The sequence below is a fragment of the Triticum urartu genome, chromosome 2A (genome assembly GCF_056163025.1).
Source record: "Triticum urartu cultivar PI428250 chromosome 2A, HENAU_Tu73, whole genome shotgun sequence".
Taxonomy (NCBI): Eukaryota; Viridiplantae; Streptophyta; class Magnoliopsida; order Poales; family Poaceae; genus Triticum; species Triticum urartu.
The window spans coordinates 518,137,470-518,208,476 of NC_141874.1; the positions used below are offsets into that span (position 1 = coordinate 518,137,470).

General features: G+C 45.3%; 5 protein-coding genes across 7 annotated transcripts; 3 read left to right on the forward strand and 2 right to left on the reverse strand.

The window, feature by feature from the left end:
- Positions 1-2,625: 2,625 nt before the first annotated feature.
- Positions 2,626-9,516, reverse strand: LOC125537201 (uncharacterized). The gene is made up of 3 exons (XM_087541708.1): positions 9,430-9,516; positions 5,564-5,987; positions 2,626-5,471 (listed from the first exon to the last, which is right to left on the reverse strand). Exons 1-3 carry the CDS (start codon positions 9,514-9,516, stop codon positions 4,903-4,905), a joined length of 1,080 nt encoding a protein of 359 aa, XP_087397834.1. The 3' UTR covers positions 2,626-4,902.
- SLG1 (Tetratricopeptide repeat (TPR)-like superfamily protein) lies at positions 9,343-15,328 on the forward strand. 2 transcript variants are annotated; one of them, XM_048701755.2, is made up of 4 exons: positions 9,343-12,350; positions 12,586-12,713; positions 13,206-13,400; positions 15,189-15,328. In XM_048701755.2, the coding sequence occupies exon 1, from the start codon at positions 9,515-9,517 to the stop codon at positions 12,134-12,136; it is 2,622 nt and encodes an 873-aa protein (XP_048557712.1). In that variant the 5' UTR covers positions 9,343-9,514; the 3' UTR covers positions 12,137-12,350; positions 12,586-12,713; positions 13,206-13,400; positions 15,189-15,328. The 2 variants fall into 2 exon arrangements, with proteins under 2 accessions (XP_048557712.1, XP_048557714.1); XM_048701757.2 differs by lacking the exon at positions 15,189-15,328 and adding an exon at positions 13,847-13,979.
- Positions 15,329-17,333, forward strand: LOC147985702 (smr (Small MutS Related) domain-containing protein). The gene is made up of 3 exons (XM_087544218.1): positions 15,329-15,975; positions 16,243-16,628; positions 16,784-17,333. The coding sequence occupies exons 1-3, from the start codon at positions 15,329-15,331 to the stop codon at positions 16,915-16,917; spliced, it is 1,167 nt and encodes a 388-aa protein (XP_087400344.1). The 3' UTR covers positions 16,918-17,333.
- A 2,033-nt stretch (positions 17,334-19,366) lies between these two features.
- Positions 19,367-25,628, forward strand: LOC125538471 (acyl-CoA). Of its 2 annotated transcripts, none has more exons than XM_048701759.2 (12): positions 19,367-19,626; positions 20,479-20,631; positions 20,716-20,886; positions 21,096-21,178; positions 21,279-21,477; positions 22,017-22,138; positions 22,747-22,813; positions 22,888-22,938; positions 23,110-23,162; positions 23,599-23,809; positions 24,091-24,261; positions 25,327-25,628. In XM_048701759.2, the coding sequence occupies exons 1-12, from the start codon at positions 19,546-19,548 to the stop codon at positions 25,417-25,419; spliced, it is 1,455 nt and encodes a 484-aa protein (XP_048557716.1). In that variant the 5' UTR covers positions 19,367-19,545; the 3' UTR covers positions 25,420-25,628. The 2 variants fall into 2 exon arrangements, with proteins under 2 accessions (XP_048557716.1, XP_048557717.1); XM_048701760.2 differs by having other exon boundaries at positions 24,376-25,361.
- Positions 25,629-25,912: 284 nt separating this feature from the next.
- Positions 25,913-28,597, reverse strand: LOC125538473 (two-component response regulator ORR1). The gene is made up of 7 exons (XM_048701761.2): positions 28,319-28,597; positions 28,033-28,216; positions 27,708-27,766; positions 27,186-27,263; positions 27,008-27,078; positions 26,423-26,621; positions 25,913-26,319 (listed from the first exon to the last, which is right to left on the reverse strand). The coding sequence occupies exons 2-7, from the start codon at positions 28,148-28,150 to the stop codon at positions 26,179-26,181; spliced, it is 666 nt and encodes a 221-aa protein (XP_048557718.1). The 5' UTR covers positions 28,151-28,216; positions 28,319-28,597; the 3' UTR covers positions 25,913-26,178.
- Positions 28,598-71,007: the final 42,410 nt, after the last annotated feature.

The following is a 71,007-nucleotide window of genomic DNA, read 5'->3' on the forward strand; positions in this document are numbered from 1 at the left end:
AGCGGGAAGGGATCCCACAACGGCCAAATTCGAAGGGAGACAACTAGTACAAGTTATCCTGACTAACCGTCCTGCCGTCATGCTGGTCTTGGTCTTGTTGCACCGATATGGAAACCTTTGCCTGATGCCTCGGGACTCCTCACCCGTGCTTGCCTATTTAGCACCAAAGAGGAAACGAGGAAACTCCGCGCTAGCGCCCGCCTGGCTCCAGTCGTCATGGCTTGCATCACAGAAACCTCGCGAGGTGTCCCTTGCCTTGATCTATCCGCTCCTCGCGAGCCTGCCTGGTGAAGCTGCCCCCGAGGAGGTCTTGTGTCGTCTGCCTTGTGAGGCTTGGCCCCTCACGAGGGTCTTGAGTGTTTGCTGGCGAAGATGGGTCGTACAGCGCCGCTGGTCGAGCCACGCTGTGGGCCGCAAGCAGGCAAGTCTGGGGACCCCTGTTCTGAGGACACTGACAGTAGCCCCAGGGCCCAAGGCGCGCTCGGACATGGCTTCGAGGCGAAGCCAAGGGGTAAGTGTAGAGCGCTGCGGGCCCCAACAGCCTGCGGCCCTGCTTGACGTGTGGTGATTGATTGGACGCCGTGTCTCTGCTTCCCCACACCGCCTCAGCAACTGCCCGACTTGACGAGTCCTTGCTGTATGCAGAAAAATATCATTATTACCTTAGATCGTGGAGGTCGGCGGTTGGCCTCCCCTTGGCTATAAATGGGACAGAATGAAGAATAGAAAGGTTGAACCAACGACGGAAAGAATTTGAAAGATCTTAGAGAAAGACATATGACTGATGACAATTCATTCTTACATCAAAAGTTGAAATGAATTTAAGAATAGCTTCGAGAAAAGAAGAGTTAGGTAAGATCTTGGAAACGGACCTGTGGGTTAAGGCCCATACAAAGATACACCGTTGAAATGGTTGCTTGGAAGAGAGATTGCACCGGTTGAATTAAATGGCTTGAACGAGATATCAACCTCGAAATAGCTTGAATTGATTAAGAATGAAAAACACGAATCTCCTGAGATATCTTCAGTACTCCAGAACAAATGAATGGTGAGAAGTGGATGATTACGAGGTTCACCGGCATGAGAAAACATTTGAAACAGAGAAAGGAATATGATTAACACTAAAAGGTTGAATTGAATCCACCGGAAAATAATACGAGAATAAAGAATGATAAACTTGAAGCTTCCTGAGCATCTTCCTGAGAATCACCGGATAAGAACATTGAAAGAAAAGAATGAAGAGACTTCACATCCATAAGATGGATACTTGATTAAGAAATCTGGGTCCTTGAATAAAAGGGTGGGAGGGCGGGTAAAACAAATGCAACTTGGGATGGATGAAACAAACACCGTTGAGAGAACTTAGAATTGATCTTGCGGATGTTGAAAATGATCAGATCCACTTGAAGAGGAGCACTTCGGATGGAAAAGAATTGGCATGACAATCTCGATGATCAAGAAGGATTAGTACTCCCATAGAAATATGAGAACACCGCTTAGGAAAAGTTATGGAATCAACACTTGACATTGAAGCAACTCGAATACCACAACTCAAAACAAAACAAAGGATTTGGCTCGCAGAATAAGCCGGAACAAACATATGATAGAGATTTCGTCCGAAATTTTCGTGGTGGGGCCCGCACAGGCTCGATCGTACAGCACCATCATGTACAAGGCAATGCACATGACATACAAAGCGTCCCCAAGTCAGCTTAGCCAAGGCCTCTTTAAGACACAACAAGACCACTATAAAACCAACCGTGGACAGGCGGACCACTAGACGTCGACCCCAATCTCATATCATGCATCTGTTGGAAAGATATCCTAGGTAACTACTTGAATTCCCACCTATAAACTCCTGAAACTTTCTGGTTATGCAGTCTGGTATTGGGGATACAGGGAGGCACAATATATATCACACAACTAACAAGCCATACGCTCCAACTGTATCCATCCATCAACACATAACCAAGAAAAATCCGGAAATCGTGTACCTCAACCTTCGAAAAGCATCTGTTATACAAGCTATCGCGATACTCCCGAAGTCCCTCCCCGGTACTGGGTGGCGTCGAGGTTATCTCACCACTAACTTCATAAAAGAGATTTTCGATGTCGGCGAACTCAGGTATTCCAGAACTGCAACGATAAAATTGTGACGACAACACCTCGGAGCTCAACTCCCCGGGACACTAACACAACCCCTAAATGTTAGGAGGCACCAAGAACAATGTTCTCATCACAAGAATATCAGACCGATTCCAAGATAACCGCGTGATCCTAAAAAAATTAGTGAAAATTTGAGGAGAGGAAAGTCAAAACTTCTACGTCAGGGGGCCTCACCAGAGCGACGAAGGGACTGGGGAGTAAAAAGAATCCTACTCTCTGATATATATAATCCTAAGACTCAAAACATTTTTGTTCTAGACTCAACGACGTCAGCGATTCGATCAAGCAGGGGGCTCCTAAGTCGGGGATGGCTCTGATTACCAACTTGTAACGCCCACGACGCGGCTATATCTCCCACATGTCGAGGCACGACTTAGAGGCATAACGGCATGGTGGTTTTGTCGCAAGAGGGGTAATCTTCACACAATCTCATGTACTGAATAAGAAAGGGATAAAGAGTTGGCTTACAATCTCCACTTCACATAATACAATAAATCATACATCATTCAAATACACTCATAGCCCGACTATGGTCAAATCCAAACGAAAAGGAAGATAAACCCCAAATGCTAGATCCCCTATCGTCCCAACTGGGCTCTACTACTGATCATCGGGAAACGAAACATAGTATCGGCCAAGGTCCTCGTCGAACTCCCACTTGAGTTCGGTTGCATCGCCTTCACTAATATCATCAGCACCTGCAACTCTTTGGAAGTATCAGTGAGTCACGAGGACTCAGCAATCTCACACCCGCGAGATCAAGACTATTTAAGCTTATGGGTAGGATAAGGTAGTGAGGTGGAGCTGCAGCAAGTGCTAAGCAAAATATGGTGGCTAACATACGCAAATAAGAGTAAGATGAGAAGCTATGCAACGGTCGTGAAGCTAGAGGTGATCAAGAAGTGATCCTGGAACTACTTACGTTCAAGCATAACACAAGACCGTGTACACTTCCCGGATGCGGTTGATTCATTTTAATTAAGTTAAGTGTCAAGTTCTCTACAACTGGATATTAACAAATTCCCATCTGCCACATAACTGCGGGCACGGCTCTCGAAAGTTTATACCCTGCAGGGGTGTCCCAACTTAGCCCATCACAAGCTCTCACGGTTAACGAAGGATATTCCTTCTCCCAGAAAGACTCGATCAGTCTCGGAATCCCGGTTACAAGACATTTCGACAATGGTAAAACAAGACCAGTAAAGCTGCCCGATGTGCCGACAAATCCCGATAGGAGTCGCACATATCTCGTTCTCAGGGCACACCGGATGGGCCAGACGTCGGGTTGGCATAGACCCTGGTTGCCCAGGGGGCGCCGGACATCGCCCAGGTTGGACCAACACTTAAAGGAGCACTGGCCCGGGGGTTTAAAATAAAGATAATCCTTGAGTCTGCAGAACCCAAGGGAAAAAGGCTTAGGTGGTAAATGTTAAAAATAAGGTTGGGCCTTGCTGGAGGAGTTTTATTCAAGGCGAACTGTCAACGGGTTTCCATAACCCCAACCGCGTAAGGAACACAAAATTAAGGTACATAACACCGGTATGACGGAAACTAGGGCGGCAAGAGTGGAACAAAACATTAAATAAGAGATATGATATCCCAACAAAAACATGTTCCAACATGGAACAAACTTCAACTTCACCTGCAACTAACAACACTATAAGAGGGGCTGAGCAAAAGCGGTAACACAGCCAAACAACGGTTTGCTAGGACGGTGGGTTAGAGGCTTGACATGGCAATATGGGAGGCATGATATAACAAGTGGCAGGTAGCGCGACTTAGTGATAGAGTGAACAAGTAGCAAGCAAAGATAGAAGTGATATCGAGGGTATGGTCATCTTGCCTGAGATCCCGCAAGGAAGAAGAACGAGTCCATGAAGAAGACAAACGAACATAGACGAACGAATCATCACAACTCCGAAACGAAATCGAAGCAAACGAGAGAAGCAAACCAGACAGAAGCAAGCAACATAGTAAACACCCAAGCATAAACATGGCATGATGCACAACCAAGGATGACGCATGTCCGGTTTAAATATGCATGGCATGGCAAAGTGCGCAAACAAAACTATAAGTTAAGTGGAGCTCAACATGTAACAAGATGCATGTTGACGAAACACCACATTCGATTATTTAGTTCACTCCCGGTTAGGTACTCAACAATATTAACTGTTGTTAAACATGGCAAGAGGTGAAACATAAGTAAACTAACTATTTAGGCAAGTTTAAATGAGGCCGGAAACTACAAGTAACAATTCCGGAAAATCCCCATATGCATATTATGAATTTGGTATTGTTTTGCCCTAAACCATATTTTAGAGTTGTTAAACATGCAAGATGAGTACCATGTTAAACTGGGCATTTTTCTACCCATTTTGCATATAAAGTTTATTTAAATCCGAGCTACGGTTAATTAGTTATGAATTAAATCATTTTAGCAACATATTTATGCAAACTAAAAGGAAACAACAATTTAAACATTTCGAACATGGATGAAAGTTGCATATTGTGAAACTAGATGAAATTCTAAGCATTTTTCATATTTAAAACATTTTAATCCGATGCATGATTAATTAATTGTGAGCATTTAAAAACAATGGCATTCTCTGAAATTATGCATGCAGTGGTTAAATACAAAATTCGTCAGGCAGGAAAAAAAATACGCGGGCCGAATCTGCAACAGGAGCGGGCGCTAGATAGCAAAAACGCGCTCGGGGCGGGACTTTGTGGGGTGGCTCACTTTGGGCTTGCGGTGGTCGGGCTGCGCAGGGGTCGGATCTGGGCCAGACGGTGGGGAGGTGCAGCTGGGCCTGGCAGCAGGACGCAGCCCACGGAGGCTAGATGCATGGTCAACGCAGCGACCAACGCTGGATCAGGCGAGGCTGGAGCGCGTTGGGCCTTGGGGAGGCATCGGCCCACGTGCGTGCGTGTGAGCAGTGGTTGGCGAGCGAAGCGCTCGTCCTCCTCCGGGAGCAGAAGCAGGGGAGGCTGGCGGGGTCCTGGACGGCAACGCGGGCACTTGACGACGAGGAAGACGACGATAGCTTGGCATGGCGCGGGACTTGGCTCGGAATCGAGGTCGCTGGAGGGGGCGAGGATGGGGCCTTGGGCATCGCGGATAGCAGAGGAGGCCGAGGCTCCATGGCCGGAGAACAGCATTAGCGGGGCAACTTGGGGCACCGGCAGCGCCAAGAACGGCGAAGACGGGTGGATCCGGTCGGCTAGCACTGGGTCCGGGCAATGGCGCCCGCGGACTAAGCTCGACGACGACGCTGTTCCAAATCCACGGCAGTGGCGGCGAGTTCCTGCGAGAGGAACGGGAGGGAGAGAGAGAGATTAGAAAAGAAAGGGGCCTCGGGATGGAGAAAAAAGGAAGGAGAGCAGAGGGGTCGGCGACCTGCGGGGTTTCGGCCGGCGATGGAGATGCTCCGGCTAGTAGTGCGTGGCGACGGGGATCGAGCTCCGCTCGGGAGCGAGGGGCGGTTGCCTCGATCCAGATCGGATCGAGCACTGCGGGAGGTGTAGGCGTGGGTGGCTGGGGACACTGGCTGTCGTTGGATCCTGATCCGACGGATCGGATCACGGTGAGGCTGGTGCCCTGGGATTGGCTCGGTGGGGAAAACAAGGGAGAGGGTGGCGGCGGCTGGTTGGTGGATCAGGAGGGGAGCTGGTGGTTGGCTGGATCGAGGACGATCCCGAGGAAGGAGAGGGAGTGGTTGGCCTGCGACGGCGCGATGATGGAATGAATGGGACAAGCTAGGGGCTAGGGTTTCATCTGCTTTAAATATAGTAGGTAGGGATTGGGTAGGGGCTATCTCGTCCTTCCAATCGCAATCGGACGGTCGAGAAAAAGAATAGATTGAGAGTCCAAATAAGAAAACGGAGATGTTTTATCGATGTTTGGGGATGATCCGGACCCATCGGTAAGAGAGGGTCAAACGGTCGGACAACAAAACAATGGTCAGTCTGAGAAAGGTCAACAGAGACGAGGAAGAAGCGGCAACTACCAACAGATGCAAGTTTTAAAAACAATGACGGCAACAGAGTGCCGATGCAATGCAAATGATGTGATGATGAATGCAACAAACAAATAAATCACAGGGCTGACAAGCAAAACATGGAAGGCATCCGGAGCGCCGGTCTCACGGCGTCACAAGTGGCTACAATCCCGCTGCCTGGCGGGCGTTCACTGTAGCCACACCCCATCTCTTCTGATTAATCGAGCACATATTTTGAGGGGAGGGGGGCGCCTGCTAGGAGGCGGCCCGACCCCATTACCGCCTGCTGGGGATTTGTCGCCTTCTAGGGCTCGCCGACAGGTAGGGCTCGCTGCCTGCGGGCCGTACCGACCGGCCGTCGTGGGAGCATAGCTTCCTACGTAGTAGGTGATGTCACGGGCAGCGTGGCTATAGTACCCCGCCAGGTGAGGGGCGTCCGCTTGGTACGGTCGTACTGTAGCTGCGCTCAACCGTAGATTCGGGGGTGGCAGGTCGCACTGTAGCCACGCCCCGTCCTGTCGTAGTTATGTGGGTGCAAACTTTGAGGGTATGAGGGGCCGCCTGCTAGGAGCCGGCCTCCTCGTAGCCGCCTTCTGGTGTCTTGCTGCCTTCTAGTAGCCGACCCACTAGACCAGCCGGCCCGAGGAGCCGGCCATTCGTCCAGGAGGTGTGAGGGGCGCAGCTAGCCCCGATGTCTTGAAATATCATAGGGAGCCGATGAGGCTACCCGTGGTCATTTACTCCGACACCACCTGTGTGCAAAGCACGTCGATAGAACTAGTCTCATAAACGCGGTCATGTAATGTCGATCCGGGCCGCTTCATCCAACAATACCGCCGAATCAAAGTAAGACGTTGGTGGTAAGCAGTATGACTATTATCGCCCACAACTCATTGTGTTCTACTCGTGCATATATCATCTACACATAGACCTGGCTCGGATGCCACTGTTGGGAAACGTAGCATGCAATTTCAAAAATTTACCTATGCTCACGCAAGATCTATCTAGGAGATGCATAACAACGAGAGGGGGAGAGTGTGTCCATATACCCTCGTAGACCAAAAGCGGAAGCGTTAGGTTAACGTGGTTGATGTAGTCGAACGTCTTCGCGATCCAACCGATCAAGTATCGAACGTATGACACCTCCAAGTGCTGCACACGTTCAGCTCGATGACGTCCCTCGAAATCTTGATCCAGCAAAGTGTCGAGGGAGAGTTCCTTCAGCACGACGGCGTGGTGACGATGATGGTGACGTGATCCGCGTAGGCTTCGCCTAAGCACTACATGAATATGACCGGAGGAGTAAACCGTGGAAAGAGACGCCGCACATGGCTTGGAAAAATTGGTGTGTCTCCAAAGGGTGCCCTGCCCACGTATATAAAGGAGGGAGAGGGAGGAGGCCGACCCTAGGGGGCGCGCCATAAGGGGGGAGACCTACTAGGACTCCTAGTCCTAGTAGGATTCGCCCCCCCTTCTTTTCCTTCTCATGAAGGGGGAAAGGGGGAAAGGAGAGGGAGTAGGGGAAGGAAAGGGGGGTGGTGCTCCCTTCCCTAATCCAATTCGGCCTCCTCCCTTGTGGGGGGTGCACCAGCCTAGCCTCCCTCCTATGGCCCATATGGCCCATATCTTCCCCCTGGGGGTTCCGGTAACCCCTCAGGTACTCCGGTATGTACCCGATACACTCCGGAACCCTTCCGGTGTTCGAATACTACCTTCCAATATATCAATATTTACCTCTTGACTATTTCGAGACTCCTCGTCATGTCCGTGATCTCATCCAGGACTCCGAACAAACTTCGGTCACCAAAACACATAACTCATAATACAAATCGTCATCGAACGTTAAGCGTGCGGACCCTACGGGTTTGAGAACTATGTAGACATGACCGAGACACATCTGCGGTCAATAACCAATAGCGGAAACTGGATGCTCATATTGGTTCCTACATATTCTACGAAGATCTTTATCGGTCAAATCGCAATAACAACATACGTTATTCCCTTTGTCATCGGTATGTTACTTGCCTGAGATTTGATCGTCGGTATCATCATACCTAGTACAATCTCGTTACCGACAAGTCTCTTCACTCGTTCCGTAATGCATCATCCCGCAACTAACTCATTAGTCACATTGCTTGCAAGGCTTATAGTGATGTGCATTACTGAGAGGGTCTAGAGACACCTCTCCGATACTCGGAGTGACAAATTCTAATCTCGATCTATGCCAACCCAACAAACACCTTCGGAGACACCTGTAGAGCATCTTTATAATCATCCAGTTACGTTGTGACGTTTGATAGCACACAAGGTGTTCCTCCGGTATTCAGGAATTGCATAATCTTATAGTCAGAGGAATATGTATAAGTCATGAAGAAAGCAATAGCAATAAAACTTAATGACCATTATGCTAAGCTAACGGATGGGTCTTGTCCATCACATCATTCTCTAATGATGAGATCTCGTTCATCAAATGACAACACATGTCTATGGTTAGGAAACTTAACCATCTTTGATTAGCGAGTTAGTCAAGTAGAGGCATACTAGGGACACTCTGTTTTGTCTATGTATTGACACATGTATTAAGTTTCCGGTTAATACAATTCTAGCATGAATAATAAACATTTATCATGATATAAGGAAATATAAATAACAACTTTATTATTACCTCTAGAGCATATTTCCTTCAAAACTATATAGTCCATATAACATATATGGTTGAACCATGTATTTTTTCTATTCAAAACATTTTAATGTTGAATTGTTGTGTGCTATTTGAATAGTTAAATGATCACGTGTACGTGTTTGCGTAAAAACGGGGGTTTGCAAATGGAGAGAAAGTAAGTTTACATGTAATTTTTGTAGCTTGCCCGGGATTATTTTGACCACCATGGATGCGGTAATTACTGTAATGTTAAAAATTCAACGTCAAATTTTAACCATGGCAAATCGAATGTTTTTATGCCAAATTTAATTGTAGTAAGAATGAAAATTTTCTTTAGTAAGCATACCAAATCCTGACTAAAAAATTGAACATGGCAAGGATTTACCATAATTGCTAGGAAATTGCCATCCTCATGATAATTAAATTTGACATGAAAACCGGTCTATTTGCCATACTAAAAAGTGAGTTCGATTTGTTTGGGTCAAAATAGCCCGTTATGATGATGATCGGAGATGCTCCGTAACGCGAGGCCCGTCCCCTCTCGGCCCCATCATTTCCTCCCTCTTTGGCAGAGCGCGCGGCTGCGGCCCGCGCCGTGCCCACCTTGTCGCTGCGCCCCAGCAAGCTTTCAAGGCCTCCCATGCCCACGCCGGCACGCCATTCTCCACACTGGACCTTCCACTGAGCCATGCTCCTCCTCACAAGGCTGGCCAAACCCGGGTGCTGCTCTCCGACGACCTCCCCGCGTGTCGCCCATGCTGCTCTCGGCTGGAACCGATTCTTCCACACCGGCGACGCACACAATGTGTTCGGTGCGATGCCTGCACCGGACCACAGGCAGTGCAGTGAACTTCTCAGGGCGCGCACCGCGAGCGGGGATCACTACGGGTCCGTCTGCCTCGTCCGCGGGATGCTCGGGCGGGGCCTCCGGCCCGACAGGCTCGCGCTCGCCGCGGCGATCAAGTCGGCGTCGGCGCTCCCCGATGGCGGCGCCCTGGGGAGGTGCCTCCACGGGTTTGTTGTCAGGCTCGGGAACGCCGCGGGCGTGGCGGTGGCGAAGGCGATCATGGACATGTACGGGAGGCGTGGGGCTCTCACGGACGCCCGCCTAGTGTTTGATGAAATGGGCTGCCCTGACGCGGTATGTTGGAACATCCTGATCACTGGGGCCTCCCGGGCTGGGTATTTTGACGACGTATTTGCCTTGTTCCGGTCGATGCTTGCGTGTGGTGTAGATGAGAGCATGCCGACTGCGGTGACGGTGGCTGTCGTCATTCCGGTATGTGCAAAGTTGAGAGATTTAACGGCTGGGAGGAGTGTCCATGGCTATGTCGTCAAGACTGGGTTGGAATCTGATACTTTGTGTGGGAATGCATTGGTATCCATGTATGCAAAATGTGGTGCAGGTGGAATCACGGATGATGTGCATAGAGCCTTTTCTTCAATTCATTGCAAGGATGTTGTTTCATGGAATTCGATCATCGCAGGATACTCCGAGAATGGGTTGTTCGAAGAAGCACTCATACTATTTGGTCAGATGATCTCAGAGGAATGTCTTCCGAATTATTCAACGGTAGCTAATATTCTTCCTGTATGCTCGTTCATGGAGTATGGGAGTAACTATGGCAAAGAAGTGCATGGTTTCGTGTTCCGGTTTGGCTTATATATGGACATATCTGTTTGTAATGCGCTGATAACTCATTATTCCAAGGTGTGTGAAATGAGGGTTGTGGAATCAATATTCAGAAGTATGAATTCAAGAGATATTGTTACATGGAACACAATAATTGCTGGATATGTGATGAACGGGTGCAACTCTAGGGTGTTAGGCCTGTTCCGTAGGCTTCTGTCTACAGGAATGACCCCTGATTCTGTTTCTTTCATTAGTCTGCTCACTGCTTGTGCTCAAGTAGGTGATGTCAAAGGAGGGATGGCAGTTCATGGTTATATTTATCGGCATCCAGTACTTTGTCAGGAAACATCCTTAATGAATGCTCTTATTAGTTTCTATAACCAGTGTGACAGATTTGATGATGCTCTTCATTCTTTCGCTGATATTTTGGACAAGGATTCAGTATCATGGAATGCAATTCTATCGGGCTGTGCTAACAGAAAAGAACATATTGAGGAGTTCGCCAAACTCTTCTGTGAAATGTGCCGCAAGGTAACTCGTTGTGACTCAGTCACAATCTTGAATTTTATCCGCATGAGTACCTTCTGTGGTGCTAAGAGGGTCCGGGAAGCTCATGGATATACCTTGCGAGTTGGTTATATTGGGGAAATATCAGTTGCAAATGCTATTCTCGATGCATATGCAAAGTGTGGTCAGCCGCAGGATGCAGATACACTTTTCAGAAACCTAGCCGGCCGGAACATTGTAACAGGCAATACTATGATTTCTTGCTACCTGAAAAATAACAGTGTAGAGCAAGCTGAGAGAATCTTCAACCAAATGCCTGAGAAAGATAGGACAACATGGAATCTCATGATCCAGTTGTATGCACGCAATAATATGTCTGATCAAGCTTTCTGCCTGTTTCATCAGTTGCAGTGTCCCGATACTGTTGGCATTACAAATATTCTCCTGGCTTGCATCCATTTGAGTTCGGTACAACTTGTGAAACAATGCCATGGCTACATGCTCAGAGCATCCCTAGAAGACATCCATCTTGAAGGAGCTCTTCTTGATGCATATTCAAAGTGCGGGAATATAACCAATGCATACAACCTATTTCGACTCGGCCCTAACAAAGACCTTGTCATATTCACTGCCATGATAGGAGGCTATGCAATGCATGGAATGGCAGAAGAGGCAGTGGAGCTGTTTTATGAAATGCTTACACTTGACATTAAGCCAGACCATGTAGCTCTAACTGCTCTGCTGTCAGCCTGCAGTCATGCTGGGCTTGTTGATGCAGGAATCAAGGTTTTCAAGTGCGCCAGAGATATTTACAGAGTTGAACCGACAGCAGAGCACTACACATGCATGGTTGACCTTCTTGCCCGCAGCGGGCGTCTCCAAGACGCATACAGTTTTGCGTTGGATATGCCCCCTCACATGGCCAATGCAAATGTATGGAGCTCTCTGCTAGGAGCATGCAAGGTCCATGGAGAGGTCAGAATCGGCCAACTCGCAGCTGATCACTTGTTCTCCATGGAGGCCGGGGACATAGGGAACTATGTCATTGTGTCAAACATCTATGCAGCTGATGAGAAATGGGACGGTGTGGAGCATGTCAGGAAATTGATGAAGTCCAAGGATATGAAGAAACCTGCAGGATGCAGCCAGGCACTTGTTTATAGCCAGTGATGTTAAGCACCAAAATAGTTCTTTTATCTACGACATGGTTGGAAGTTTGTATCAGCAAATCAAAGATACACAAGCTGGCAAAGAACATTCAGTTACAAGTTTCAACGTTAGTGCAATTGATCTGGTCACAGGGTTACAGAAACTTGAATTGGAGTTTTTCTTCTCAAACTTGTCTTTGCTAGCTCTTCCCATCCATGGTATTTATCTTTCTGAGGTATGCAAATACGAAATTACCTAAGCCCATTACATTTTGGTCATTTGCGCTATAATAGCACTTTTGTAAAGGCAACAGCATGCTACCAGACATGTCCGAGAAAGAGTTACTTGACTGAATTTTGTGCATTCACGTTTGTCTCCTGACATCCGACGTGGTTGAACTGTGGATGAACTTGATAACTTTGTATCCATTTCTTCTTATGCTTATGCTAACAAATTCATCCTATTGACAGAGTTGAGACAAATAAGTAACATGGCTCCGCGCCACAGCATGCATCTTGGAGTTGAAGCAAGCAGCAAAATATATCATGTGCCATCTACATTGGAACTCTCTTCGGCTTTCTACCAAGTACCAACCAAGGTTCAGCCACATCTCATTTAGTTCATGCCTTACATCACAACAATGTTGTTTGTTTCTGACATCTTATTATCTTGTTAATATTTTATTATGACACTGAATTATAAAATAAGGGTGCCTGCTGATTAATTTTATCTTCAGAGGGAAACTTATTGTGTGTTTTGATCTGCATGCTGACTTGCAAGATCGCATTCTTATTCGTTCATATGGGCTGCTGTAATCATATCCTTAATATCTGTACCTAAATCCTGCATGTATGCCTTAAGATTTACCTTTCCGATGATCCTCCTCTGCTAAACTAGTAAAACTATCATGGCGATCATAGAGGGCAATGGAATTGTTTTCTTCATAAAGTTGTATCAGCATGGACTTTCTGGCTGTCTGGCACGACTCTTGCCTTTAGAACAAGAGTCCGAGACTGATTGATCAAGGAAATGAGCCCAATGCGACTCCTGAAAGAAGTTGGAACTAATAAACTTAACTCCTTGATGACAGGTTCACTACTCTTGAAGTCTTGGTGACAGTTGCCGATCCACTGGCATTAGGAATTTCAGCAATGTTATCTTTTGGGGGAAATCTGATTGGAGGTCTGTTAACAGCGCCAGCGAGGCCGATGAAACACCACAAGTAGCAGGAGTGAGGGTGAGAGCTCTCGTTCGGCTCGCTTGGTGTTGATCGAAGATATCTTGGGTCAGTAGCTCGCCTTCCTGCTTGTGCTGATATTTTCGTGCATAAAATTGGTGAAAGATTCGCGCTTGCCCCCCTGACTTGCTTGCATCATCAATTGCGTACAGTTCTTCCTTTTCAGAGTTTACACCAAATTTTTTTCTCATCTTTGGGTAGCTGTACAGTTCTTCCTTTTCAGTTGCGTTCTTAGGACCTCATAAATTTCGTTATGCCTTTCTTTTTTCTTTTCTTTTTCGTTTTTTTTTAAATTTTATTGAGCCAGTCCGTAAGACCCGCACCGCGCACCTTCTCGGTGCTTTCTTCTAATTCAGGAAAACAAGATTGATGAAGATTTTGCATATGTACTGCACCAGGTCGAGATCCTCTGTAGTAGTGCAGTTGACGTGTGGGGTCAGGTCCACTGCACCCATTCTCTTTGACAATGCAAAGCTCTTTCTGCTGATCTGCAGATACATCATCATCAGGTGGCTAATGGAAGAAAAAAAAATATAACCGCATACGTACGCTTCATTCCCAGCCCGCCACGGCCCAGAAGACCCAGGCCCAACCGCGTTTGAGGAGTCAACTATACTTGCCGGGAACGGAAACGCGCACCGAGTCCAGCCCGAACTTTCCTTGCCATGGCACGCGCTTTTTACCTCCACCGTCCGAATCGGAAAGAGGACACCTCACGTCACCTACCCTATATAATAACGACCTTCACCACGAGTTTGTTCCCCTTCGCGACCTCGCGGACAGAAGAAGAGAGAAAAAGAAAGATTCCCCCGAGTTCGCTCTCCGGAATCCTCCGCCCGCCGCCGCCGCAGTTTATGGATTTCGGAAGGAACGCTGCAGCCCGGACTTGTGAAGCCAAGAGCAGCGTCTCCCCCCGTCCCTCCGGTCTGCCCTTCTCACCGGCCCCCTCCACGCCGTGGTTCCGTGAGCTGTGGGTCAACGCCCCCAAATAACACCCTTCTGCAGAGGTACGTACGTGCGCCTACCGGTCTATCTGAATAGTGAGTAGAGACCACGGGGAAAGCTTAAGCTGTGGGCGGCTGGAGCTTGCGTGGTGGATTCCCTGTGCTATCAAATCTGTGCAAATTTCTATTGGATCGCTGTTAAATTTGTAAGGGCTTAGTATTTGGGGGAAGCCAAAGAGGGTTGGACTGTCAGAAAAGTGGATTCGGTAAAAAAGAAGAAGTGCATAGTAGCTTAATATTTGTCTCCGGCGCTACTCGTAGTGAATGTTGTGAAAGAGGATGGCTCTAAATTGATGAAGAACGACTTGGAAGGCATCATAAAGAGTAAATCATTGTTTCATTTATGACTTAATGATTGTTTCCAGCAATTGTTAATCAATAAAGTGGTGGAAACAATCATTAGTAGCAACTGTGACAAAGAAAATAACCTCAAGGCTTATTTTAAACAGGACACTGGTTTGTATTGTGCAGTGTGACAGTTGCCTTAAACAGTTACTACAAGCAAACGTGCATAATCATAGGTCTATTTGGAACTTATAAAATCACAGGGCTTACTGTCGGACGTTCAAGTCAAAGGTCCAATCATTTCTATTGTAACTTTTTTCTGTAACTAATGGAAAGACTCATTGGTACTAATAAGGTTTAATGCGAGAACATATCAGTTTCAACAAAACCTTGTTATGAAAATGAAAAAATGGTGTGGACCATGTTGTTCTTGAACTTAATTATTACTGTTAGTGATATGTTTGTGTTCCAAGATTTGCCACTTTTGAATGTTTTATTATATGGTTGTATTAGATGAAGTGAGTTGACATCTTTGCCCACGTTTTAGGTGGAAATTGGTGGATTTCTCGATTGGTTGAAGGAAGTAAAACAAAGGGGACCCACTACCCAGCGTCCTTTCGGCGAGTGTTGGGGTCTTATCTATTTAAGCTAAAATAAGGCCATTCAAGAAGGCTGTCAACTGTAAACATGTATAGGCCGAAGATCCCCAATTCGGGGTGGGCTGCTTTCGATCGCAGGTTGCGTGGCACAGCTGATGCAGGCGATGATGTTGATGTCAACTCATTTCCTGCTCTCTCGGGTTCTAGAGGCTCCAGTTCTGCCAGCAGCTCAGCTATAGGAAATAATAATATGCCAAAGGCAAAGCCTTTTGCATCAGTGATTCGCTCCCCTGTTGAATTTGCAGTTGTTGGTAATGAAAACGGAAATAGGCATTTGACTGATCACATGGTGAGAACAAATTCTGGTGTAAACTCTGCATCTGGTAACAAAATTAAGCTCCTGAAGGATGCTCATAGTTGGGCCGACAGTAATTTAATTGAGGACATATTGGCTGGCGTGGATAATGATGTTGGCCAGGCATCTGTTTTGCTGAAATCCATGGTCGCTCCTGACTTTATGCCAAGGGGGGATAGAACAACTGGTCAACCTCCTTTTGAGATGAATAAAGCACATGGTTCAGTGTCAGGAAACACTATAGCAGAGAATAAACATTCAAATGAATCACAACTGTTGCCACCGCAAATGAATTTAATCTCTATACCCCAGGAGCCTGAATTAGAAGAGTTTGATGATGATTACTTAAACCACCGGAAAGATGCATTGAAGATGATGAGGTATATTGCAAACCCTTATTTATGTTATGGGTTTCACTAGCTTATGCATATCAGAGTAGGCTGCATTCATGCAAACCCAGACAAATGTAGGTCGAATAAATGCAAACTTTCGTAGCAACATACTTCTGTAACTCATGTCTTGCATCAGCATGATGGTCAGAATCTGAGAGACAAGATTAGCTAACTTTGACCCCTTGAACGTGCCGCACTCCTGACGTTGAGTCTTTTCGTGTGAAACTGACCCATTGTGTTTCCTTTTGGTCATAGGGCTGCCACAAAGCATTCTCAGGCTGCCAGCAATGCATTCTTCAGAGGTGACCATGCTGCTGCCAAGGAACTCTCCCTCAGAGCTCAAGAAGAGCGGTTGGCTGCTGAAAAGTTAAATAATAAGGCAGCAGAAGAAATATTTCATCTCAGGAACAGCAACAATAACATTTGGAAGATAGACATGCATGGTCTACATGCATCAGAGGCTGTAACTGCATTGGAGAGGCATCTTCACATGTTAGAGTTCCAGCCACCAGGGAATAATCCAACTTCAACTGATGAATTAGATAAGTCTGAACCCACAATTGCTGTCCCAAATGAGGTGGCAGCAGAGAAAGTGGTGGTGTTTCTTCGCCCTAGACAGTCTGTCTTAGAGGTGATCACAGGTAATATATTGCCCTCTATTAACTTATTTGTTAATTACTCGAAACTTCTTGTTACCGCAATCACTGCCACATGAGGGCATCACTACTCTTTTGTAGCCGTACCTTGTGTAAGCAACACCAGATTAAGCGAGATCTTATTGTTTTGCATCTTACAGGGATTGGCAGGCACAGCAAAGGACAGGCTTCACTGCCTGCTGCAGTCAGGGGCTTCCTTATTGAAAATGGGTACCGATTTGAGGAGCTGAGGCCTGGTGTTTTATCTGTTCGCCCTAAATTTCGCCGCGGGTAAACCTGTGCAAGACTGAAACCATTCCATCAAGTTCCGTTGTTCGGCAAATAAATTTCTGTGAAATGTGCTGTCAACGAAATAGAATGTAGAAACTTGGGCAACTTGTAGTTCGTGTATCTTGAATGTGGGAACTAGGCGTCGACCAGTTGGCTAGTGATGCGCTACCAGCTGCGCGCCCAGCCTTTCACCATCGTCCGAGCCTTGTGTTCCGCAGGGTGCGTGCCTGATTTTAGTTTTTCTTAACAAATTGTCGTAGGGGCTAGTCCGTATGAGTCTCCTTTTTTGTTGTATCTTGAATGTAACAAGTTTTACAGATACTAATGTTATTGTGTAGCCACCTGACAAGAGATGCATAATTGTATGTAACTATATACAGGATGACAATCAAGGCCACAATGTACTGTTATTTTTGCTTACTGCTGCAACCAAGGCTCCTGATTACTCTATGATTTGAATGCCTCAGAATTTCGCTTGGCAGTTTTTTCTATCTTTTGCCCTATGCAAAACATTGCATTGAATCATGTGCAGTGCAATAAAAAAATAAGAGGAGAAGAAAAGAAGTGAAAGAAGAAGAAAGCAAAAAAAAACTTAGGTTCTTTTAGGAAATGTCATCATGGCTTAGCTTTATTTCGCACTTCCTCCGTTCCATAATGTAATGCATATAGATTTTTTGAAAACTCAAACCTCACAAACTTTGACCAAGTTTGTGGAGGAAAACAATTACATGTAGAAAGCCAAACATATGTCATTAGATTTGTCATAAGATGTAGTTCTATTTTTATTTTTTTGGGTATTATAGATATAAATAGTTTTCTCTGTAAACTTTATCAAAATTTGCAAAGTTGACTTCTCAAAAAATCTATATGCACTGCATTAGGAATGGGGCAAACTAGGGTACATCATTTAAGTTAAGAAAAAGGACACATCATTCAAAAACCAACCGGTAATAAACCGGGGAGGATTCTTCGTCCACAAACCCTAACCATACTACCTAACTCGTGAGCAACACGGTTTGAAAAAATGTTGCACAATAGGCAGGAGCCCATTCAGATTGGATCCGAGTGGAAATTGGTGTGGACTCCTAGTGGGCCAAGTGTCGAGCCTGTGTCGGAGGTGTATATAAAGGGGAGTGAGGTGCACCTTTTATGTTTGATATTTTTCTCCCTACCACAACCGCCGCCACTCCCAATGCCCCTATGCCTTGCAACCAGACCTAGCAGTCCGCAGCCCGACGCTACTCCTCGTACGGGTGGATACCTTGGAGGCATAGCAATTGGTTCAGAACCTTCTGAACCAATTCCACTTTAATTTACTTACCTTCTGAACCTTAATTTACTTACCTTTTGAACCAATTTCACTTTAATTTACTTACCAAATTTTTAATCAAAATATAAGGTAATTCATCGTCAGAATTTGATGAACATTTATTTACACAATCGCATTATTATTGACAGGTAAATCACAAGTTAACGTATTAGAATATTTATATCCCGTTGCAACGCACGGGCATTGTTCTAGTCAAACCAACTAAAAAAGCTTGACACACCAACATAAACACATCAGATCCGAATAATCGGATGTGCGAGGACAAAAAACTCTAACTTCATAACACCGCCAAAAAAGAATGACAGTACTTCTATTCTTACGAAATACAAAAATCACTAGATGTTGAAGAGGAACATAAAAATCTTGAAGATGCGAAGTCCCCCTAGCTCGCAGCGCTAAGATGGCAGCCGGAGGCGAGGGGACCAAAGATCGTTGGCGACAGCTATTGCTGCGCCGTTCATGAAATCCAACGTCGTGCTAATTGATTTTTACTAGGAAGTCTCCTCTCACTTCTATTCTTTCCTCTATCCACCTTCTAGTGTAAGGGTAAATCAGTTCGTGGGCTTTGGTGAGTATATTTTCGCCATGACTTTTCCTTGAATTGCTCGAGGGGATCGAAGGATATAACATATATGTATATTTTCGCCATCTTCTACCTTCCATAATTCACATGTAGCCTTTTCTGAAGGTTTGAATTTCATATCATATGTTGTGCCAAATATAAAATGAGCTGTTTGTCAAGGTTGCATCAAAATTTACCATCTGGAAATATATAGGGTGTAGAACTCTGACATACAAAAATGAGTTTTTTTTTTTGCAATAAAAATGGGTTATTCTCGATAGGACGCCAAACTTGTTTCCCAGTAGGGTCCTGTTAAAGTACAAAACCGCATAACTCTTTTCTTTAGTCACATTCATTTTTCACTAGGCAAACCAGTGTATTTGCTTTTGGTTTTCCTTGTCACTCTACCAATATCGTGACATCGCCTCCGTAATTTTCTGGCAAAATAAAGTCCTAAATTGACGTCACCTTTAGAGGGACTGTAAAGTAATCTTTACGAAAGGAATTGAGAGGGAAAAAACGAAGAGAAGATAAAACGGGAGGCACAGCGGTTCATTGTTCAGGAATTTGCCACGTGGCTACAGATTTTACGACACGCTCTGTGGCCGCCGTCCGGTCGATGCCATACAGAAACCCTGCGTACTGGGCCCAGGTGTCAGTGAGACACACCCACTGCTCGCTCCCTCCCCCGAAACTGTCCACGCCTCCACGGAGCTCCGAGCAGTCGGAGGCAGGCAGCGATGGCCTCGCCGGCGGTGGCGATGCGGCGCCCGTCCCCCACCGTCCTCGCCTCCGCCCCTCGCCGCCGTCCCCGCCGTCACGTGAGTGCCCACTCCCGTCGCTCCCGTGGCGCCCGCCGGCCGAAATTGTTTAGGCCCGTATCTGCGCCTTCTGATTTGGTGTGTCGGCCTAATAATTTCCGCGCTTTGATGGAGATATTCTGTGCTTCGATTGTGGAATGTCAAATCCTCTTGGAGCGATCCAGCTAGTCCAGCAGAGTTTGACTACCGTTGTCGAGTCAGTAACATTAGGGAATCGGTTGCTCTTGGATTGGCTCCACTTAAAGTGAGTGGACAGGACCATTACGTGTAGGCTTGAGGCTAGTAGGATTTGGTTTGTGTGATAATAAGCACGGTGAAACTGGCAGTTAGAGAGTTGTTCCTGTCACATTATATATATATACATAAAACCAATACTGATATGATGACTGTTTCCGATTTAAGTATCTACACCCTTATGAACACGGTGTTCTATTAAACATTAGAGAAATGAATCATGTACTCCCTCCGGTCCTTTTTACTCTGCATATTAGGTTTGTCCGAAGTCAATCTCATCCAATTTTGACCAAGTTTATATAAAAAATTATAGACATTCACATAACAACACCAATATCATTAGATTCATCTTGGAATATATTTTCATATTATATTTATTAGATATTATAGATGCTAATAATTTCTAATATAAATTTGGTCAAACTTAGCAAAGTTTGACTTTCGGCAAATCCAATGTGCAGAGTAAAAAGGACCGGAGGGAGTATACACTCCGATCCGTCTACAAATGATATCCATTCTGGAATTTGTGTAATTCTTGTCCAGTGTGATGTTTCTTATTTTGTGCCAAATTCTGTTCCCAAGCCTTTGCTTATTCATTTCATCCACAATGATTTGCAGGAGTATTCACCTTCCAACATGGGCTCCCCAAGCTCGGCTTCACGCTTAAAAGTTACTGCACTTTTTGGGTGGATCAAGGGAGATAGATATTCGAGGACTCGTGAATTGATCCCTTCTGCTGAATCGTACACTCTCACAGGGTCAGCCTCAGAGGTGTTTCTGTTTTTCTTGAGTCAACTCTTTTTCCAGGACTTGTGCGCCTGATTCATGGCTTTCTTAACCATTTCTTGATTTTAGGTGGACACAAAGCCACGTGAGGTATCGATTTCTGTTGTCTCTTCTATCATGGACATACCTCCGGCAGAGTGGGATGCATGTGCAGTTGATTCAGTTGAGCCTGAAAAGTTTAATCCTTTTCTTACACATGCATTTCTCTCAAGCTTAGAGGAATCGGGTTCTGCGGTGAAGGTGAGCATATAAAGCACCATTTCTTGATTCCGTACACCCACTATCAGACTTTATACTCATTTCATGGTTCATTTAGTCGTGTTAATATACTCCCAGAAATTTCAATACCTAATATCTCTAACTTTTGTTCTATCCCAATAAGCATGGGCCCTACAATTTATAATTGTTATGAGCCTCCTTGAAACTGTCATGTCCTGTACTCATTTCAGGAAACAGGGTGGTTACCCCTGCATGTTGTTGCACGGGACGAGAACGAAAATATTTTAGGTGTTATTCCACTTTACCTTAAAAGGTTTAACATCATTAACACAATATCACTACCGTTTCCCTAATTTCTGTACACTTCCCTTCATCTCGTTCATTGGCTGAACAACCACAATGTGCATTTGCAGCCATTCTAGGGGTGAGTTTGTATTCGATCAGTCATGGGCGGAAGCTTACCACAGCTATGGACTTGAATACTATCCAAAATTGCAGTCTTGTGTCCCTTTTACTCCAGTAACTGGTCAAAGAATATTACTTCGGAATACATCCTACCGGGATCAAGTTTTTGATGCTTTAGTAAAAGCTTTGAAGAATTTGGCTACCAAGGTAGTGAAGTCAGAATTCTAGCAATATATTGTTAACAGTCTCTTGGCTGCCGAATAATTGTAGCAAAAGTTACAAAATGCTATTGTATGGTTGTGCTTTGCTTCATATGGCAATGGCAATATGACATTTTGATATTCAATAGGAATCATTACTCATCAATTTATGAATCAGTTGTCTTTTTATTTACTCTAATTTTGTTGTCATTTCCAATGAATACAACAAGCCACCAGGTTTAGTTCACTGAATTGGAAGGCTCTGTTGTCTTCTTGCAGCTAATGTTTCGAAATCGATGCTTTGTCTTTATTGAATTGTCTAACAGAGATAAGTGAATGAGAGTTTTATAGTCAGAGTCTCTTTAGACCTGCTGAATCTTCATGGTGTTTGCTAATTTCGATTTTGGGGTATACAATGTTATAATAGCATGTAATTTGCCTATACATTTTTTTATTTCATGGATAGCTTCTGTGACTCTTAAATAGGTGGAAACCCTCCGATCCACTGGACGAATTGACAATCTTTTGTTTTCTGCTGCATTTCAGCTGAATGTGTCATCACTGCATATAACTTTTCCATCTGAAGGTGAATTTAGCAAGTTGAAGGATAGTGGATTGTTGCAAAGGATTGGGCTGCAATACCATTGGACAAACCGGAATTACAAATGGTACGTTAACATGAGATTTATAGAACTTCTGGATTGCAGTGGTTTAAAGTGCTCTTCTGACCACATAAGGCTATGACTCAGGGCCCACATTTAGTCATAAGCACGGCCTGGTAGACATATTAACAGGATTACATCACAAACAAGGGGCACCTACAATTTTCATCACAATAATGCAACCTCCAGGATTTTCTTTTCAACAACCTTCCACACTTGTTAACATATCAAGATCCCAGATTGTTGATAACTTGATATACCTTTTCTTTCATTTTATCTGGGAGTTTATTTGGGCAGTGTGGTGTTCAAGCTAGTAATACAATCTTCTCAGACATTTCTTGGCGGTTATGATATTGTTTCCCCCCTGTTTGGATTTTTACATCTGCATGACCATCCCAATGGAATAGTTGATGTCGGCAGATAATTGTAGATAAGAGCTTACATGCAAGAAATGCAAGTCCCTATGTTAAAAGTATAAACATTCTACCTTGGGATTTACGATCATGCCATTGCCCTCATTTGCTACTTTTGGAAATTTTATGAGCTTACATTCTACTGATTATGTGATTATGATATATCAATATTTACTGATATCTCTTTGTTCCACCCTTCAGTTTTGATGATTTTTTGATGGATTTGAAGCAGCCCAAACGGAAGAATATCAGACAAGAACGTAAAAAGGTTTGCCTTTGTTTTGGATTCCCTTTTCAAATTTTGGATATAAATAACATTTATATTTTTATCCTGCTTTTCAGATTCCTGCTCAGAACTTAAAAATGAAGCGCCTCCGAGGAGATGAAATAAAGGTACTTACGGTGCTCAGCTGCTTATTTGTACTCAGTATTAGTTTTCTTGACATCATCAGATACTTCCAGAAATGTCTGCTCATCCGCCTTTCTTTCTGAGGCACTTCAAGTTTATTTCACAAAACAGTTGCAGATTTTACCAACTTATAATGGTTTTCCTTCGCATTGCAGAGCAGCCACTGGGACACCTTCTATAAATTCTACCGTAACACAACTGATAATCAGTTTGGTCCAATAACACTCTTTCCTTGTAATTTACTTTCTGTATTTTCCATGTTAAACAATTCCCAAGTGGTTCTTTCCTGAACAAATCACAAGGTTTCTCCAAATAGTTGTCTATCTTCAACAGATTTTTACCAATGCATGTGTCACTGTGCAATAAGAGCTTGAAACTAATTAAAGCAATAACAGCTGGCAAAATGCTTTTAATTGGTAAATAGTAGTGCATATAATTGTACTTTGATTGGACGCACAAAGTTCTAAAAAATCACCATCATTGAATCATCCCCCCCCCCCCCCCCCCCACCCACACACACACACACTCATTTTTGCTCGTATGACCCACAGAATATTTGTTGGTGGGTACTATTTGAATTTGTGGTACTTGCATAGAAGTTGTGTGACGTAATTTTTTCACTTATATGATAAGTTTGTTTGCAGCTGGGGCAGAGCATACTTGACGCGGGAGTTCTTTCACCTTTTGGGAGAAAAGATGGGCGACAAGGTAATGCTAATTGTTGCTGAACATGATGATAAAGTTGTCGCTGGAGCTCTTAATCTTATTGGAGGTGATACATTATATGGCCGCTTATGGGGATGCCTACCAGATGCCCATTTCCCCAATTTGCATTTTGAAGCTTGCTATTACCAGGTAATTCACACATCTTTGTACAATAATGTATACTGTATTAACTGAGAACTAATCTGTCATGGTAATACTGTTCCCAACTTTCATCGGGACATGCTTATTCGACCATTCTGCAAAAAGGTAGAGCTGTCTCAAATGATGGGATGGCCAGTTCATAAGAATCGATTTCCTGTAGAAGATTGACTTCAAAAGTCTCTTATATTTGTAGTGGACATATTATATCTGACTGTACTCTGAACAATGTGGAGACACATGTGGTTCTTATAGAATATTTATACGTTCAGGCAATCGAAGCGGCCATAGAACTAAACCTGAGTAAGGTGGAAGCTGGTGCCCAGGGAGAGCACAAGATCCAGCGTGGTTACCTCCCTGTTACAACTTACAGCTGCCACTACTTCTTAGAACCTGGTTTTGCGACAGCTATAGGAAATTTTCTTGTACATGAGACAGCTCAGGTATTCCACTTGAATACTCAATCAGTTACCAGAGATTATTCAAAATATATTCCCTTAAATGTCACTTAGCCATCTTTTTTTGACTAAACGCTTTTGAGATCTTGTGGGTTTCAGCTCAAGTCTACCCCAACTTGTTTCGGACTAAAGGCTTTGTTGTTGTGACTTAGCCATCTTTTTGTGTTTTCAATATATGCCTCCTATGGATTTGTAAACCGCTTTCCTAAATATATTGCATCCACAATTGCTACTCAGCCATCTGCATGCATAGTATCTGCAATTACTTAGTGTTATGTCATCCGAAAGCCGAACTCATAGCAGAAGACTATTATTGCGTCCTTAATTGTGAAATGTAAACATGGTACCCTGTTTTCGATAGAACCATTCCAGTGTTATGGCTTTATGTTATGATGGCTGATAAGCCACTACTGTGCGGATTGATTGCTCTTAAGTTTGCACTGTGTAGAGCATGCATCACCATTAAACTCCCATGTAATTCTTCGGTGGACAGTTATGCATTCTGCTCCCTCTCTCACATTGAGCTTCAGCTTTTGGAGCTAATAAATGCCAAACAATAGCGGCTACTGCTCTTGGAAAGGAGTGTATGCTTTCCTGCACACTTAAAAAAGGTGTATGTGTTAATATAGTAACTAGAATTTAATGATAACACTTGTCTAAATATGCATTTTCCACATAAAAGAATACTGGTGCCGTGTATCGACCCTTCGACATTTCTTTTCTAAATTAATACTCGCGCGCAAAAGTAAAAACGAACTAGTAAATTTCGACTTTTCCATCTTAGAAATATATTAATCATTATAGACTACCTCCATTTCATGATGTCATGAGTAATTCTATGTTTTCTGACAAATAATACTTGTATACTTTTATCTCCATCTAGCATGTGTCCACTCTTTTGAATTTAGGGACAAATAGTAATAGAGAAAGCTGATTTTTATGCTGCTCCTTCATTTTATTAGAATCCTTCTATTTTCCAATAGGTGCTTATCCATCAGGTACTGTTGCTGACAATTCCAACTAATGTTTTCTTGTTTGCGTTGATATCAGGTTAAGCATGTCATCAATGTCCTGCATGAATCAGGTCCATACAAGGAAGACATATTGAAAGAATTTGCACCTCAACCAGATGGTGAAATGTAGAATGGCAGAAGGAACTTGCACCTATGCATACAACCATAAAATACAACAGTAGCAGTAGGAAGACGGGCAACCCATGCCGCAGGAGGCAATATTGTTATTTCAATGGCTTGGATCCTCACCCACCTTTGTACATTATTATTACTAGGCATGTAAATAGCAAACATTTATCTGGAATCATCCAATAGAAAGGTCCCATCTGAAAGCAAACATTCTATCGCGCAATTTCGCTGTCTGAACTACCGCATGAATGCAATTACACAATCCGGGAGTACAATACATAGACGGTATAGACCTGACCTTTGAGACCATACTAGGGTGTCTGCATCATCTTTTTCTTTTCTCATCAGAAGATCTGGTGCTACTTTTAAGTCAGCTTGTGCTGTTCTTTTCTCATGAGATCTGATTAACTATTGAAACAGGTGAGCAGTCGCCCTCAACCAAGTGAAAGGCGAAGAAAAGTTCCCTGGATGTCACATCAGTAGATCAGCCAAGATCCAAGCCAAAAGGGACATCAGATACTGCCTGCCTCATTGTGCGTTTTGTACAAGGATGGATACAAGGGGTTCTTCCTCGACTCACCAGCCCAACAAGGCCAAGAACCGACGCCCGCCCGGTTAGAATCTCAAAGCAAACGAATCTACTACCTAAAGCTCCATCCATGGTTGTTGAAACATGGAGGTTCACTGCTCACTCATAAGCTACGACACAAGAGCTACTCCTCCTTGCAGAGCTGCAGCATGTCACTGGACCGCGGCACCATCACCTCAGGTAGGAGAGGAAGCAGCCGTTGGACCATCTGTGCAGGAGCTCGCCGACGCACAGGATGGCGTAGACCAGCAGGATGAACTTGAAGAGGAACGGGAAGTAGTGCGAGAGCCCGGCGCTCGACGAGTGGAGGACCTGAAAGAAACACAACAGCAAGCGAAGATGATGATGAGTCCTGGAACATCAGACGGCTAGACGACGGTGCGGTAATAAGATGGAGGTCGGGGTGGTGACGTGCCATGGCAATATCGGTGAGGTGTGCTCGCCGTCGCAGCGACGACGACGTGCCATCGACAGCAGCTATATGGTCCGCGCTCTTGCTCACAGTGCTGCATGGAGGGTCCTTGGGTTTCGCGTTCGAGCAGCTCCTCAGGCGCGGCACATCCTTGCTCTGAAGAGGCTTGACGATGTAATCTTCAGCACCAGCCTTGAGGCATCTGTCCCCAGCAAAAAGTTAAGGCGGTTACTATCAGGTATCAGCTGCAGGATTCTGTATAGTGCAATCAACAGGTTACAAAGACACAATGAATGCACTGAGAAAAGCAGAGATCTCCATGGGATGTTCAAAATTCACTGATACTTGATACATAATGGGAGGAGCAAGGACAGGCAGCATAATGAACTGACTGCAGCGTATTTACTGAAGCAGCAAGCACTGTGGCTACGAATCCATGTTATTAACTGAGCTTTAGACCCATGATGTACTGTCTGCCTACTGTCGCAGCAAAGGCAACCTTTTTTGCCCCCACCCCCATTGCTTCATCGACTTTGAACAAAAATGGATGCTCGAGTGAAGGAAAGGGGAAACAAAATCGAGGCTCACCTGCTGATCCTCTGGGGCTCGTTCTCCGACGACATGACGACCACCGGGATAGGCTTGAGAGGACTCATGGCCTGAAAACGTCCATGGAAATTAGTAATGAAATCTGGGAGCATTGGACATCTTCTTTCATATCACAAATGTGAAGAAAAAATGGGCACGTATGCAGTGAGATGTGCACCTTGATGGCCTTGAGGAGGTCGTAGCCGGTCATCTCGGGCATGCAGTAGTCAGTGAGCACCATGTCGACGGCCTGCTCCTGGAGACAAACACCACAGGTGAAAGAAAACAATCAGTACTACTAGCAGATTATTATTTACCCTGCTAATCCAAGCAACACCTTTCTCCAACCGTGCCTTAAACTAGTGCTCTCATGTCCTGTGGCTACCAGACAGCCTCGGCAGGCCGCTGTAAGACGGCGAGTTTTTATCCGTTTCCCCCCATAAAAAAGCGGCGGCCTTTTCTGGCTCTCGTCCTCCCCTCAAGAACACAAAACCCTCACGCGCATGCGCATGCGCGAGCCCGCCCCTCCCCCCGTACGGTACGGCGGCCCACCGACAAGTGGCGCGCCGCCATGGTGCCAATGGATAGCCAAAGTGGGGAAAATAAAAGAAAATAAGAAGCAAGTCCTGCTTTGCAGCTGGTGAAGTACTGAATGCGAGGCGATGTGCCATGGACAGGGCGGATGGAATTTGTTGGTTACCTTGCCGTCCTTGAGCCCCAGGAACTCCATGGCCTTCTTAGCGCTGTCCACGGCGATGACTGCATGACGTTGTTAAGATTTTAGTACAGAGCAACCGTGGCAGCAATGGGGAAGGAAAGGAAGATTAATTATGGGGCGATGACGATCGATTATGCTCTCTATCTGCAGTTTGCAGTGCACACATGCTGTTCAAGAGAAGGCACGCGCATGGGCCGAGCAAATTAACAGAGCAAAAGCATGGGCGGCAGAGGAAAATTGAATAGCCGCGCCATTGAAGAGAATTCAATCTAAAGAAAAGGCATGGAAGGGAAGGAAGGGAGCTGACCGTGGAAGGAGCCGGCGAAGGTGTTGCTGCCGAGCACCAGCTCCACCACCTTCCTGTCGACCGGGGAGTCGTCCACCAGCAGCACCCTCGTCACCCCCTCCGCGCCTCCTCCTTGCATCTCCCTCTCCTCTCCTCTCCTCTCTACCAGACAAACTCCAGCAGCAGCAGCAGGTCCTCGGCCCTCCTACCAGTGGTAAGAAAGATACTAGATGGAATTATGACTGCGAGTGCGAGGCGTTGCACCGGAGTGAGATGAGGTGAGGTGAGGTGAGGTCAGAGGCGGCACCGAGAATGGGCTTTTAAGCAGCCGGGCGGGAGGTGGGAGGGAGTACGAGCATTTGATTTGATGACCCGGCGCACCTGCAGGCCAGTGATGAAGCCTCCTCTCCTCCCCTCCCCTCCCCTCCTCTTCTTGGGGGTGACCGCGAGCGTGGGAGAGAGGGAGAGAGAGGAGGAGTAGTGGGCCCAGGCCGCGCGCGCGCGGGGCCCGCCGGCGGTGGCCAGCTCGTGGGGCACGGGAAATGCTTTCTTTCCCCTCCCCCTCCTCTAGATTTTGCTGTCGGGGAATCTCTCCACCCCCTCCCCTCCCCTTTTCTCCCTTTTCCCCGGCCCGTTCGACACCACCAGAGAATCGCCACCGGCGGTACGACGGCGATCCGCGCGTCGTGGCGCCACGCGTTGCATCACATCATATCATACCATCGGCCAGCAAAACCATTCTCGTTATCTTAGCGTTGGTGATTATTATGTTCGCTCGTAGTACTAATTGAAAACCATTTGACCCGCGCGGGGTCCGATCGCGGGCATGATCGCGCCACGGCGCCGAGGGGCTAAACAAAGTCAGCACGTGGATTCGGCGCGGGATACGTCCCAACCGTTTCCTGCCTTGTTTTTTGCTTTTCCTTATTATCATGGCGCTGGCTGGAGATGTTTATTCGCATGTCTGTGCCAACTAAATCATGCTCTCGTGGATGCGTATCCTGCGGATTATGTATATATATGTTTCTGCTGCTTCAGTGCTGGCCGCGGATATGATGATGGTATGGTGTGCACATGCTAGTGGTGATATATGCATATAACCAGATAAGACACTGCATCTTTGCTTTGCTCCGCCCTGTCTGTATCCAGCTAAATATATAGCAAGTGGATCAAGTATGGATCATTCGCAGCAACAACAACAGTTAGCTGCAGGCTAGGCATCCCCTAATCGACTCTTCGACTTTGAAGTGAATTTCAAGAGAACTTCCAGCAGCTAGCGGGATTTACTACAGACAAGCAGAGATGGCAATCTATTTACATGAAGAAACTTCCTCGCTTGATCCATGATCGTTCGCTATTAGCAAAATGAATAAAACACAATAGGTATTTCGTCACCTCCAAATGATTACGTCAGCATACATGTGTCTTCGTTGCTCCGGGTTTCTCACATCAAAACCATTTGCTTCAAATGGGCGATTAGGGTTGTGGGCTTGAGCCAGTGCTGCTACTCTGGGCGGCTCCCCTGATGAGAGTGCGCCAAGGTTGGCTACATGGGGCGGACCTGAAGAGGGGGTTGTGGAAGATCCTTGGCTCCTGCTTCTGATATCTATGAATGACATGCATGTCAAGGGAGAGGGTCGTGGAAATAAGCAGAGGGAATGGTGGTGCCCGAAGAGATCTCGACAATGTTGAAAGTGGTTTTACCCAGGTTTAGGCCCCCCGATGCGTAATAACCCTATGTTGTGCCTACCTATCTTTACTAATCAATGAGGGAGATTAAAATGGTGTTTTACTATTTATTGAGTAAGTTACAGATATGAGGCTCCTGCGTGGTCTTAAGCTTTTGACGGGGCTCCGTCTAGCCCTTATATAGGTAAACGCCGGCAGGTAGTTTGGTAGCTATCTTTGGTAGAAATAAGACTGCAGTTTCAAGTGGAAAACATATTGAAACAAAAAAAATCGTATCGACATGTGAGAAAAAAAATCATCTTGTAGTTGTATACCACTTCAGCCCAAGGCATATACACTTTTGGTCTAATGTAGTCCTATCCAACAAAAACTTAACTCTCTCCCAATTTTGTGACCCTCGTCTCTCTCACTACACGCCTCCCGGGCTCCCATTCCCATCTTCCACGCCTCCTTGCATCTACTTTGGAGCGGTTTGATTGTGTTTGTCTCTATGGTTCAAGGGTTTTTGAGTTTCAGGAAACTTTCTCTTTTTATATCCAGGTCGACATTGCATTTGCTCCGAAATAGTTTTTGAATATATCTACTTTGGTATTCATTTTCAGGATTTCCCGTGCTTGTTTCTCCTTCCGTTTAAAGATGCGGAAACAAATGTGGTGCACTTGGCTATGTCAAGTGCATCATCTGAGTCTTGACCCAATTCACTTGAAGCCGTGGTGGGTGGTGTTGACATGAAGGCTCGGATCTGGCTTAAGTTTTTGAGATTGATTGTTTCTCATTTAAAATCTTCTTCCAAAAGTCAGACTCATTAATATTTTCAAAAGAAGATAGGAGTATAGTCATTTGACAAGGGTCAGAAGTGTCAATTTTCACATAAACACCGGTGTTAGGAGTAGGTTTGAACGTTGGCGTGGTGGAGGGGCATCCTCCCCATGGACCTCGAATGACGAGGCCGACTTCGACAGGGTGTGCTACTGCTACTAGTTCAGGTCAGAGGAAGATTTTCCGACATGACTAGGCAGACAGGCTCCTTCGTAGCTGCGCCGAATCCCTCGGACGCGACCTCCCGGACTGCGACGGAAGCAGCCTAGCCGCACCCAACACGCACGCATGAGATCTCTCTCTCTCCCCGGCTGGTCTAAGATTGACTGGCGTCCGTAATAAAGTAGCACCACCGTGCACGTACGCGCCCCGCAGATCGCTTCCAGCACGCAATAAAACGTTGGCAGACAGCGTATACGTGACGATCTGACCTGAGCTGAGCTAGCGTATCCCGGACCCGATCCTCGTGTCATGTATGGCATGGGCGCTGTACCTGTACGTACGCGCCTGCCTGCTCTCCCCAGGCCAGCACCGTATCCGGACGCAGGCGGCGGGAATGGATTGATCCAGCGACCCGCATCAAATGGCCGGCCGTGGCTTCGGGGCGTGGGCTGTGGCGTGTTGGCGACATGCGCATGTCGGCTTCCCAGAGGTCGGAATAACCCGTAGCCCTACGAGACCGGCCTCTTGGTTGGGCGGATCTACGCTGCTGGGCTCTGTGTCTGTAGGCTGTAGCACTCGCACTGGACTGAGCGCGGGCAGAGCAAATCTGCCTCTGATGCATGGTTGTCTTAAATGAGAGCGCAGAGGGAGGGAGGGAGGGAGAAGATCCACTGGCGAGGTGGCATCATGGCATAGCAGGGCTGCTCATTCATTCATTCATTCATTTTTTGACGCAGACATTCTTTAACTGCCGTGCGTGGGAAGCTGGGAACGTGTCGCGCCTTTTGCCCGATCGCCGTCTCTGTCCCGCGAAGATCGGCCGTGGGCCACCGAGCATTCAACCATAATATCCGCCCTCTGATCTCTCTCTGAGATCTTATGGGTGAACGTGTGGGTTTTGGGAGCATCTGTTTGGCGACTGATTTGAACCTCCTTAAAGAAATCGGCACCGATGAGCCCAAACTTCGAGCCCACATATGTTAATCTTCATTCAGGGGTCTGTATGTTGCATAGGAGAGGAAACATAAGAAGGCAATATTTAGAGTAATCCTAGCAAAGTCATCGTATCAAGCCAATCTTAGATCATCTACAGCCGGACTTTGCAAATTCAGCCCCTCAAACGTCCGTGAACACGTCCGGACGTGTTCGCGGACACTGACCGGGCACGCCCCAATCACGCCGTTCACATCGGTGTCTCTCATATCCGAACTCCTATATGCATACTATAGCATGCAACGTTGACCAAACTACGTAGATCATCTCCGGACATAAAAATTGCACAATAGTTCTCCAAAAAATCCATCAAAGTTCACACAAACGACAAACAACTATATACTACATCTAAAACTTGAAATTAAAATCAACTTCACCACTTCTGGGCCGGCCCTTTCCCCTTCTAGTCGCCGTCGTAGTTGTACCCGTCTTCGGTTGGTGGAGGAGCGTCCGATTCGTCGGAGCAGGAGCCGTCGTCAGAGGAGGAGGAGGAGTCGACGATGACGAGGCCCTTGAGGCGCTGGACGGCCTGGTCCTGCTGCCCCTTGAGCTTGGCCAACCAAGCCGCCTCCTTCGTCTTCTCCAACACCTCCCGCTAGGATTGCTCGATGGCAAGTCGAAGAGCCTTGGCGTTCTCCCGGTGGAGACGTCGAGCGTTCATCTCCGCCGTCGTAAGCGACCGATGTCGGTGTCAAAATCGGCGGATCTCGGGTAGGGCGTCCCGAACTGTGCGTCTGAGGATCAATGGTAACAGGAGACAGGGGACACGATGTTTACCCAGGTTCGGGTCCTTTTTGATGGAGGTAATACCGTACTTCCTACTTGATTGACTTTGATGAATATAGGGGTTACACGAGTTGATCTACCTCGAGATCGTAATGGCTAAACCCTAGGTGTCTAGCCTGTATCTACGGACTAAACCCTCCGGTTTATATAGACGCCGAAGGGACCTAGGGTTGTACATAGTCGGTTTACAAAGAAAGAAAACTACACATCCGATCGCCAAACTTGCCGTCTACGCAAAGGATAGTCCCATCCAGACACGGGGGAAGGCCTTCTATCTTGTATCTTCACGGCCCATCAGTCCGGCCCATGCCACACAGCCCGACCATCCGAGGACCCCTTAATCCAAGACTCCCTCAGTAGCCCCCGAACTTGCCTTCAAATGACGATGTAGTATCCGACTTTATGTCTTCGACTTTGCAAGGCGGGTTCTCCATTATACTTCGGATTGATGATAGTTCAGATCCATATTTTAAATGTCATATCGATTCATTGCCGTCGTCGCCTTGGCTTCCACGTGTCAAACGAATGCGAACGGTCCAGGTACCTTTTACAAATAACCCCTTGACCATGCAGGGATGGAGTCTATTTAAGGAGATTAGATCTCAGATGCCATTCCACACCACGCGGAAATCCTTAGAACTTCCCATAGGAAATCGCCCAAACATGGCCGGCGCTCCTAGCTCTTCTTCACGCCCCCATGCCCTTCAAAAAGGCGACTGGGAAAACTGCTCCGTATCCTGCGCCCATCTGAGTGAACTTCAGACGCAGGGATATCTTCCTCCTGCGGATCTAGTCTCCGTTTGGGCTGGATTAACACCCTTCAATGGCGAAGCCTTGGCGGAGAATTTCCCCAATCCTTCTAAAGAGGAGCGGGTGTGTTTCATTTCCTTCCTTCTAAGAGGCATAGGATTCCCTATCCACCCTTTCCTTAGAGGTCTTTTGGAGTATTATGGCCTCCAACTCCACAATCTGATGCCAGGCTCCATCCTGCACATCGTGAGTTTCGTTGCTCTCTGTGAGCTATTCCTAGGCTGTGAGGCCCATTTTGAGTTATGGCGGAAATTTTTCTGCCTCGTCCCCCGCTCCCAAAAGGGATCTATATTCGAGGTGGGCGACGCCGAAGTATGGCGCATAGCCGGGACAGGATACTTGTCCGGCACTCCGAAGAAGGCATTCAAAGAGTAGCCCTCGGAATGGTTTTATATTGAAGACGTCGTTCTTCCGGACCCAATCCGGTGCGGACTTCCCGAATTCTCCAGTGCTCCTTTAAAGAAACGCGCCAGCTGGCGTCCCCGAAGCCCCGAGGAAGAAGACATTAGAGAGGTCGCGAGATTAGCCATCAAGATCAGAGTGCTTGCCAAACTCCGGGTTGTCCATAATTGAGGTAATAGCGATTTCAATAACGCGATGCGTTCAGCCGCTCCAATCGAGAGGTTTTCCCATGTGGAATTATAATGGGGAGGACGATACCTCCTGTTGTCTACGCAAGGGTCCAGACAATTTTGCCGCCCTGGCCACCATCTTAGCCGATCTTTACAAAGGGGAGAAGGAAGACTTCACTCGCTTGAAATGTCGGGAAGGTTTTTCCATGTATAACCCCATCGACTGGGTGAGTTTAATTATTAGCCTTACTCAATCTTTTTTCAGAGTCATGCTAGTCGAATTTAATCCGGCTACTTTTAATAGGAATGAAGAAAGGTCGTCGAGGGGTTCTACAGCCCCGCTCCGCAGCCAGTGGACCATATTCGAGACCTGGACCCCGGATATGAAGAAGATCCGGATATATTCATAGAACTTAAGGAGGGGGTCTTTTATCAGGCGAGCTACGATGGCACGGAAGTGGTCATTATAGCCGATTACCCCGGCCTTATCCCCTCCTCTCATGTAAGTACCCAGGAGACGTGTCCTTCAAAAGAGTTTTCTCATCGCACCTCACGCACCATACTGTCTCATGCTCCAAAGGGGCGGCGCTCATCTCGCCGAGCTGTATCAAAGGCGTCATCCAAGAAGGCAACTGCTACCTCTTGAGCACTGCGTTGGTTTTCCCTTGAAAAGGAAAGGGTGATGCAGCAAAGTAGCGTAAGTATTTCCCTCAGTTTTTTGAGAACCAAGGTATCAATCCAGTAGGAGACTACGCGCAAGTCCCTCGTACCTACACAGAAAAATAAGAACCTCGCAACCAACGCGATAAATGGGTTGTCAATCCCTTCACGGTCACTTACGAGAGTGAGATCTGATAGAGATAATAATAGTAAGATAAATATTTTTGGTATTTTTATGATATAGATTGAAAGTAAAGATAGCAAAATAAATGATGATATAAATAACTTGTTGACGGGAGATTAATATAATAAAGAATATACCCGGGGGCCATATGTTTCACTAGTGGCTTCTCTCAAGATAGCATAAGTATTACGGTGGGTGAACAAATTACTATCGAGCAATTGATAGAAAAGTGAATAATCATGAGAATATCTAGGCATGATCATGTATATAGGCATCACATCCGCGACAAGTAGACCGAAACGAATTTGCATCTACTACTATTACTCAACACATCGACCGCTATCCAGCATGCATCTAGAGTATTAAGTTCATAAGAACAGAGTAATGCATTAGGCAAGATGACATGATGTAGAGGGATAGTGTAACACCCACGATGCGGATATATCTCCCACGTGTCGGAGCACGACTTAGAGGCATAATCGCATTGTAGGCAATGTCGCAAGAGAGGTAATCTTCACACAACCCATGTAATGAATAAGGAAAGGGATACATAGTTGGCTTACAATCGCCACTTCACACAAAACATGAATATAACATTACATCAACCAGATACAAACAAGGTCCGACTACGGAACCAAAATAAAAGAAGACTACCCCTAATGCTACAGATCCCCGATCGCCCCAACTGGGCTCCACTACTGATCAACTGGAAACGAAACAACACAATGAACAAGATCTTCATCGGGCTCCTTCTTGAGCTCGGTTGCATCACCTGCACGGTATCATCGGCACCTGCAAACTGGTTTTGGAAGTATCTGTGAGTCACGGGGACTCAGCAATCTCACACCCTCGTGATCAAGACTATTTAAGCTTATGGGTAGGAAAAGGTAGTGAGGTGGAGCTGCAGCAAGCACTAGCATATATGTTGGCTAACTTACGCAAATGAGAGCGAGAAGAGAAGGCAAAGGCACGATCGATAAACTATGATCAAGAAGTGATCCAAGACTACTTACGGCAATCATAACTCCAACACCGTGTTCACTTCCCGGACTCCGCCGGAAAGAGACCATCATGGCTACACACGCGGTTGATGCATTTGAATTAAGATAAGTTTCAGGTTTTCTACAACCGGACATTAACAAATTCCCATCTGCCCATAACCGCGGGCACGACTTTCGAAAGTTCAAATCTCTGCAGGGGTGTCCCAACTTAGCCCATCACAAGCTCTCACAGTCAACGAAGGATATTCCTTCTCCAAGGAAGACCCGATCAGGCTCGGAATCCCGGTTACAAGACATTTCGACAATGGTAAAACAAGACTAGCAAAGCCTCCCGGATGTGCCGACAAATCCCGATAGGAGCTGCACATATCTCGTTCTCAGGGCACACCGGATGAGCAATCCGTACAACTAAAACCAACCCTCAAGTTTCCCCAAGGTGGCGCTGCAAGGGGCTCTAGTTTGGACCAACACTCAGAGGAGCACTGGCCCGGGGGAGGGGGTTAAATAAAGATGACCCTCGGGCTGGCCGACCCGAGGGAAAAAGGGCTAGGTGGCAAATGGTAAAACCAAGGTCAGGCCTTGCTGGAGGAGTTTTATTCAAGGCGAACTGTCAAGGGGTTTCCATTATAACCCAACCGTGTAAGGAACGCAAAATCAAGGAACATAACACCGGTATGACGGAAACTAGGGCAACAAGAGTGGAACAAAACACCAGGCATAAGGCCGAGCCTTCCACCCTTTACCAAGTATATAGATGCATTAATTAAATAAAAGATATTGTGATATCCCAACAAATATCCATGTTCCAACATGGAACAAACTTCAATCTTCACCTGCAACTAGCAACGCTATAAGAGGGGCTGAGCAAAGCGGTAACATAGCCAAACAACGGTTTGCTAGGACAAGGTGGGTTAGAGGCTTGGCTTAGCAACTTGGGAGGCATGATAAGCAAGTGGTAGGTATCGTAGTATAGGCATTGCAATAGAGCGAGCAACTAGCAAGCAAAGATAGAAGTGATTTCGAGGGTATGGTCATCTTGCCTGCAAAGTTCTCCGAGTTGACGTTAGCTTGATCCTCGTAAGCGTACTCAAAGGGCTCCTCGATCACGTACTCGTCTCCCGGCTCTACCCAAGCAAGAACAACAAGCAAAGGGAGACATAATCAACCACTTGCAAGGCACAAGCAACATGATGCAAAACAAGGCATGATATGCGGGATGCGATATGCGATGCATATGCATGATTCGTAAAGGAATGATTGAATCTGGCCTCAACTTGGAAAACCAAGAGTGCCACTGGAAAGAGGAGTTGATTTCGGTCGAAATCGATATAAAGATCACCGGAATCGGATGCACGGTTTGGAAATGACAAGCAAAACAAATATGGCACCGGTCTGCGATTAACAGCACGAGGCCATCTAAATGCATCAAGAACAACAAGCTACAACACTTTAACATGTCAACAAAATACATGGCAGGGATCCACTCAAGATGCTTGACAGCTACGGCTAAATCACTCAATAGCAGGTTCCAACAAGCATGGAAAAAGTGCAAAAGATTACAGGTTACAGACTTGGTGAAAATAACAAGTCAGGAATTTAACATCAGGAAGCAATGTATAGAGCAAGGTAACTACATGTTACAGGAACATATCATGGCAAAGCAAGGCATGGCATGAAGCTACTCAAAGCATACAACAAAAATCCCTTACTGACCATAAGCCAAAAGGGATCAGAAAATACAATGGCAACCATGTGAACATAGCAATTATCGTTAACAGATTCAGACTGAGAAAAAACTGGAACATGGCAAAACAGATATTAAGTAGGCATGTTTACGAGCTCGATGCACTCACTACAAGGCATTGCATGACAATCTAAGCATACACCCAGCAAGTAGACATGGCATAGAAGCTAAACATGGCAAGAACAACAACATAGCATGTACGGATCAACTACAACAAGCTCGGCAAAAATGCTTAACATGTAAACATTCTGCCAGGAACATTTTATAGCAAAAGTAGAGCTCGATTGACTCAAGCTAGGGTGCTCCATATATGAAAACAAAGACATGGATGGATAGAGCACCACAATATCTACAAAACATCCTTACCGATCATGCTCAAAAGAGACACGGATCACTCGGTAGCAACATGAACACATGGCATAAAAATATAAACAGGGCAATGACTTAGAATATTTCTAAGTCCCTGAAATTAGCAACATTGAGAGGGCTACTTTGCATGCTTGTGCTAGTCACCACAGAGATCACAAAAATACATGGCATACACCCCTGTAAAGATGGCATGGCATACTTCAAAACTCATGTAGAGCTCAAGTTCATAGGAGGCACACATCAATCATGGCAAAAATGACAAATGTCCAAATACTGATATGAAACTGAAACTAACAGAAACTAGCACTCTTCCAACAACATTTAGGTCATCAAGATGAGCTCAAATGAACATGATGCAATGAGATGAAATGAAGTACTCGTCGAGACGAAAAATTTGATATGCTACACGCATGAATCGGAGCAACGGGTGCAAAGATATGATGCGATGAAGTATGCATAAAATGCTGGGGACTTAGACGAAAAATTAGACCTCGCGGGAAAAGTCAACCCAGGACGGGGGGATCCGGGACGGGGTGGATCCGGATCGGGATGAAGACATTTGGATCGGGGGAGTGGTGGATCTCATCCCACTCCCCGGATCGGATCTGGCCGGAGTTGTCTCCAGTGAGGGGCGGCGATTTCGGCGATGGCCGGCGACGTGGAAGGCGGCAGCGCGACGAGGAGGAGGCAGCGGGCCGGGCGGGTGCGATGAGTGAGGGGGCGGCGCGCGGCGGCGCAGATGCTGGGCGGCGGCGCGAGAGGCATGGCGGCGGCCGACGGCGGGCATGGGGAGGAGACAAGGCGGCGGAGCAGTGGTGCCGGTGGGAGGAGCCGCGGCTCGGACGTGGGGCGCCCGCGGGTGAGCGGCGGTGCAGCCGGACGGGCTTGGGCGGGCCGCGCCCGGGCTTCGCGGGCCGCGCGGCGCGGGGGAGAGAGAGGAGGCACGACACTGGTGACGTGTCGCGTACTGAGTGGGTGAGGGCGGCGGCGGAGCTGATGTGGCACGCCGTGGTTGGTCGAAGTGAGATGGAGGCTGGACGCGTCCGGCGGGCGCGGAAATGTCCGGCGGCGTGGAGGAGCGGGGCTAGGGTTTCATCTGTGCGAAAATTTCGGGAGGCACACCTATTTATAGGTAGAGGGAGCTAGGAGACTCCAAATGAGGTGCGGTTTTCGGCCACGTGATCGTGATCGAACGACCTAGAAGATGGAGGAGCTTTGGGTAGGTTTTGGGCCACTTTGGAGAGGTGTTGGGCTGCAACACACGCGAGGCCTTCTCGGTTCCTTGGTTAACCATTGGAGTATCAAACAAAGTCCAAATGGCACGAAACTTGACAGGCGGTCTACCGGTAGTAAACCAAGGCCGGATGACAAGTCTCGGTCCAATCCGAGAACGTTTAACACCCGCACACGAAAAGAGGCAAAAGGGGACACCAGATGACATAGGAGCGCCGGATTGCAAAACGGACAACGGGGAAAGTGCTCGGATGCATGAGACAAACATGTATGCAAATGCGATGCACATGATGACATGATATGAAATGCATGACACACAAGCAAAAGACAAGGCAACAACGACGAATAACTGGAAGACACCTGGCACATCGGTCTCGCGGCGTTACAAATAGACTCAAGCAATATGATATAAACCCCATCTTTTTATCCTCGATGGCAACAATACAATATGTGCCTTGCTGCCCCTGCTGTCACTGGGAAACGACACCGCAAGATTGAACCCAAAGCTAAGCACTTCTCCCATTGCAAGAAAAGATAAATCTAGTAGGCCAAACCAAACTGATAATTCAAAGAGTCTTGCAAAGATAACCAATCATACATAAAAGATTTCAGAGAAGAATCAAATATTGTTCATAGATAAACTTGATCATAAACCCACAATTCATCGGATCTCGACAAACACACCGCAAAAAGAGTTACATCAAATAGATCTCCAAGAAGATCAAGGAGAACTTTGTATTGAGATCCAAAGAGAGAGAATAAGCCATCTAGCTAATAACTATGGACCCGAAGGTCTAAGGTAAACTACTCACACATCATCGGAGAGGCTATGGTGTTGATGTAGAAGCCCTCCGTGATCGATGCCCACTCCGGCGGAGCTCCGGAAAAGGCCCCAAGATGGGATCTCTTGGGTACAGAAGGTTGCGGCAGTGGAAATAGGGTTTCATGGTGCTCCTGGATGTTTTTGGGGTATGTGGACATATATAGGAGGAAGAAGTAGGTCGGTGGAGCCACGAGGGGCCCACGAGGATGGAGGGCGCGCCCAGGGGGGTAGGCGCGCCCCCTGCCTCGTGGCCTCCTCGTTGGTTGCTTGACGTCCACTCCAAGTCCCCTGGATCACATTTGTTCCAAAAATAACTCTCCCGAAGGTTTTATTCCGTTTGATATTCCTTTTCTGCGAAACACTGAAATAGGCAAAAAAACAGCAATTTGCACTAGGCCTTGGGTTAGTAGGTTAGTCCCAAAAATAATATAAAATTGTATAAACAAGCCCATTAACATCCAAAGCAGATAATATAATAGCATGGAACAATAAAAAATTATAGATACATTGGAGACATATCAGCGACGCCCGCGCAGGGCGAGTCTTTCAAAAGAAAGGCAGACGGTGATGCTACCGGGCCTCCACCCTCACCAAAGAGGTATAGTTTTTAACACCCACTCGGTGGTTAAACCGAATTGTGACGTTTCCTGCTGGGCGATTTTTCAGGAAGAGCATACGCCAGACTATATCCGGGGACCTCGCCGGGCATGCATTGTCCAATCCTGCCCCGGACCCTGCCACAAGGACTAGGATTGATATGGGCAAAACGCCGGATTGTCATCTTCAAGAGGATTCGGATAATGTGTCCGTCACCAATTCCGAAGTGGAGAGCGCGATGAATCGTCGGCGGCGGAAAGAGGCCATGTGCGATCCATGTTTTACCGAAGAGGCGTTCAACGCCCTTAGCTCTGCGGATGCATATATCCGAGCTGCTTGGGATGGACTTGCCGGAGCCACTCACCAGCTTTCAAATGATATGCAGGTAAGAACTTTTGTGTAGATTCAATAATCCTGTGCCAGTAGCCCCTGAGACTTCAAGCAGTTGGCCCAACTAATTTAAGGGTTGTTGATATTATCAGGTACTCGCGGCTAAAAATAACACGTTGTCCAAGGAGCTTGAAGAATGTCGGACCAAGCTAACTGCTGCCACCGCCGAACTGGAAAATTTGAAGAAATCCAAGAAGGCTCCGGATGGTAAGTACAACAGTGTCCGGAAAATACGATTATGTGATAACAATGATTTTTGAATGTTCATTGTTTTTTTTACGGCAACATGATCGACAGATCAGCTGGAGGATAGACTGAAGGTTGCGCAGGCGGATAAACAAGATGCCGAAAGGCAAGAAGCTGCTGGTCAACGTATATTGACATGGACCAGGGATGAGAAGAACAAACTACAGGAAGCCAACATCAAGCAAGCCGAGGAGCTAAAGGACGTAAGAGCCCAACTGTCGGATGCCTTGAAGGAGAACCGAAAGCTGAAAGGCGACATATTTAGTATGTCCCTGAACCTAACTTTCATAAGATCCCCTCATGGGAAATTTTTACGAGATTTGTTTCTGTAGGTTTGCTAACTGGGCGGCCTGAAGGAGAAGTGTCCGGATTGAAGGAAATATGCCCTAGAGGCAATACTAAAGTTATTATTTATTTCCTTATATCATGATAAATGTTTATTATTCATGCTAGAATTGTATTAACCGGAAACATAATACATGTGTGAATACATAGACAAACAGAGTGTCACTAGTATGCCTCTACTTGACTAGCTCGTTGGTCAAAGATGGTTATGTTTCCTAGCCATAGACATGAGTTGTCATTTGATTAACGAGATCACATTATTAGGAGAATGATGTGATTGACTTGACCCATTCCGTTAGCTTAGCACTTGATCGTTTAGTATGTTGCTATTGCTTTCTTCATGACTTGTACATGTTCCTATGACTATGAGATTATGCAAATCCCGTTTATTGGAGGAACACTTTGTGTGCTACCAAATGTCACAACGTAACTGGGTGATTATAAAGGTGCTCTACAGGTGTCTTCGAAGGTACTTGTTGAGTTGGCGTATTTTGAGATTAGGATTTGTCACTCCGATTGTCGGAGAGGTATCTCTGGGCCCTCTCGGTAATGCACATCACTATAAGCCTTGCAAGCAATGTGACTAATGAGTTAGTTGCGGGATGATGCATTACGAAATGATTAAAGAGACTTGCTGGTAACGAGATTAAACTAGGTATTGAGATACCGACGATCGAATCTCGGGCAAGTAACATACCGATGACAAAGGGAACAACGTATGTTGTTATGCGGTTTGACCGATAAAGATCTTCGTAGAATATGTAGGATCCAATATGATCATCCAGGTTCTGCTATTGGTTATTGACCGGAGACGTGTCTCGGTCATGTCTACATAGTTCTCGAACTCGTAGAGTCTGCACGCTTAAAGTTTGGCCACGATCGGTATTATGAGTTTTTGTGTTTTGATGTACCAAAGGTAGTTCGGAGTCCCGGGTATGATCACGGACAAGACGAGGAGTCTCGAAATGGTCGATACGTAAAGATCGATATATTGGACGACTATATTCGGACACCGTAAGTGTTCGGAGCGGTTTCAGATAAAAACCGGAGTACCAGGGGGTTACCGGAACCCCCCGGGGAGTTAATTGGGCCTCATGGGTCTTAGTGGGAGAAGAGGAGGGGCGGCCAGGGCAGCCGCGCACCCCCTCCCCCTCTAGTTCGAATTGGACAAGGAGGGGGGGGGGCAGTGATACGTCTCCAACGTATCTATAATTTTTTATTGCTCCATGCTATATTATCTACTATTTTGGACATTATTGGGCTTTATTATCCACTTTTATATTATTTTTGGGACTAACCTATTAACCGGAGGCCCAGCCCAGAATTGCTGTTTTTCGCCTATTTTAGGGTTTCGAAGAAAAGGAATATCAAACGGAGTCCAAACGGAATGAAACCTTCGGGAACGTGATTTTCTCACCGAACATGATCCAGGAGACTTGGACCCTACGTCAAGACACAAAGGAGGAGGCCACGAGGTAGGGGGGCGCGCCTACCCCCCAGGCGCGCCCTCCACCCTCGTGGGCCCCCTGCTGCTCCACCGATGTACTCATTCCTCCTATATATACCTACATACCCCCAAACGATCAGATACTTAGCCAAAACCCTAATTCTACCGCCGCAACTTTTTGTATCCACGAGATCCCATCTTGGGGCCTGTTTTGAAGCTCCGCCGGAGGGGGTATCCATCACGGGGGGCTTCTACATCATCACCATAGCCCCTCCGATGAAGTGTGAGTAGTTCACCTTAGACCTACGGGTCCATAGTTATTAGCTAGATGGCTTCTTCTCTCTTTTTGGATCTCAATACAATGTTCTCCCCCTCTCTTGTGGAGATCTATTTGATGTAATCTTCTTTTTGCGGTGTGTTTGTTGGGACCGATGAATTGTGGGTTTATGATCAAGTCTATCTATGAACAATATTTGAATCTTCTCTGAATTCTCTTATGTATGATTGCTTATCTTTGCAAGTCTCTTCGAATTATCAATTTGGTTTTGGCCTACTAGATTGATCTTTCTTGCAATGGGAGAAGTGCTTAGCTTTGGGTTCAATCTTGCGGTGTCCTTTCCCAGTGACAGTAGGGGCAGCAAGGCACGTATTGTATTGTTGCCATCGAGGATAACAAGATGGGGTTTTCATCATATTGCATGAGTTTATCCCTCTACATCATGTCATCTTGCTTAAGGTGTTACTCTGTTTTCATTAACTTAATACTCTAGATGCATGCTGGATAGCGGTCGATGAGCGGAGTAATAGTAGTAGATGCAGGCAGGAGTCGGTCTACTTGTCTCGGACGTGATGCCTATATACATGATCATACCTAGATATTCTCATAACTATGCTCAATTCTGTCAATTGCTCAAAAGTAATTCATTCACCCACCGTAGAATACTTATGCTCTTGAGAGAAACCACTAGTGAAACCTATGGTCGCCGGGTCTATCTTCATCATATTAATCTTCCAATACTTAGCTATTTCCTTTGCTTTTTTACTTTGCTTTTATTTTACTTTGCATCTTTATCATAAAAATACCAAAAATATTATCTTATCATATCTATCAGATCTCACTCTCGTAAGTGGCAGTGTAGGGATTGACAACGCCTTATCGTGTTGGTTGCGAGGATTTATTTGTTTTGTGCAGGTACGAGGGACTCGCGCGTAGCCTCCTACTAGATTGATACCTTGGTTCTCAAAAACCGAGGGAAATACTTACGCTACTTTGCTGCATCATCCCTTCCTCTTCGGGGAAAAACCAACGCAGTGCTCAAGAGGTAGCAAGAAGGATTTCTGGCGCCGTTGCCGGGGAGTCTACGCAAAAGTCAATATACCAAGTACCCATCACAATCCTTATCTCTCGCATTACATTATTTGCAATTTGCCTCTCGTTTTCCTCTCCCCCACTTCACCCTTGCCGTTTTATTCACCCTCTCTCTCTATCCTCCCTCTCCTTTTCCGTTCGCCTCTTTTCCATTTGCTTGTCGTTATGGCTAGTTCCTTATCTTCTCCGTTGTCTCCCGAGAATTAAATTCTAAATTTTAAGCAAAGAGAGGGAGAAAATCTAAAAGACGCTTGGTATAGAATTTGCAATGCTCAAAATAGATCTACCAGGAAGCAATCTACTTCCGTTCTTCTTCGCAATTTTTATGTAGGTGCTACTCCTTGGCACAGATATGTACTTGATACTATTACCAAAGGGAACTTCTTGGGTAGCCATACTTTTGATTCTTATAATGATATGATAGATTTGTTTGGCTCACCCCCTCTTTTGGTTAATGGAACTGTATTAACTTTGGAGCATGTAATGCAAAGGCTCGAAATTATTGAAAATAAGGTTGCTACCATAGATTTAATTGAAAATTTGGATAAAAATATCCACAACCAAATCTCTCAATATGGATTTAAAGTAGGAGTCACTTTGAAAAATATTAAAGAGAAGGAACCCATAGTTAATGAGAAAATAAATCACGATTCCACTAGGATTGATAAACTTGAGGATATTATTACCAACTTGGGAACCGCTTTTTCTTCTGTAAAGAATACTCCAAGTCCTCCCACTAAAATTGCCAAGCTTATGTATGTTCCTAAAAATAAGGGTGAATCCTCTAGTAAGGAAACTGCGGATCTCAAATCTATAGGTATTCGTCCCAATCTTTTTTCTATCATTAAGGAACTTGTTACCAATGAATTTTTCGATCTTGTGCCTAAAAATTTGATAATCAATAAAAAGAAATAAATTCCTAAAAATGGTAGATGCCTCATTGAGGAATTGCCTACCAAAGATGGCGATACCTAGATCTATCCTTGCTTTTTATGCCTAGCTAGGGGCGTTAAACGATAGTGCTTGTTGGGAGGCAACCCAATTTTATTTTTATTCCTTGCTTTTTGCTCCTGTTTAGTAATAAATAGTTTATATAGACTCTGTTTATGTTGTGTTTTTTTGTTTAATTAGTGTTTGTGCCAAGTAGAACCGTTGGGAAGACTTGGGGAAAGTCTTGATATCTTGCTGTAAAAAACAGAAACTTTAGCGCTCACGAGAACTGCTGCCATTTTTATTTGAAAGGTGATATTTAGTTAATTCTTTTTGCAGATGATTAATAGATAAATTCCTCACATCCAGCAATTTTTTTAGAATTTTTGGGGTTCCAGATCTTGCTCTAGATACAGATTACTACAGACTATTCTGTTTTTGACATATTCTGTTTTTCGTGTGTTGTTTGCTTATTTTGATGAATCTATGGCTAGTAAAATAGTTTATAAACCATAGAGAAGTTGGAATACAGTATGTTTAACACCAATATAAATAAATAATGAGTTCATTACAGTACCTTGAAGTGGTCTTTTGTTTTCTTTCGCTAACGGAGCTCACGAGATTTTCTACTTTAAGTTTGTGTTGTGAAGTTTTCAAGTTTTGGGTAAAGATTTGATGGGTAACTTTACTTGGAGCTATATTTTTATTCACCACATGATATGTGTTTTTCTTGGAGCGTCTTGTATGATTTGAGTCTTTGCTTTTTAGTTTACCACAATCATCCTTGCTGTACACACCTTTTGAGAGAGCCATATATGATTTGGAATTTCTTAGAATACTCTATGTGCTTCACTTATATCATTTGAGTTATATAGTTTTTCTCTAGTACTTCACTTATATCTTTTAGAGCATGGTGGTGGATTTGTTTTATAGAAACTATTGATCTCTCATGCTTCACTTAGATTATTTTGAGAGTCTTAAATAGCATGGTAATTTGCTTAAATAATCCTAATATGCTAGGTGTTCAAGAATAATAATTTTTTTTCTTATGAGTGTTTTGAATACTAAGAGAAGTTAGATGCTTGATGATTGTTTTGAGATATGGAGGTAATAATATCAAAGTCGTGCTAGTTGAGTAGTTGTGAATTTGAGAAATGCTTGTGTTGAAGTTTGCAAGTCCCGTAGCATGCACGTATGGTAAACGTTATGTAACAAATTTGAAACATGAGGTGTTATTTGATTGTCTTCCTTATGAGTGGCGGTCGGGGACGAGCGATGGTATTTTCCTACCAATCTACCCCCCTAGGAGCATGCACGTAGTGCTTGGTTTTTGATGACTTGTAGATTTTTGCAATACGTATGTGAGTTCTTTATGACTAATGTTGAGTCCATGGATTATACGCACTCTCACCCTTCCATCATTGGTAGCCTATTCTGTACCGTGCATTGCCCTTTCTCACATTGAGAGTTGGTGCAAACTCGCCGGTGCATCCAAACCCTGTGATATGATACGCTCTTTCACACATAAACCTCCTTATATATTCCTCAAAATAGCCACCATACCTACCTATTATGGCATTTCCATAGCCATTCCGAGATATATTGCCATGCAACTTTCCACCATTCCGTTTATCATGACACATTGATCATTGTCATATTGCTTAGCATGATCATGTAGTTGACATAGTATTTGTGGCAAAGCCACCGTTCATAATTATTTCATACATGTCACTCTTGGTTCATTGCATATCCCGGTACACCGCCGGAGGCATTCATATAGAGTCATATCTTGTTCTAAGTATCGAGTTGTAATTCTTGAGTTGTTGGTAAATAGAAGTGTGATGACCATCATTCATAGAGCATTGTCCAAATAAAAAAAGAAGGGACAATGCTACTATCCTTTTTCCACACTTGTGCTTCAAAGTAGCACCATAATCTTCATGATAGAGAGTATTTTGTTTTGTCACTTTCATATACTAGTGGGAATTTTTCATTATAGAACTTGGCTTGTATATTCCAACAATGGGCCTCCTCAAGTGCCCTAGGTCTTCGTGAGCAAGCAAGTTGGATGCACACCCACTTAGTTTCTTTTGTTGAGATTTCATACATTTATAGCTCTAGTGCATCCGTTGCATGGCAATCCCTACTCCTTGCATTAACATCAATTGATGGGCATCTCCATAGCCCGTTGATTAGTCTCGTTGATGGAGACTTTCTCCTTTTTGTCTTCTCCACATAACACCCATCATCATATTCTATTCCACCCATAGTGCTATATCCATGGCTCGCGCTCATATATTGCATGAAAGTTTATAGGTTTGAGATTACTAAAGTATGAAACAATTGCTTGGCTTGTCATCGGGGTTATGCATGATGAGAGCATTCTTGTGTGACGAAAATGGAGCATGACTAAACTATATGATTTTGTAGGGATGAACTTTCTTTGGCCATGTTATTTTGAGAGGACATAATTGCTTAGTTAGTATGCTTGAAGTATTATTATTTTTATGTCAATATGAACTTTTATCTTGAATCTTTTGGATCTGAATATTCATACCACAATTAAGAAGAATTACATTAAAATTATGCCAAGTAGCACTCCGCATCAAAAATTCTGTTTTTATCATTACCAATCGAGGACGAGCAGGAATTAAGCTTGGGGATGCTTGATACGTCTCCAACGTATCTATAATTTTTGATTGTTCCATGCTATATTATCTACTATTTTGGACATTATTGGGCTTATTATCCACTTTTATATTATTTTTGGGACTAACCTATTAACAGGAGGCCCAGCCCAGAATTGCTGTTTTTTTTTGCCTATTTTAGGGTTTCGAAGAAAAGGAATATCAAACAGAGTCCAAACGGAATGAAACCTTCGGGAACGTGATTTTCTCACCAAACATGATCCAGGAGACTTGGACCCTACGTCAAGACACAAAGGAGGAGGCCATGAGGTAGAGGGCGCGCCTACCCCCCAGGCGCGCCCTCCACCCTCGTGGGCCCCCTGTTGCTCCACCGACGTACTCCTTCCTCCTATATATACCTACGTACCCCCAAACGATCAGATACGCAGCCAAAACCCTAATTCTACCGCCGCAACTTTTTGTATCCACGAGATCCCATCTTGGGGCCTGTTCCGGAGCTCCACCGGAGGGGGTATCCATCACGGAGGGCTTCCACATCATCACCATAGCCCCTCCGATGAAGTGTGAGTAGTTCACCTCAGACCTACGTGTCCATAGTTATTAGCTAGATGGCTTATTCTCTCTTTTTGGATCTCAATACAGTGCCCCCCCTCTCTTGTGGAGATCTATTCGATGTAATCTTCTTTTTGCGGTGTGTTTGTTGAGACCGATGAATTGTGGGTTTATGATCAAGTCTATCTATGAACAATATTTGAATCTTCTATGAATTCTTTTATGTATGATTGGTTATCTTTGCAAGTCTATTCGAATTATCAGTTTGGTTTGGCCTACTAGATTGATCTTTCTTGCAATGGGAGAAGTGCTTAGCTTTGGGTTCAATCTTGCGGTGTCCTTTCCCAGTGACAGTAGGGGCAGCAAGGCACATATTGTATTGTATTGTTACCATCAAGGATAACAAGATGGGGTTTTCATCATATTGCATGAGTTTATCCCTCTACATCATGTCATCTTGCTTAAGGCGTTACTCTGTTTTCATTAACTTAATACTCTAGATGCATGCTGGATAGTGGTCGATGAGTGGAGTAATAGTAGTATACGTAGGCAGGAGTCAGTCTACTTGTCTCGAACGTGATGCCTATATACATGATCATACCTAGATATTCTCATATATGCTCAATTCTGTCAATTGCTCAACAGTAATTCATTCACCCACCGTAGAATACTTATGCTCTTGAGAGAAGCCACTAGTGAAACCAATGGCCGCTGGGTCTATCTTCATCATATTAATCTTCCAATACTTAGTTATTTCCTTTGCTTTTTTAATTTGCTTTTATTTTACTTTGTATCTTTATCATAAAAATACCAAAAATATTATCTTATCATATCTATCAGATCTCACTCTTGTAAGTGGCCTTGTAGGGATTGACAACCCCTTATCGCGTTGGTTGTGAGGATTTATTTGTTTTGTGCAGGTACGAGGGACTCGCGCATAGCCTCCTACTGGATTGATACCTTGGTTCTCAAAAACCGAGGGAAATACTTACGCTACTTTGCTGCATCATCCCTTCCTCTTCGGGGAAAAACCAACGCAGTGCTCAAGAGGTAGTAGGCGGCGCCCCCCTTTTTACTTCTCCTCCTCTCTCCCTTCCTTCCCTCTCCTACTCCAACAAGGAAAAGTGTAGGATCGAAAGTATGTTTAGAGGGGGGGGGGGTGATTAGACTACTCGACCAAATAAAAACTTATCCTTTTCCCAATTTTAGTTCTTGGCAGATTTTAGCAACTTTGGACAAGTCAAGCAATCTTAACACAATTCAAGCAAGCATGCAAAGAGTATATGAGCAGCGGAAAGTAAAGCATGCAACTTGCAAGAATGTAAAGGGAAGGGTTTGGAGGATTCAAACGCAATAGGAGACACAGATTTTTTTGTCGTGGTTCCAATAGGTGGTGCTATCGTACATCCATGTTGATGGAGACTTCAACCCATGAAGGGTAATGGCTGCGCGAGTCCACGAAGGGCTCCGCCCATGAAGGGTCCATGAAGAAGCAACCTTGTCTATCCCACCATGGCCGTCGCCCACGAAGGACTTGCCTCACTAGCGGTAGATCTTCACGAAGTAGGCGATCTCCTTGCCCTTACAAACTCCTTGGTTCAATTCCACAATCTTGTCGGAGGCTCCCAAGTGACACCTAGCCAATCTAGGAGACACCACTCTCCAAGAAGTAACAAATGGTGTGTTGATGATGAACTCCTTGCTCTTGTGCTTCAAATGATAGTTTCCCCAACACTCAACTCTCTCTCACAGGATATGGATTTGGTGGAAAGAAGATTTGAGTGGAAAGCAACTTGGGGAAGGCTAGAGATCAAGATTCATATGGTAAGAATGGAATATCTTGGCCTCAACACAAGTGTAGGTGGTTCTCTCTCAGAAAAAGTAAGTTGGAAGTGTAGGTTTGTTCTGATGTCTCTCTCCACGAATGAAGTGGTGGTGGAGGGGTATATATAGCCTCCACACAAAATCTAACCATTACACACAACTTGCCAATCTTGGTGGGACCGAATTGATAAACTCGGTTAGACCGATTCAGCAAAGCTAGTGACCGTTAGGGTTTTCGGTGGGACCGACATGCAACTCGGTAGGACCGATATGGTTAGGGTTAGGGCATAACGTAATCTCGGTGAGACCGATTACACAAACTCGGTGAGACTGATTTTGGTAATAAGCTAACCAGAGAGTTGGTCAGGTAAACTCGGTGGGACCGATCGCTCATTTCGGTGAGACCGAGACGTTACAAAGGGGAAACAGAGAGTTTACATTGCAATCTCGGTGGGACTGATCGCTCATCTCGGTGGGACCGAAATGTTACGAAGGGAAACAGAGATATTACAATCCCATCTCGGTGAGACCGAGATCCCTATCGGTGAGACCGATTTGCCTAGGGTTTGTGGCAGTGGCTATGACATTTGAACTCGGTGGCGCCGGATAGAAAGAATCGGTTGGGCCGAGTTTGACTTTTGGTTTAGGTCATATGTGGATGTGAGAAAGTAGTTGAGGGCTTTGGAGCATATCACTAAGCATTTTGAGCAAGAGCCTCATTAAGCAACACCTCATCCCTCCTTGATAGTATTGGCTTTTCCTATAGACTTAATGTGATCTTGGATCACTAAAATAGAAAATGTAGAGTCTTGAGCTTTGAGCTTGAGCCAATCCTTTTGTCCTTAGCATTTTGAGGGGTCCACTTTTCTCATCCATGCCATGCCAATCATTGAGCTTTCCTGAGATATTAATCTTGAAATAGCATTAGCTCAATGAGCTATATGTTGTTAGGAATTATCAAAACCACCTAGGGATAGTTGCACTTTCAATCTCCCCCTTTTTGGTAATTGATGACAACATATAGATCAAAGCTTCGACAAATGATAATAAGAGTGATAAACATTGTTGCTTTGAGAAGTATGTGAAAAGCAAGATCTCCCCCTAAATTTGTGCATAGTTTAAGATTTGCTTTGGACTGCAAATGCACAATGAGTTAGGAACATGGGTTACTCTTCCACGTCACATACATCTTGGTGGAGCGCTCAAAATGATAATAATGAAATACATGCACTCATCACCAAGCAAAGTGAATGATCATATGGGGATATAAAAGGATAATGTCATCCAAAAAGCATTAAGGTAGCATATGATCAAACACATGATCATCCAAGTATCACACAAAAGCATAAAGTATCTCAAACAAGCAAATAAACAAAGTTTAACCACCAAACAAAAAGAGAGAACAAAGAGCAACACTCTCTCTCGAAACCTATGATCTATACATTTTCTCCCCCTTTGGCAACAAGTTACCAAAAAGTTCATAAAAAATGCATAGTGCTAGATCGACTCTCAGGCTTGGTCTTCAGGTGGTGGTGTAGATAAAACACCAAGGACGAAGGCATCAGTTGATGTAGATGGAGCTGGTGGAGTGGGTGCTGGAGCTGGTGGCACTGAAGCTGTAGCTGGTGCAGATGAAGTTGCTCTGGTGTCTGTAACAGGCACTGCAGCAGATCTCTGTCCTCTGGGCACTCTAGCAAAAGCATCAGTGGTAGACTTTCCCTTCTTCTCCTGCACTTCATCTTGAAGTTGCTCAACAACTGACTAGATCTCAGTGACCTTCACATCTAAGTCATAGAACTTATGCTCCATGATCCTCTCCAAGCTCTCCTGGTTTTGAGTCAGGGTGGTCAATCCCTTCTCAATCCTCAGAGTGGAGGCAATCAAGTAGCCAAGCTGATCTTTCTTGCTCTTCAGAAGATACTGAGATGCCTCATCAATGGTTGGCATCTTTGCAGCCTTTTCAGCCCTTGCCTTCTCCCTCTTTGCCTGTGCGTGCACAGAAGATGGTTCATTCTCATCCATCACCATAGTGTTGTCCTCAAAGTCTGGGTAGATGGGCATGTGTTCCTTGTCCAAGAGATATGTGCTAGTGCCCATCTTGGAGTTGATTAGCTCCTGGATCTGTGGCGCATGCCCACAACTTCTCTTCTGATCTGCAGCTGGTTTCCATAATTAGGCTCATGACTTTGAATTTTTGAGGCATATCTAATATGTGAAGCAAGTTAATTGCATGGCCTCTGATCATCTTGTGATCACCTGACTTTGGCAAGAGAGTGTGCCTGAGGATCCAGTTGATTGTTGGCAAACCTGACAGAAGGTAATGTACTGATCCAAACTTGTGTGTCTCAAGAGTAGCATCTGGGATCTCTTTGTACATATGTGCCATGGTGTTGTGATCCTTATTTTTCTTGGTATATACATCCAAGTCATCTTCATTCTCCTCAGGAGCATTGATCAATTTTGCCCATTCTTCAACCGTTGACTAGTACCTAGTACCTTCAGACATCTAGATAATCCTTCCGTCTCGGTAGAAATGAGCTGTGGAGTAGAACTGCATAATAAGCTCATCATTCCACTTTGTGAGCTTCTGAGCCACAAACTCATCGACTCCACATGCCTTGAAGCTGTCATATGCACCAGGGAAGTGATCTTTATTTTCCTTAATGAATTTCCAATCAACCCATCTCATGTCACACACTATGGGCTTCTTGTCAAGTAAACTAGTCTCATAGAAGTCCTGTTGTTCCTTTGTATGGAACCTATAGTCCACAGCAGTCCTTCTCCTGGTGGCATATGGATCAGACTCTCTCCATAGCCTTTAACCTGAATCCTTCCTGATTTTCATGTTCTCTGCAACTGGGTGAGCATCATTGTGATCTGGAATTTTGGGCTTCAACTTCCTCAAAACGACAGAATCATCTTCTTCTTCAGCAGCTTGAGGCACTGGGCCTTGTTCTTCTCCTCAGCAGGGATGTTCCTGGTGCTCCTCTTGGGTTTTGGCTTTGGAGCTGGAGCAGCAGTCTTAGGAGCAGTCTTAGGCTTAGATGGAGCAGCCCCTGCCCTTATAGCATCTCCCATAAGCTTTTGAGCTTTGGGTGCTTCTTCAAAAGCATCAATTTCCTCTTGAATCTTATCCTTGCCTTTTTGCTTGTGGTCTTGTGGTGGAAGATCATCTTGAGCTTGTGTCCCCTTGAAGGAAGTAGGATCATACTTCTCTTGTTGAGGAACAAACTTCGTCTTGGGGTATTGATCTTCTTCCCACTCAACTCCATTGGCATTGAACTTTCGTTCAAAACCAACACCTTGGTTCTTCTGGTGCCTTCCTTGCTTGTGTACAATTTCCTCGAATGGCCTACTCCCGGCAAGGCTCTTGTAAACACCTTTCTCTATAATTCCCTTCAATAAGCTATTTTCTTGCTCAAGTGTAACTTGGCTAAGAGAATCATTAGTGGAATCAAGAGAACTACTAGAAGCAACAACATTAGATTTAGCATGATTATTGTTAGTACTAGAGGAAGAATCTTTCTTGTTCTTGTTACTAGACTTGACTTGAGGCATGTAAGTGGATAAGAGTAAACGCTTGGCAATGTAAGAAGAACTTTTCTTGAGAAGATCATCATTGATTGCCTTTAAGAACTCATGCTCTTGCTCAAGGTTGAGCTTTTCAAACCGTAATTTCTCATGAGTCCTTAAAAGTTCTCGATGATCTCCTAAGATAGTTTCATGAGGTAACTTAAGAGTGTTTAGTTCTTTAGTTAGAAACTCAATCTCCTCCTTATCATTGTCATTCGTTTTATCTTGATTAGCATGATTAATTGATGTTTCATCATAATATTCATCACTAGAGTTGTCAACAAGTAAATCATCATCACCTAACAAGTCATCTTCATCACTCTTGAAATCAACATACTCGGGGTGTGATACCTTTGGGCCTTTAGCCATGAAGCATCTTCCAAGTCCTTAATTTGGTGAATCAAATATGTCGTAGGAGTTGGTTGACACAAGTGCTAGACCGGCAACACCTTCATCTTGAGTATATTCGGAGTTGGAGTGATAGCTTCTCTCGGAGTGATTGTCGGAGTCGGAGCCGGATACCCATTCACCAACATGAGCTTGATATCTGAAGGAAATATGCCCTAGATGCAATAATAAAGTTATTATTTATTTCCTTATATCATGATAAATGTTTATTATTCATGCTAGAATTGTATTAACCGGAAACATAATACATGTGTGAATACATAGACAAACAGAGTGCCACTAGTATGTCTCTACTTGACTAGCTCGTTAATCAAAGATGGTTATGTTTCCTAACCATGGACAAAGAGTTGTTATTTGATTAACGGGATCACATCATTAGGTGAATGATCTGATTGACACGACCCATTCCATTAGCTTAGCACCCGATCGTTTAGTATGTTGCTATTGCTTTCTTCATGACTTATACATGTTCCTATGACTATGAGATTATGCAACTCCTGTTTGCTGGAGGAACACTTTGTGTGCTACCAAACGTCACAACGTAACTGGGTGATTATAAAGGTGCTCTACAGGTGTCTCCAAAGGTACATGTTGGGTTGGCGTATTTCGAGATTAGGATTTGTCACTCCGATTGTCGGAGAGGTATCTCTGGGCCCTCTCGGTAATGCACATCACATAAAGCCTTGCAAGCATTGCAACTAATGAGTTAGTTGCGGGATGATGTATTACAGAACGAGTAAAGAGACTTGCCGGTAACGAGATTAAACTAGGTATAGGATACCGACGATCGAATCTCGGGCAAGTAACATACCGATGACAAAGGGAACAATGTATGTTGTTATGCGGTCTGACCGATAAAAGATCTTCGTAGAATATGTAGGAACCAATATGGGCATCCAGGTTCCGCTATTGGTTATTGACCGGAGATGTGTCTCGGTCATGTCTACATTGTTCTCGAACCCGTAGGGTCCGCACGCTTAAGGTTTCGATGACAGTTATATTATGAGTTTATGCGTTTTGATGTACCGAAGGTTGTTCGGAGTCCCGGATGTGATCACGAACATGACGAGGAGTCTCGAAATGGTCGATACATAAAGATTGATATATTGGAAGCCTATGTTTGGATAACGGAATTGTTCCGGGTGAAATCGGGATTTTACCGGATTACCGGGAGGTTACCGGAACCCCCCGGGAGGTATATGGGCCTTAGTGGGCCTTAGTGGAAGAGAGGAGAGGTGGCCAGAGATGGGCCGCGCGCCCCTCCCCCCCTTGGTCCGAATAGGACAAGGAGAGGGGGCCGGCCCCCCTTCCTCCTCTCTCTCCTCTTTTCCCCCCTCCGCGAATCCTATTCCAACCACGAAAGGGGGGAGTCCTACTCCCGGAGGGAGTAGGACTCCTCCTGGCGCGCCTCCTCTTGGCTGGCCGCCCCCCTTTGAGCCTTTATATACGGAGGCAGGGGCACCCCCTAGGGACACAAGTTGATCCACGTGATCATATTCTTAGCCGTGTGCGGTGCCCCCTTCCACCATAGTCCTCGATAATATTGTAGCAGTGCTTAGGCGAAGCCCTGCGACAGTAGTACATCAAGATCGTCACCACGCCATCGTGCTGACGGAACTCTTCCCCGACACTTTGCTGGATCGGAGTCCGGGGATCGTCATCGAGCTGAACGTGTGCTAGAACTCGGAGGTGCCGTAGTTTCGGTGCTTGATCAGTCGGGCCGTGAAGACATACGACTACATCAACCAAGTTAACGCTTCCGTTGTCGATCTACAAGGGTACGTAGATCACACTCTCCCCCTCTCGCTGCTATGCATCACCATGATCTTGCGTGTGCGTAGGAAAATTTTGAAATTACTACGAAACCCAACAGTGGCATCCGAGCCTAGGTTTTATATGTTGATGTTATATGCACGAGTAGAACACAAGTGAGTTGTGGGCGATATAAGTCATACTGCTTACCAACATGTCATACTTTGGTTCGGCGGTATTGTTGGACGAAGTGGCCCGGACCGACATTATGCGTACGCTTACGCGAGACCGGTTCTCCCGACGTGCTTTGCACATAGGTGGCTTGCGGGTGACAGTGTCTCCAACTTTAGTTGAACCGAGTGTGGCTACGCCCGGTCCTTGTGAAGGTTAAAACAGCACCAACTTGACAAACTATCGTTGTGGTTTTGATGCATATGTAAGATTGGTTCTTGCTTAAGCCCGTAGCAGCCACGTAAAACATGCAACAACAAAGTAGAAGACGTCTAACTTGTTTTTGCAGGGCATGTTGTGATGTGATATGGTCAAGACATGATGCTAAATTTTATTGTATGAGATGATCATGTTTTGTAACCGAGTTATCGGCAACTGGCAGGAGCCATATGGTTGTCGCTTTATTGTATGCAATGCAATCGCGCTGTAATGCTTTCCTTTATCACTAAGCGGTAGCGATAGTCGTGGAAGCATAAGATTGGCGAGATGACAATGATGCTACGAGGGAGATCAAGGTGTCGCGCCGGTGACGATGGTGATCATGATGGTGCTTTGGAGATGGAGATCACAAGCACAAGATGATGATGGCCATATCATATCACTTATATTGATTGCATGTGTTGTTTATCTTTTATGCATCTTATCTTGCTTTGATTGACGGTAGCATTATAAGATGATCTCTCACTAATTATCAAGAAGTGTTCTCCCTGAGTATGCACCGTTGCGAAAGTTCTTCGTGCTGAGAGACCATGTGATGATCGGGTGTGATAGGCTCTACGTTCAAATACAACGGGTGCAAAACAGTTGCACACGCGGAATACTCAGGTTATACTTGACGACCCAAGCATATATAGATATGGCCTCGGAACACGGAGACCGAAAGGTCGAGCGTGAATCATATAGTAGATATGATCAACATAGTGATGTTCACCAATGAAACTACTCCATCTCACATGATGATCGGACATGGTTTAGTTGATTTGGATCATGTAATCACTTAGAGGATTAGAGGGATGTCTATCTAAGTGGGAGTTCTTAAGTAATATGATTAATTGAACTTAAATTTATCATGAACTTAGTCCTGGTAGTATTTTGCAAATTATGTTGTAGATCAATAGCTCGCGTTGTTGCTTCCCTGTGTTTATTTTGATATGTTCCTAGAGAAAATTGTGTTGAAAGATGTTAGTAGCAATGATGCGGATTGGATCCGTGATCCGAGGTTTATCCTCATTGCTGCACAGAAGAATTATGTCCTTGATGCACCGCTAGGTGACGGACCTATTGCAGGAGCAGATGCAGACGTTATGAACGTTTGGCTAGCTCAATATGATGACTATTTGATAGTTTAGTGCACCATGCTTAATGGCTTAGAATCGGGACTTCAAAGACGTTTTGAATGTCATGGAGCATATGAGATGTTCCAGGAGTTGAAGTTAATATTTCAAGCAAATACCCGAGTTGAGAGATATGAAGTCTCCAACAAGTTCTATAGCTAAAAGATGGAGGGGAATCGCTCAACTAGTGAGCATGTGCCCAGATTGTCTGAGTACTACAATCGCTTGAATCAAGTGGGAGTTAATCTTCCAGATAAGATAGTGATTGACAGAATTCTCTAGTCACCATCACCAAGTTAGTAGAACTTCGTGATGAACTATGATATGCAAGGGATAATGGAAACGATTCCCAAGCTCTTCGTAATGCGAAAATTGACGAAGGTAGAAATCGAGAAAAACATCAAGTGTTGATGGTAGACAAGACCACTAGTTTCAAGAAAAGGGCAGAGGGAAGAAGGGGAACTTCAAGAAGAATGACAAGCAAGTTGTTGCTCAAGTGAAGAAGCCCAAGTCTGGTCCTAAGCCTGAGACTAAGTGTTTCTACTGCAAAGGGACTGGTCACTGGAAGCGGAACTACCCCAAGTGATTGGCAGATAAGAAGGATGGCAAAGTGAACATAAGTATATTTGATATACATGTTATTGATGTGTACTTTACTAGTGTTTATAGCAACCCCTCAGTATTTGATACTAGTTCAGTTACTAAGATTAGTAACTCAAAACGGGAGTTGCAGAATAAATAGAGACTAGTTAAGGGTGAAGTGACGATGTGTGTTGGAAGTGGTTCCAAGATTGATATGATCATCATCACACACTCCCTATACTTTCAGGATTAGTGTTGAACCTGAATAAGTGTTATTTGGTGTTTGCGTTAAGCATGAATATGATTTGATCATGTTTATTGTAATATGGTTATTCATTTAAGTAAGAGAATAAATTGTTGTTCTGTTTACATGAATAAAACCTTATATGGTTACACACCCAATGAAAATAGTTCGTTGGATCTCGATTGTAGTGATACACATAATCATAATATTGAAACCAAAAGATGCAAAGTTAATAATGATAGTGCAACTTATTTGTAGCACTGCCGTTTAGGTCATATTGGTGGAGAGCGCATGAAGAAACTCCATGCTGATGGGATTTTGGAATCACTTGATTATGAATCACTTGATGCTTGCGAACCATGCCTCATGGGCAAGATGACTAAGACTCCGTTCTCCGGAGCAAGCAACTGACTTATTGGAAATAATACATACTGATGTATGCGGTCCGATGAGTGTTAAGGCTCACGGCAAGTATCGTTATTTTCTGAACTTCACAGATGATTTGAGCAGATATGGGTATATCTACTTAATGAAACATAAGTCTGAAACGTTTGAAAAGTTCAAAGAATTTCAGAGTGAAGTTGAAAATCATCGTAACAAGAAAATAAAGTTTCTACGATCTGATCGTGGAGGAGAATATTTGAGTTACGAGTTTGGTGTACATTTGAAACAATGCGGAATAGTTTCGCAACTCACGCCACCCGGAACACCACAGTGTAATGGTGTGTCCGAACGTCGTAATCGTACTTTACTAGATATGGTGCGATCTATGATGTCTCTTACTGATTTACCGCTATCGTTTTGGGGTTATGCTTTGGAGACGGCCGCATTCACGTTAAATAGGGCACCATCAAAATCCGTTGAGACGACGCCTTATGAACTGTGGTTTGGCAAGAAACCAAAGTTGTCGTTTCTTAAAGTTTGGGGTTGCAATGCTTATGTGAAAAAGTTTCATCCTGATAAGCTCAAACCCAAATCGGGAAAGTGTGTCTTCATAGGATACCCAAAAAGTTACTGTTGGGTACACCTTCTATCACAGATCCAAAGGCAAGACATTCGTTGCTAAGAATGGAACCTTTCTAGAGAAGGAGGTTCTCTCGAAAGAAGTGAGTGGGAGGAAAGTAGAACTTGACGAGGTAACTGTACCTGCTCCCTTATTGGAAAGTAGTGCATCACAGAAAACTGTTTCTGTGACACCTACACCAATTAGTGAGGAAGTTAATGATAATGATCATGAAACTTCAGAACAAGATACTACTGAACCTCGTAGATCAACCAGAGTGAGATCCGCGCCAGAGTGGTACGGTAATCCAGTTCTGGAAGTCATGCTACTAGATCATGATGAACCTACGAACTATGAAGAAGCGATGGTGAGCCCAGATTCCGCAAAATGGTTTGAAGCCATGAAATCTGAGATGGGATCCATGTATGAGAACAAAGTGTGGACTTTGTTTGACTTGCCCAATGATCGGCAAGCAATTGAGAATCAATGGATCTTCAAGAAGAAGACTGACGCCGACGGTAATATTACTGTCTACAAAGCTCGACTTGTCGCAAAAGAGTTTCGGCAAGTTCAAGGGGTTGACTACGATGAGACCTTCTCACCCGTAGCGATGCTTAAGTCTGTCCGAATCATGTTAGCAATTGCCGCATTTTATGATTATGAAATTTGGCAGATGGATGTCAAAACTGCATTCCTGAATGGATTTCTGGAGGAAGAGTTGTATATGATGCAACCGGAAGGTTTTGTCGATCCAAAGCGAGCTAACAAAGTGTGCAAGCTCCAGTGATCCATTTATGGACTGGTGCAAGCCTCTTGGAGTTGGAATAAACGCTTTGATAGTGTGATCAAAGCATTTGGTTTTATACAGACTTTTGGAGAAGCCTGCATTTATAAGAAAGTGAGTGGGAGCACTACAACATTTTTGATAAGTATATGTGAATGACATATTGTTGATCGGAAATAATGTAGAATTATTCTGCAAAGCATAAAGGAGTGTTTGAAAGGAATTTTCCAAAGAAAGACCTCGATGAAGCTGCTGACATATTGAACATCAAGATATATAGAGATAGATCAAGACGCTTGATAAGTTTTTTTCAATGAGTACATACCTTGACAAGATTTTGAAGTAGTTCAAAATAGAACAGTCAAAGAAAGAGTTCTTGTCTGTGTTACAAGGTGTGAAATTGAGTAAGACTCAAAACCCGACCACGACAGAAGATAGAAAGAGAATGAAAGTCATTCCCTGTGCCTCAGCCATAGGTTCTATAAAGTATGCCATGCTATGTACCAGATCTATTGTATACCCTACACTGATTTTGGCAAGGTAGTATAATAGTGATCTAGGAGTAGATCACTGGACATCGGTCAAAATTATCCTTAGTGGAATAAGGATATGTTTCTCGATTATGGAGGTGACAAAAAGGTTCGTCGTAAAGGGTTACGTCGGTGCAAGTTTTGACACTAATCCAGATGACTCTAAGTCTCAATCTGGATACATATTGAAAGTGGGAGCAATTAGCTAGAGTAGCTCTGTGCAGAGCATTGTTGACATAGAAATTTGCAAAATACATACGGATCTGAATGTGGCAGACCCGTTGACTAAACTTCTCTCACAAGCAAAACATGATCACACCTTAGTACTCTTTGGGTGTTAATTGCATAGCGATGTGAACTAGATTACTGAATCTAGTAAACCCTTTGGGTGTTGGTCACATGAAGATGTGAACTAATCACATAAAGATGTGAACTATTAGTGTTAAATCACATGGTGATGTGAACTAGATTATTGACTCTAGTGCAAGTGGGAGACTGAAGGAAATATGCCCTAGAGGCAATAATAAAGTTATTATTTATTTCCTTATATCATGATAAATGTTTATTATTCATGCTAGAATTGTATTAACCGGAAACATAATACATGTGTGAATACATAGACAAACATAGTGTCACTAGTATGCCTCTACTTGACTAGCTCGTTAATCAAAGATGGTTATGTTTCCTAACCATGGACAAAGAGTTGTTATTTGATTAACGGGATCACATCATTAGGTGAATGATCTGATTGACATGACCCATTCCATTAGCTTAGCACCCGATCGTTCAGTATGTTGCTATTGCTTTCTTCATGACTTATACATGTATGACTATGAGATTATGCAACTCCCGTTTGCCGGAGGAACACTTTGTGTGCTACCAAACGTTACAACGTAACTGGGTGATTATAAAGGTGTTCTACAGGTGTCTCCAAAGGTACATGTTGGGTTGGCGTATTTCGAGATTAGGATTTGTCACTCCGATTGTCGGAGAGGTATCTCTGGGCCCTCTCGGTAATGCACATCACATAAAGCCTTGCAAGCATTGCAACTAATGAGTTAGTTGCGGGATGATGTATTACAGAACGAGTAAAGAGACTTGCCGGTAACGAGATTAAACTAGGTATAGGATACCGACGATCGAATCTCGGGCAAGTAACATACCGATGACAAAGGGAACAACGTATGTTGTTATGCGGTCTGACCGATAAAAGATCTTCGTAGAATATGTAGGAACCAATATGGGCATCCAGGTCCTGCTATTGGTTATTGACCGGAGACGTGTCTCGGTCATGTCTACATTGTTCTCGAACCCGTAGGGTCCGCACGCTTAAGGTTTCGATGACAGTTATATTATGAGTTTATGCGTTTTGATGTACCGAAGGTTGTTCGGAGTCCCGGATGTGATCACGGACATGACGAGGAGTCTCGAAATGGTCGAGACATAAAGATTGATATATTGGAAGCCTATGTTTGGATAACGGAAGTGTTCCGGGTGAAATCGGGATTTTACCAGATTACCGGGAGGTTACCGGAACCCCCCGGGAGGTATATGGGCCTTAGTGGAAGAGAGGAGAGGTGGCCAGAGATGGGCCGCGCGCCCCTCCCCCCTTGTTCCGAATAGGACAAGGAGAGGGGGCCGGCCCCCCTCCTCCTCTCTCTCTCCTCTTTTCCCCCCTCCGCGAATCCTATTCCAACTAGGAAAGGGGGGGAGTCCTACTCCCAGAGGGAGTAGGGAGGGAGTAGGACTCCTCCTGGCGCACCTCCTCTTGGCCGGCCGCCCCCCCCTTTGAGCCTTTATATACGGAGGCAGGGGCACCCCCTAGGGACACAAGTTGATCCACGTGATCATATTCTTAGCCGTGTGCGGTGCCCCCTTCCACCATAGTCCTCGATAATATTGTAGTAGTGCTTAGGCGAAGCCCTGCGACAGTAGTACATCAAGATCATCACCACGCCGTCGTGCTGACGGAACTCTTCCCCGACACTTTGCTGGATCGGAGTCCGGGGATCGTCATCGAGCTGAACGTGTGCTAGAACTTGGAGGTGCCGTAGTTTCGGTGCTTGATCGGTCGGGCCGTGAAGACGTACGACTACATCAACCAAGTTAACGCTTCCGTTGTCGATCTACAAGGGTACGTAGATCACACTCTCCCCCTCTCGTTGCTATGCATCACCATGATCTTGCGTGTGCGTAGGAAAATTTTGAAATTACTACGAAACCCAACAATATCTTCGTTTTGTGTAGCTCCTTGATGACTTGTACTTCCTTTCCGAATCTTTGCTTCTCCGGGATGTTCTTCGTTCATAACGATCATCTATACTCCTTATCTCTCTTGATGGTGATTCTTCTCTTCTACTTCTTCTTTTTGGAGAATCTTCTCTTCTCTTGTAGGGTGACTTACACTCATTGGAATATTGTCCGGGTCTTCCACAATTGTAGCAATTTCGCTCTCGACTAGAAGATCTTTTGTCATTGTAGGACCTTGACTTGGAACTTCTCTCTTTGCTTCTACTCTTGTAGAACTTGTTGAAGTTCTTCACCATTAGGCTCAATTCTTCATTGAAGATTTGTTTATCACTTGATGATGTGGGAGCTTCACATGAGGCTTTGTAAGCACCACTTGATTTGTTATGGAGCTCCTCCTTATCCTTGAGTGACATCTCATGAGCAACAATTCTTCCAATGACTTCCGTTGGGTTGAGATCTTTGTAATTGGGCATCATTTGGATCAATGTGCATACGGTATCATATTTTCTGTCCAAAGCTCTTAGGATCTTCTTGATGATGAATTTGTCGGTCATCTCTTCACTTCCTAAGCCGGCGATCTCATTTGTGATAAGAGCAAGCCTAGAGTACATTTCAGTGACACCTTCACCATCCTTCATTTTAAACTTGTCAAGCTGACTTTGAAGCACATCCAACTTGGATTCCTTGACGGAGTCGGTACCTTCGTGCATATCAATCAAAGTATCCCAAATTTCCTTTGCATTCTCAAGACGGCTGATTTTGTTGAATTCTTCGGGGCACAATCCGTTGAAGAGGATATCACAAGCTTGAGCATTGTATTGCAGCATCTTCAACTCTTCCGCGGTAGCTTCACGGTTCGGTTCTCTCCCATCAAAGAATTCACCTTGCAAGCCAATACACACAATAGCCCATACGGCGAGGTTATGTCCAAGAATATGCATTTTCATCTTATGCTTCCAACTAGCAAAATTTGTACCATCAAAGTAAGGACCTCTACGGTAGTAATTTCCCTCGCTAGACGCCATACTCTCCTAGGTTGTGAAACCAAGGCTATGACTTCCAAAAGCTATGAAAATCAAGGCAAATGGAGACCAAAGCTCTGATACCACTTGTAGGATCGAAAGTATGTCTAGAGGGAGGGTGATTAGACTACTTGACCAAATAAAAACTTATCCTTTTCCCAATTTTAGTTCTTGAGAGATTTTAGCAACTTTGGACAAGTCAAGCAATCTTAACACAATTCAAGCAAGCATGCAAAGAGTATATGAGCAGCGGAAAGTAAAGCATGCAACTTGCAAGAATGTAAAGGGAAGGGTTTGGAGGATTCAAACACAATAGGAGACACAGATGTTTTTGTCGTGGTTCCGATAGGTGGTGCTATTGTACATCCACGTTGATGGAGACTTCAACCCACGAAGGGTAACGGCTGCATGAGTCCACGGAGGGCTGCACCCACGAAGGGTCCATGAAGAAGCAACCTTGTCTATCCCACCATGGCCGTCGCCCACGAAGGACTTGCCTCACTAGCGGTAGATCTTCACGAAGTAGGCGATCTCCTTGCCCTTACAAACTCCTTGGTTCAACTCCACAATCTTGTCGGAGGCTCCCAAGTGACACCTAGCCAATCTAGGAGACACCACTCTCCAATAAGTAACAAATGGTGTATTGATGATGAACTCCTTGCTCTTGTGCTTCAAATGATAGTCTCCCCAACACTCAACTCTCTCTCACAGGATATGGATTTGGTGGAAAGAAGATTTGAGTGGAAAGCAACTTGGGGAAGGCTAGGGATCAAGATTCATATGGTAAGAATGGAATATCTTGGCCTCAACACAAGTGTAGGTGGTTCTCTCTTAGAAAAAGTAAGTTGGAAGTGTAGGTTTGTTCCGATGGCTCTCTCCACGAATGAAGAGGTGGTGGAGGGGTATATATAGCCTCCACACAAAATCTAACCGTTACACACAACTTTCCAATCTCGGTGGGACCGAATTGATAAACTCAGTCGGACCGATTCAGCAAAGCTAGTGAACGTTAGGGTTTTCGGTGGGACCGACATGCAACTCGGTAGGACTGATATGGTTAGGGCTAGGGCATAATGTGATCTCGGTGAGACTGATTACACAAACTCGGTGAGACCGATTACACAAACTCGGTGAGACCGATTTTGGTAATAAGCTAACCAGAGAGTTGATCAGCTAAACTCGATGGGACCGTCGCTCATTTCGGTGAGACTGAAACATTACGAAGGGGAAACAGAGAGTTTACATTGCAATCTTGGTGGGACCGATCGCTCATTTCGGTGGGACCGAAACGTTACGAAGGGAAACAGAGAGATTACAATCCCATCTTGGTGAGACCGAGATCCCTATCGGTGAGACCAATTTGCCTAGGGTTTGTGGCAGTGGCTATGACATTTGAACTCGGTGGCGCCGGATAGAAAGAATCGGTGGGGCCAAGTTTGACTTTTGGTTTAGGTCATATGTGGATGTGAGAAAGTAGTTGAGGGCTTTGGAGCATATCACTAAGCATTTTGAGCAAGAGCCTCATTAAGCAACACCTCATCCCTCCTTGATAGTATTGGCTTTTCCTATAGACTCAATGTGATCTTGGATCACTAAAATAGAAAATGTAGAGTCTTGAGCTTTGAGCTTGAGCCAATCCTTTTGTCTTTAGCATTTTGAGGGGTCCACTTTTCTCATCCATGCCATGCCAATCATTGAGCTTTCCTGAGATATTAATCTTGAAATAGCATTAGCTTAATGAGGTATATGTTGTTAGGAATTACCAAAACCACCTAGGGATAGTTGCACTTTCAAAAAGGAGGAGTCCTACTCCCGGTGGGAGTAGGACTCCCCCCCTAGTGCGCCCTCCTCCTGGCCGGCCGCCTCCCCCTTGCTCCTTTATATACGGGGGCAGGGGGCACCCTAGAACACACAAGTTGATCTGTTGATCTATTCCAGCCGTGTGCGGTGCCCCCCTCCACCATATTCCACCTTGGTTATATCGTAGTGGTGCTTAGGCGAAGCCCTGCGTCGGTAGCAACATCATCACCATCATCACGCTGTCATACTGACGAAACTCTCCCGTGAAGCTCTGCTGGATCGGAGTTCGCGGGACGTCATCGAGCTGAACGTGTGCTGAACTCGGAGGTGCCGTACGTTCGGTACTTGGATCGGTCGGATCATGAAGACATATGACTACATCAACCGCGTTGTGCTAACGCTTCCGCTTTCGGTCTATGAGGGTACGTGGACACACTCTCCGCTCTTGTTGCTATGCATCACCATGATCCTGAGTGTGCGTAGGATTTTTTTTGAAATTACTACGTTCCCCAACAGTGGCATCTGAGCCAGGTTTTATGCGTAGATGTTATATGCACGAGTAGAACACAAGTGAGTTGCGGGCGATACAAGTCATATTGGTTACCAGCATGTCACACTTTGGTTCGGCGGTATTGTTGGATGAAGCGGCTCGGACCGACATTATGCGTACGCTTACGCGAGACTGGTTCTACCGACGTGCTTTGCATATAGGTGGCTGGCGGGTGTCAGTTTCTCCAACTTTAGTTGAACCGAGTGTGGCTACGCCCGGTCCTTGAGAAGGTTAAAACAACACTAACTTGACGAACTATCGTTGTTGTTTTGATGCGTAGGTAAGAACGGTTCTTGCTAAGCCCGTAGCAGCCACGTAAAACTTGCAACAACAAAGTAGAGGACGTCTAACTTATTTTTGTAGGGCATGTTGTGATGTGATATGGTCAAAGCATGATGCTATATTGTATGAGATGATCATGTTTTGTAACCGAGTTATCGGCAACTGGCCGGAGCCATATGGTTGTCGCTTTATTGTATGTAATGCAATCGCCCTGTAATTACTTTACTTTATCACTAAGCGGTAGCGATAGTCGTAGAAGCAATAGTTGGCGAGACGACAACGATGCTATGATGGAGATCAAGGTGTCGCGCCGGTGACAATGGTGATCATGACGGTGCTTCAGAGATGGAGATCACAAGCACAAGATGATGATGGCCATATCATATCACTTATATTGATTGCATGTGATGTTTATCTTTTATGCATCTTATTTTGCTTTGATTGACGGTAGCATTATAAGATGATCTCTCACTAAATTTCAAGATAAAAGTGTTCTCCCTGAGTATGCACCATTGCCAAAGTTCGTCGTGCCGAGACACCACGTGATGATCGGGTGTGATAAGCTCTACATTCATCTACAACGGGTGCAAGCCAGTTTTGCACACGCAGAATACTCAGGTTAAACTTGACGAGCCTAGCATATGCAGATATGGCCTCAAAACACCGAGACCGAAAGGTCGAGCGTGAATCATATAGTAGATATGATCAACATAGTGATGTTCACCATTGAAAACTACTCCATCTCACATGATGATCGGACATGGTTTAGTTGATTTGGGTCACGTGATCACTTAGATGCACTACAAAAAAAAGACACATCCGTGACATTTTGGGCCAAACGAATTTTTTTCTGTCATACATATGACACTTCTATGACAATAATTGTGACAAAACCCGGTATCATCATAGATGTGGCGGGCTCCTACTTCTATGACAAAAAATCATGACAGAAAATGGGCTTTTCGTCCTAGGCGGGCCGGAGACGCAGCTGCATGACATTCTTTGGGCCGTCCATGATGGAAAAAACCGTGGTAGAAGCGAGGGGGAGGAAAATTTCGGGGAGTTCCCGGTTACGGTGGGAGGTCGGGGCCGAGCGATGCGCGTTTCTCTCGTACACGTACGTGCGTGTGTGCGAGGCGTTGGCTCTAAGTGAACCCGAGCGAGGCGTTGGGCTCTAACTGAACCCAAGTGATTGCACTGCAGGCTATGCATTACTGAACCCGAGCGATCGATCAATGGATGTTAACTGAACCCGATCGAGCGATTCCTTCGGTACTGCTGCTAACTCAAGCCGATCGATTGGATTAACAGTGAGCATTGCGGGGGGGGGGGGGTTGGATGAACAGTGAGCGGTGGCGTTGCCTCTGGATGAACAGGACCCCATGGTGTGGAGGGCTGGATGAACAGTAGACGGTGGAGGGGTGCCCGTGGAGGGGTGGTTGAACAGGACCCCGTGGTGTGGAAGGCTAGATGAACAGTAGACGGTGGAGGGGTGCCCGTGGAGGGGTGGTTGAACAGTAGCCGGTGGAGTAGCGCGCGGTGGAGGCTGGATGAACAGGAGCCCGTGGAGGTTGGAGGAGGTCGACGGTAGCCCATGGAGGCTGGAGGAGGTCGACGGTGGAGATGAACAGGATCCCGTGGAGTCCCGTTTTGCGGTACGCCACACCCCTCCCGATGAACAGGACCCCCGTTTCGACCGTAGGAGGTCCGTTTCGTCCGTTTTGCGGTACGCCACACCCCTCCCGATCAACAGGACCCCTGTTTCAACCGTAGGAGGTCCGTTTCGTCCGTTTTGCGGTATGCCACACCCCTCCCTATCAACATGACCCCCGTTTCGACCGTAGGAGGTCCGTTTCGTCCGTTTTATGGTACGCCACACCCCTCCCGATCAACAGGACCCTGCTCCAAACGTAGGAGGTCTGTTTCCTCCGTTTTGCGGTACGACAGACCTCGTTTCCATCGCCTGTTCCGTCCAAGCCCTCCTGATGAATATGACCACGCATTCCGTTCCGACCCAGCCGGTTGGCTCCCACGCGTTTCGTTGCCTCCCGATGAACACGATGCATTTCGTTGCCTCCCCATGAACACGACGCATTCCATTGCCTCCCCATGAACACGACGCATTCCGTTGCCTCCCCATGAACACGACAACGACGCTGCTTCTCCGTTCCGACCCAGCCATGTACACGAGCCCTGGCCGTACGTATGCGCGAGTAGGCGTTCGAGACCCCGCCCGTATGTACACATACGTGGCCATATTTTCTTTCTTGCACCCTGGCCGCTGTACGCACGTGTACATGCTACGTGCGCGCCTCTACTACGACATGTACGCGCCTCTACTACGACACGTGCGCGCCTCTACATCCACCAGTATATATGTACGTACACATTCGCGACCAGAATGACAACGCTACGTACGCTTCGACCAGGTGGGTCTCGACTGTCAGGCACTTCCTTGCGTGCGAAGATGTAGCAGGTGGGTCCCAGCAGTCAGGGGGGCGAATCTTTTTTTTGCCCGGACGCACTTCCTTGCGTGCGAAGATGTAGCTGGTGGGTCCCAGCACTCAGGGGGGCGAATCGTTTTTTTGCCCGGACGCACTTTATTGCGTGCGAAGATGTAGCTGGTGGGTCCCAACAGTCAGGGGGAAACTTTTTTTCGCGAAATATGGTGGCCCGTCTGGTGGGTCCCCGCTGTCAGGTGGAGGAATCATTATTTTGCGCGTAACAAGGAGGCATTTCCTTGCTGCGGCTGTGGACCCAGCTGTCAGCCTCTCCACGTACAGTCCACGTCCGATGGAAGTCGTTCCTTGACCACGTTGACCACGCCGCACCAAGAGCACCACAGCGGTGGACGACGGTGAGGACTAGGAAGGGGACGACTCGGAGCCAGGGAAGACGCAGCAGTGGATGCCCACACGAAGAGGAGTATGAGGGTTCACTGTTTCGGCTGCGGTGTGAGGCTGCTGTCGCCGCAGAATAACAGGGGGTGTGGGTGAGTAGAAGGATGGCTTGGCCAGCGGAGGGAGTAGTAGGGGGCGGTGAGGCCTCCGCGACATCACAGCCGTCCACGGGAGGCAGGAGCACACGGCACGACCGACGCTGGTTTGGGCGGCTGGAGCAAGAAGACCAGAGGTTGAAGAAGCACTACGGCCGTTGGATGAACATCGTACGGTAACAGGAGATAGAATCGTTCATATTGACTAAGTTGACAAAGCCCTCCGTCCCCGTCAACTTGGTAGGCCCACAAGTCAGCCTCCCACTATGTTGGGTTCCAGCTGGCAGGGGGAATATTCATTTTTTTAGCGTAATAAGGAGGCACTTCCTTGCGTGCGAAGATAGCTGGTGGGTCCGACATGTCAGCGGGGGGCACGTTATTTTTGCGAAATACAGAGGCCCTTCCAGTGGGTCCTAGATGTCAGGTGGAGGAATCATTATTTTACGCATAATAAGGAGGCATTTCCTTGTGTGCGGTCGTGGACCCAGCTGTCAGCCTCTCCATGCATAGTCTACTTCCGATGGTGTCGTTCGTTGACCACGTTGACCACGCCGTGCCGAGCGCATCCAAGGTGGTGGACGACGGCGAGGCCCCGGACAGCAACGAGCCGGAGATGGGAAGACGCGGGAGTAGAGTCGCAAACGGAGAGGTGTATGAGGGTTAACTGGTTCTAGTGCGGTGTGGTTCGGCAGTCGGTGGAGAAGAACATGAGGTGTGGAGGGGTGGAGGGATGGCCTGGCCAATGGTGGAGTAGCGCTTCATAGCGAAGCGTGCTAAGCAGAGCTGCTAGCAGCAGGAGGCAGGAGGTGGTCCCGGCGGCGCTGGAGGAAGAAGACGAGAGATTGAAGATGGATGCCGGTCGTTGGATGTAAATCCAACGGCTAACATGTCAGAATCATTTGTTGACTAAATTGACAACGACTTGCGTTGGCTTCGACCTATTGGCCCACATTTCAGCCTCCAAAATGTGGCACGTATTCAACCCATTTTTTCAGAATTTACAGACTTTTTTTGCGCGGTAGAATTTACAGTCAATTTGATCTTTTTTTGAATTACAGCCATTAGCTGGGCTGGGTGAACAAATAATGTAGCGTCCATGCGGCCCATTTATTTTATTTCCTAAAAAATTACAGGCCATTTGCACTTTCTCAAAATACATGATTTTGCTGGGCTGATTCTAATTATAATGTTGGGTTGGGCCAGCAATGTTATCAAAAAATAAAAAGGGGCTGTGCATTTTGTTATAAATATATTTAAATAATAAGTGATATTATTACATTCGTTCTTAAATCTTACCAAGCTTTTGTACACAATCACTAGGATTTTCGTGCCAAAACAATTCAGGATTTTATTTGTTAAGAAATTATTTTTATAAGTTAATAAGATGTGGGATATTGTTTTCTTACATATGTAAGTATTTGTTAAATATATGATGACAATAAAAATAATACATAATAACATAT

Excerpts from the sequence above, each read along its gene's own strand:
- LOC125538471 (XM_048701759.2), top strand. The coding sequence starts at position 19,546 with ATGGCCTCGCCGGCGGTGGCGATGCGGCGCCCGTCCCCCACCGTCCTC. Across the intron at positions 20,887-21,095 it reads AATCGGGTTCTGCGGTGAAG|GAAACAGGGTGGTTACCCCT; the intron begins GTGAGCATATAA and ends TACTCATTTCAG. Across the intron at positions 23,810-24,090 it reads TTGAAGCTTGCTATTACCAG|GCAATCGAAGCGGCCATAGA; the intron begins GTAATTCACACA and ends TTATACGTTCAG.
- LOC147985702 (XM_087544218.1), top strand. The coding sequence starts at position 15,329 with ATGTATAGGCCGAAGATCCCCAATTCGGGGTGGGCTGCTTTCGATCGC. Across the intron at positions 15,976-16,242 it reads GATGCATTGAAGATGATGAG|GGCTGCCACAAAGCATTCTC; the intron begins GTATATTGCAAA and ends TTTTGGTCATAG. Across the intron at positions 16,629-16,783 it reads TGTCTTAGAGGTGATCACAG|GGATTGGCAGGCACAGCAAA; the intron begins GTAATATATTGC and ends TGCATCTTACAG.
- LOC125538473 (XM_048701761.2), bottom strand. The coding sequence starts at position 28,150 with ATGCAAGGAGGAGGCGCGGAGGGGGTGACGAGGGTGCTGCTGGTGGAC. Across the intron at positions 27,767-28,032 it reads CTTCGCCGGCTCCTTCCACG|TCATCGCCGTGGACAGCGCT; the intron begins GTCAGCTCCCTT and ends AACGTCATGCAG. Across the intron at positions 27,264-27,707 it reads TGGGGCTCAAGGACGGCAAG|GAGCAGGCCGTCGACATGGT; the intron begins GTAACCAACAAA and ends GTTTGTCTCCAG.
- SLG1 (XM_048701755.2), top strand. The coding sequence starts at position 9,515 with ATGCTCCTCCTCACAAGGCTGGCCAAACCCGGGTGCTGCTCTCCGACG.
- LOC125537201 (XM_087541708.1), bottom strand. The coding sequence starts at position 9,516 with ATGGCTCAGTGGAAGGTCCAGTGTGGAGAATGGCGTGCCGGCGTGGGC. Across the intron at positions 5,988-9,429 it reads TGCTGGGGCGCAGCGACAAG|GACGAGATAGCCCCTACCCA; the intron begins GTGGGCACGGCG and ends TGCGATTGGAAG. Across the intron at positions 5,472-5,563 it reads CGCCGGCCGAAACCCCGCAG|GAACTCGCCGCCACTGCCGT; the intron begins GTCGCCGACCCC and ends TTCCTCTCGCAG.